This window comes from Oncorhynchus kisutch, linkage group LG6 (assembly GCF_002021735.2).
Source record: "Oncorhynchus kisutch isolate 150728-3 linkage group LG6, Okis_V2, whole genome shotgun sequence".
Taxonomy (NCBI): Eukaryota; Metazoa; Chordata; class Actinopteri; order Salmoniformes; family Salmonidae; genus Oncorhynchus; species Oncorhynchus kisutch.
In genome coordinates this window covers 71,875,155-71,947,243 of record NC_034179.2, presented here as the reverse complement: position 1 = coordinate 71,947,243, position 72,089 = coordinate 71,875,155, and the positions used below count along the sequence as shown (strand labels likewise).

The window sequence follows — 72,089 nt, the reverse complement described above, 5'->3', positions numbered from 1 at the left end:
TTACTATATCCATATCGTTGTCCACATAGCATACGGTAGCATACTTTTATATTTACGACGTAAGGAAACAACACATGGTCTGGGTTTTAGAATTCTGAGTCAAAGTGCATGGTGTGGGTGTAACCGATGCTTCGTGGGTGTCAGTTGTTGATGTGTGCAGAGGGTCCCTGGTTCGAGCCCGGGTATGGGCGAGGGGACGGACTAAAGTTATACTGTTACATGGGGATAGACCACCAGGAGGATAGTAAAGGGGACAACAGTAATGGAGACGAGTTCTAAAACGTTGCCTTTGCTTCACACATGAGCAATTCTACGATTAGCTTGTTTTCCTATATCAAGACCCGTAAGTGTGTGGGCTACTGTAATTTTCAACAAGTATGGCAGTTTTTATTTTCCTTAAATGTAGTATAAACTGTAGAAGTTAGGTTTATGTTCAGTTTATTATATAGAATCTGAAATATACAGTGCCTTCAGAAAGTATTCACACCCTTGACCACATTTTGTTGTTACAGCCTGAATGTAAAATTAATTAAATTGAGATTTCACTGGCCTACTACACACAATGCCCCATAATGTCAAAGTGGAATTATGTTTGTGCTGCTAAGGTACGCCATAGTATATTTTGGTAGACAGAATAGCAAAGACAGATCGTGCTCTTTGGTAAAAGGGGTACATTGGAATTATGTTTGTTTAAATTTGTAAAAAAAAATATATATGTTTACAAGTTAAGTAAAAATGAAAAGCTGAAATGTTATGTCATGCCTAAATACACTTCAAAAGTATGTGGACATCTGCTCCTCGAACATCTCATTCCAAAATCATGGGCATTAATATGCCTGGAGGTGTGTTTTGGGTCATTGTCCTGTTGGGAAAACAAGTGATAGTCCCACTAACAATTTGTTAGTGCTGTATCAGTGATTTCAGTATTTATCCTATACCCTGGTTTGACAGTAGAGAGAGGAGAGAGTGCCATAGTTGGCCCTGGTTCAGCAGAATCTCTTTTGGAAGCCGCAGTGTCACAGGTCAATATGAAATTGAATCTACGGGCCTGCTGTCAAAGCAATCATTTTTAGATGACACTCACACAAAAAAAGCTTGTTGCTATGTTGATTTTTTTCTCTCTGCCTCGGTCCCATTGCTCAGCTTTATAAAATTAACAAAGAGAAGAAATCCTTAGCAATTTCATATTTTGGTGCTGATTGCATGTCTACAGACTGGGATCATATTCTTGGACATTTGAACTTTACTGTCATTGTGATTTATATGGAAAATATGAGAGGAGTCCTTTCTCATCCAATACTTTCCACATTGTATGAGGGCCTTGAAATCTCATCGAAGAGGCTGCCTATGCCCCGAGTCACTGTTGAAGTCGGAAGTTTACATACACTTAGGTTGGAGTCATTACAACTCGTTTTTCAACCACTCCACACATTTCTTGTTAACAAACTATAGTTTTGGCAAGTCAGTTAGGACATCTACTTTGTGCAAGTCATTTTTCCAACAATTGTTTAGAGACAGATTATTTACTTATAATTCACTGTATCACAATTCCAGTGGGTCAGAAGTTCACCTACATTAAGTTGACTGTGCATTTAAACAGCTTGGAAAATTCCAGAAAATGTCATGGCTTTAGAAGCTTCTGTTAGGCTAATTGACTTCATTTGAGTCTATTAGAGGTGTATTTTTTATTTACCTTTATTTAACTAGGCAAGTCAGTTAAGAACAAATTCTTATTTTCAATGACGGCCTAGGGACAGTGGGTTAACTGCCTGTTCAGGGGCAGCACGACAGATTTGTACCTTGTCAGCTCGGGGATTTGAACTTGCAAACTTCCGGTTACTAGTACAACGCTCTAACCACTAGGCTACCCTGCCATTTCTGTGGATGTATTTCAAGCCTACCTTCAAACTCAGTCCCTCTCTGCTTGACATCATGGGAAAATCAAAAGAAATCAGCCAAGACCTCAGACAAAAAATTGTAGACCTCCACAAGTCTGGTTCATCCTTGGGAGCAATTTCCAAATGCCTGAAAGTACCATGTTAATCTGTACAAGCAATAGTACGCAAGTATAAACACCATTGGACCACGCAGCCGCCATACCGCTCAGGAAGAAGACACATTCTGTCTCCTAGAGATTAACGTATTTTGGTGTGACAAGTGCAAATCAATCCCAGAACAACAGCAAAGGACCTTGTGAAGATGCTGGAGGAAACGGGTACAAAAGTATTTATATCCACAGTAAAACAAGTCCTTTATCGACATAATCTGAATGGCTGCTTAGCAAGAAAGAAGCCACAGCGCCAAAACCGCCATAAAAAAATCCAGACTACGGTTTGCAACTGCACATGGGGACAAAGATCGTACTTTTTGGAGATATGTCATCTGGGCTGAAATACAACTGTTTGGCCATAATGACCATTGTTTTGTTTGGAGAAAAAAGGGGGAGGCTTGCAAGCCAAAGAACACCATCCCAACCGTGAAGCACAGGAGTGGCAACATCATGTTGTGGGTGTGCTTTGCTGCAGGAGGGACTGGTGCACTTCACAAAATAGATGGCTTCATGAGGGAGAAAAATTATGTGGATATATTGAAGCAACATGTCAAGACATCAGTCAGGAAGTTAAAGCTTGGTCGCAAATGGGTCTTCCAAATGGACAATGACCCCAAGCATACTTCCAAAGTTGTGGCAAAATGGCTTAAGGACAACAAAGTCAAGGTATAGGAGTGGCTATCACAAAGCCCTGACTTCAATCCTATAGAACATTTGTGGGCAGAACTGAAAAAGCGTGTGTGAGCATGGAGGCCTACAAACCTGACTCAGTTGTACCAGCTCTGTCAGGGGGAATGGGCCAAAATTCACCCAACTTATTGTGGGAAGCTTGTGGAAGGCTACCTGAGACGTTTGATCCAAGTTAAACAATTTTAAAGGCAATGCTACCAAATACTAATTGAGTGTATGTAAACTTCTGACCCATTGGGAATGTGATGAAAGAAATAAAAGCTGAAATAAATCACTCTCTACTATTATTCTGACATCTCACTTTCTTAAAATAAAGTGGTGATTCTAACTGACCTAAGACAGGGAATCTTTATTAGTATTAAATGTCAGGAACTGGGATACACCTTAGCCAAAAACATTTAAACTCAGTATGTAAACGTCTGACTTCAACTGTATATGTGGTGGTGGTGACCTCCCACACCAAGTGCATCATATCCATGCTCTGTTATGAGGTTAACACGTGGCTTGGTTACCAATGTGATGTCTGGAGGAGGAGAGAGGGCCTATCATCTTCTGCTCTCTCACTTCCCTACCCAATATTTTAGCATGACAATATGGTGTATACATACTCATAATGGTTAGTGATGCTCACAGTTTTCATAGTATTGAGTGTTCAGGGGGTGTAAGAGAACCCACAGTTGTCATTGTGGGTTTTGCAGTGTGTTGTGAAATGACTGTGGTTAGTGAAAAGGTATGACTCAAAAGGAAACCAAAGTCAGATATTTTTATGTGTAAAGTTACTTTTAACTGTGAAACGTTTAACTTAATTTCCTTACAATGTGTTCTGATAATTTATTTCTAGAGACAAAGACCGTGTCATAAGAATTACATAGACATGACAGACAACCAAAATATTTACAGTACTGTATTACATGTACAGTTTAACAGTCCCGTTAACAGGTTTACTCCGAAGCATGGAGAGATATACATTGGCATCTCTCCACAAGTGCCTCTTAGGTGCCTGTGTTGTACCAACCACCAGGATCTGCACCCAGCCCATTCCTGCTTTTCTGGATGACTTCCTGGATCTCAGACCAATGCTCTCGCCACACTGTGGCCTGGGGTGTGGAGGGATCGTCTCGAGTAAAGTGTCTTGTTTTTGTAATTATGGTATTAGGTGGTATACAGTAAACAAGGAGAAATGTCCTGAACTTTCTCACTTTTACATCTGAGAACTTGGGTACTCAGACTGAATAAGAATATTAACAACTTAATGGAGAGCCGGGATGGAATTAATGACTCCTAAACTCCTTTGTTATTTGAAGTTGGAAAATGAAATAGTATTTCTTTCCCTCATTGATTTTCATTGTTATTCAATGTGTACTATGGAATGGCTTTAGTTAGGTAATAACTGGACAGCTTTGTCTTTGTTGTGTGCATACTTGACATTCTTTTCAATCCCTATGTCCACAGTTGGAAAGTCGCCTCGCTCAGATATCTACCTTTCCTCCCTTTTCCGCAAAAAAGTTCCGGCGGGTATGCCAGCCGTTTCCTGTACTTTTCCTTCTACCCTGCGGAACAACGTGATTTTCCAGGAAACGTCAGTTTGGGAGGGTGTGATTCCCTGCCGCTCGTCCTAGTTCTTACCAGTAAACAGCATGACTCATGGCTCGGCTATGCTCTCCATTTCCTTTACATAACATCCCTCCAAATGTGCTGTGCTGGAGTGCAGAGCAGAGTGCACCACCACAGCATAGTCTGGAGGAAGGCTCTCTTCTCCCCAACTCCCTGAGCAAACCGAGGAGACATTCTGTACAGAGGGGAGCTCCATCAAGCTCTCTCTCCTCTCTCAGAGGAACATAGCGTATCTGTTTTCCACCAAACCCAAACTCCAAAACAAATAGAAAAGAGCAGGAAAACAAGTAGCCAAGACAAGCCAACACTTCATCTATCACTAGGACCTGAGCACTCGGCTCTTTGATGTGCTCTTTATTTTAGCAAAACGTCGCGCCCCAGAGCAGTACCTGTCATAACCCAAGCATACAGACTTGAATTTGAGCTGAGGTCTGAATGACAAAAACTAAATGGAGTCACATTTCACACATTGTCTCTGGACTAATACCATAACAGGCCTGCAGTTTATTGGTTTGTTATTCTAACCAGGTCACAATCAGTGCTTAAATAGGCAGTTATTCGTCCATTATTAATGGTTACTGCCTGGGCTGATACTGTGGTGCTGATCTAATATGCACCTTAATAAAACTCATTCTATAGTATTTTAGCAAAGCTGTAGCCCTAGTTCTTGGCTCAAGCTTTGAGTAAGTCATTGATGTCAATTACACAGAATGACTAAACAACAAACTATGACAAAGGTTATGTTCACTTTTCCAACAGAGTTCAATTGGGCAGAGAACAGTGATTATTAGCAGTGGGCTGCATCCGGAGCCTACAGTAATCTTGTCAGTTGGACTTGTGTGAGTTGATACGATGAGTAATTTCCTCATGATCTGGACTACGTGAGCTGATGAAATATGGCGCTGAAATCATCAGACCTTTCCTGTGGCCAGCAAATATGTTATATTTTCCATCTGTTTAGCCACCACCTTGTGTGTAAATGCTCCCTCTCTCATCATGAAACTTAAGTGTTGTAAACTTAAGTGTTGTCTAACTAAGTTATTTGGTTAGGGATAGTACTACTCTGTTAGTCGTCAGCACTTGATTAATTCTGGCTGTTGTTAGACTTCGATATGGGACACATCTGAATTTCAGTCATTTGGAAGATTTTACAGCGATATCTTTACATTTGAATAGACTAAGCCCCCCTTCCAGAGATGGGTGCATTACACAGGACATATTCTGAATGCATTTATCCTCCCAATTGAAACTTGGGGCCTCTTTCCTTTGTGTTTGTGTGTGTCCTCAGTCAGGAATGTGGTTATGTTATCCACACTTAAGCCACATTCTATGGCTTTACTTTGAGGTCTTCTCCGACACGAGTAGAAGCACCCAAAAAGGTGAAAAGGGAAATAGTTTTCTGGAGGACCGTCAAATGTGCACAGTCAAAAGCGGTACTGAATTGTAAAATGTGCCTGTTGCTCGTCCTGAAAGATGATCAAAACAGGGATTTGGCCTTGTAACATTACTGCTCTTTTCCTCTCTGGAAGACGGAAAGCCGCAAAGTGGGATCTTAAGAGCTCGACCTAGTGCCATTTGCTAAAACAGAGAGGAGCACATGCAGAAGGGATTTGAAGGAAACAACATGGCCTCTGAGCTGTAAAGCTTGAGCACCCCGTTTATGGAGAGGGAGGCCTTTTTACATCCCCATTTCATGATATTCGAGTCGCACGGAATATAACCCAGGGTCTCCCCTTGATGCAACAGTTCAAAACAGGCTCTTTCAGCCAACTTACTGGAACATTGTCTTACATTTTTGGCTGGCTGTGCAGTGTTGGATTCAAAGTTGCATACATGTGCCAAAATAAGGCAATGCTGTATGCTTTTCTCTACTCTTTTTCCTATAGTCAAGTTGAAAACCCAAGTGAATTTCAAATGAGGTTCAAAGGGGATGGCCAAAACAAGTAATCAGACGTGATGGTTCACCGAACATGTTTTCATGTGGTTCTTAAATCCAAACAAAACAGAGTCATCTATTGGTTAATTTTCCAAGTTAGGATTGTGTGAGTGTACACTCTCCACATTCATGTATCCCTTCATTACAGAAACATGCGGCCAGGCATAGGCTGTACCTCCGGTGTGGTTTTACAAAAAGACAAAACAGATGGATGACTAAGAACTTATTAGTGATCTGTTCTGCTTCAGTGCCAAAGCCAGTGAACCTTCCATTATCATCCGACCAATCACTTGGCATTCTGCCCCTTTCCACTTAAGAGCTCTAAGACTTTCGATGCAAGAACAGTATTTCTATTGTAGATACAGTGCAACCACTTCAGCTCTTCAGCACAAGGTCAACCCAGCAACAGCTGTCAGAAACGGCTGTGATCAGCTATCTATATTTATTTCCAGGGGCATGAGATGAACTTCCCTAAAGGAATAGTCATTAAAACCTCACCCTTTGGGTTGTTGTATCTTGTTCGAGAAAGTGCACCTCAAAGCGCCGGATGGAATATTTGGCCTCTTAATGAGGTATCGCTTATCACATGTTCACCTAAATTGTTTAGCTGGCAGAATTTTGTGTCAGCAGCACAGTGAGCTAAATATACCCAGCAGCGTTAAATAAGGGCATGTAGCAGCTCAGGAAAGCCAAGTGTAATACGAGCCAGACAACCAGACACAAGTCCTAAATGAAATCGAGTACATTGTCTCACTACAAAAATACACCCATGACTGTAAGGGAAACTATTCCGCTGTCACACGATCTTCAGGAATTTCCCACATATCTACAGGACTGTAAAGTTCAGTATGACCATAAATGTAAGCTTGTGTTTGTTGGGTAGTTTTACTGTTGACATAGGCATATGTTCTGTGTTATAAAGAGGAGACTCATACGGGCCAATGTAGACCATGTTAGGTTGAATAGTGCTGTATCTAAATGGAAGAGACTATGCATTGTTCAGAGTTTATGAGACTGTTATTGTACACACTCCCTAAACTATTGGTGGTTTATGAGACTGTTATTGTACACACTCCCCAAACTATTGGTGATCCTCACTTAGTTCTTCAAACTGACCTGCCCTTGTAATTTCTACCATGTGTATGACAGGGTTATGAATGAGACTTGTTTACCCTTTTGGATGACCATGTGACTATACTCCCACACCCATTTGCAGGGCGTTTCCATGGCAGCCGTTGCTTATGGAGCAAGTCAGGGTGCTGAAATGGAGCCTTGGGAGAATGTGGGCTTTTATTCACAGTCAGGCACACAGCAGTCTCTCTCTCTTTTAGGCCATGGCAGCAGTCTCAAAGGCATGTGTTTCACTGTAGTGTTCAGATAGGCCTTTTTCTAAAAACGACTTTGACCAAAATAGCCCATGCCCAGTTTCTAAGCAGAGGGCTCAGACAAGCTGTGTGGTGAGAGCTGACCTGTTTCTATTCTTGCGGTCTTGCTATGGTCTAGTGAACTACATTGTGAGGGCCCTCCCTACAGCAGCAAGTACACAGGTTTGCCCAACAGTCTGTGTATTCATTATCATCATTCAGTGTTATGCTGACCTCTGCTGGCAGTCTCTGTTACTAGAGAATCTACTGAGCTGGTTGCAGAGACGTAACTAACTCAGGAATGTTGTTGTGGGATCTCATCGATAGATTTCTTGGGAAAGGGGAGTGGCTTCTTAGGATGGCTGTATCTGAACTTGGCTACACTCATAACTGACACTTTAATTTCACAACGAATACACTATATTATTTCCAATCACAATTTTCCCTTCTTTGTTTTGCAGTGTTGACGTCTGTGGGATTCTGGCCAGTTTATGCATGCAGGGTATGACGACTCAGTTTAAAGCAAACAAGACTTTAAAGGTAATTTTGTATTCTTACACTAATGTGAATGATGAGTTCAGGAAAGGGCCAGACTCTCAACAATGGCTGCCTCTCTTGCAGGTTAAGAAGGAGGTGGGTGAGAATGCCCCGGCCCTCAGTGATGATGAGCTGGTGGTCATGTCGGTGCGCGAGCTCAACACACACCTGCGCGGGCTGACCAAGGAGGACGTGGTGCGGCTGAAGCAGCGGCGGAGGACCCTGAAGAATCGCGGCTACGCCGCCAGCTGCCGCATCAAGCGGGTCACCCAGAAGGAGGAGCTGGAGAGGCAGAAGCAGGAGCTGCAGCACGAGGTAGACAAGTTGGCCCGGGAGAACGCCAGCATGAGGCTAGAGCTGGATGCCCTACGCGCCAAGTATGAGGCCCTGCAGTGCTTTGCCCGGACTGTCACCTGCGGGCCTCTCTCACCAGGCAAGGTGGCCACCACCAGCGTTATCACCATCATCAAGTCTACTAACAACCACAACTCCAGCCCAACCTCCTTCTCAGCCCCCTCCTAGTGCTGACAGGACTGGGCTCTCGTCTCCCCGTCCCGCCTGGTCCTTACCGGTTCCGACCCAATCCAGCCTGAAACCAATGGCACCCGACCCATGCTGAGAGGAAGCTCAGTAATTCGACTGAGGGAAGGGGGTGGGGTGGCCACTAGCTCTGTGTGATGATAACAACATGATGCTGCATTCATTCTCTACTCTCTTTCTCTCACATACTGTACATAATCTACATTGTCTGTGCACTGTGCCACAACCTCCCCAGCACCGGCAGGGCATTGGGCCTCTCTGACTGACGGAAGAGATTGGCTCATACTACAGTGCGAGTGGGTACTTGATATTATACCCCGTGATGGCAGCACTGGTCTGAGACCGCTCTGATGCCTGTGGTATCTTGCATTTACAGAGTATAAAGTAATATATTATTGTAATAATTACCGTATTAATACATTATGAATATTTAAAATAACACAAAAATGCTGATCTAAGCCTAAAAGCCTTATTTCTTCTGTATATGAGAATATATACTAATATCTCAATGAAAATTGAGGCATTGAAGCTTTTGCCTTAAACTGATCTAGGAATGATCTCTCTGTAATATTCTTTTTTTTTGTCACACTCATACAGTATGTTCAATAATTTAAGCTTTTATATTTCCAATTTCAAGGGCAGCTTGAAAACCGTAAAAAAACAACAACAATACAGTGGGGCAAAAAAGTATTTAGTCAGCCACCGATTGTGCAAGTTCTCCCACTTAAAAAGATGAGGCCTGTAATTTTCATCATAGATACACTTCAACTATGACAGAAAAAATGAGATTTTTTTTCTCCAGAAAATCACATTGTAGGATTTTTTGTGAATTTATTTGCAAATTATGGTGGAAAATAAGTATTTGGTCACCTACAAACAAGCAAGATCTCTGGCTCTCACAGACCTGTAACTTCTTCTTTAAGAGGCTCCTCTGTCCTCCACTCATTACCTGTATTAATGGCACCTGTTTGAACTTGTTATCACTATAAAAGACACCTGTCCACAACCTCAAACAGGCACACTCCAAACTCCACTATGGACAAGACCAAAGAGCTGTCAAAGGACACCAGAAACAAAATTGTAGACCTGCACCAGGCTGGGAAGACTGAATCTGCAATAGGAAAGCAGCTTGGTTTGAAGAAATCAACTGTGGGAGCAATTATTAGGAAATGGAAGACATACAAGACCACTGATAATCTCCCTCGATCTGGGGCTCCACGCAAGATCTCACCCCGTGGGGTCAAAAATTATCACAAGAACAGTGAGCAAAAATCCCAGAACCACACGGGGGGACCTAGTGAATGACCTGCAGAGAGCTGGGACCAAAGTAACAAAGCCTACCATCAGTAACACACTACGCCGCCAGGGACACAAATCCTGCAGTGCCAGACGTGTCCCCCTGCTTAAGCCAGTACATGTCCAGGCCCGTCTGAAGTTTGCTAGAGAGCATTTGGATGATCCAGAATAAGATTGGGAGAATGTCATATGGTCAAATGAAAGCAAAATATAACTTTTTGGTAAAAACACAACTCGTCGTGTTTAGAGGACAAAGAATGCTGAGTTGCATCCAAAGAACACCATACCTACTGTGAAGCATGGGGATGGAAACAACATGCTTTGGGGCTGTTTTTCTGCAAAGAGACCAGGACGACTGAACCGTGTAAAGGAAAGTAAGAATGGTGCCATGTATCGTGAGATTTTGAGTGAAAACCTTGTTCCATCAGCAAGGGCATTGAAGATGAAATGTGTCTGGGTCTTTCAGCATGACAATGATCCCAAACACACCGCCCGGGCAACGAAGGAGTGGCTTCGTAAGAAGCATTTCAAGGTCCTGGAGTGGCCTAGCCAGTCTCCAGATCTCAACCCCATAGAAAATCTTTGGAGGGAGTTGAAAGTCTGTGTTGCCCAGCAACAGCCCCAAAACATCACTGCTCTAGAGGAGATCTGCATGGAGGAATGGGCCAAAATACCAGCAACAGTGTGTGAAAACCTTGTGAAGACTTACAGAAAACGTTTGACCTCTGTCATTGCCAACAAAGGGTATATAACAAAGTATTGAGAAACTTTTGTTATTGACCGAATACTTATTTTCCACCATAAATTGCAAATAAATTCATAAAAAATCCTACAATGTGATTTTCTGGATTTTTTTTCTCTCCATTTTGTCTGTCATAGTTGAAGTGTACCTATGATGAAAATTACAGGCCTCATCTTTTTAAGTGGGAGAACTTGCACAATTGGTGGCCGACTAAATACTTTTTTGCCCCACTGTATATATTTGATAACTGACCAAGTATGTTTAGCTGGATGAACCAGGCCCTTTTGACATTGGAAAACTTTTATCTGGTTTAGACTGTAGATTCGACGTGCAGGTATATAGCATAGCCTACATTTTAGAATACAAACATACTCATGGGTTATCCTCCTTACAGCTGAGGAACTAATTCTACAGTACAAGTAAAATACAAATTAGGCTACATCAGACAAATTTACAGATCATTGAACGGCACTTACTATGAATCTGTTAGTTCACAGTGTAAAAGTACGAAAATCACTTGCTTTGCAAATGTTACAAATCATATAGCTGCAAATTTACATCTAAAATCATAGGACACCTGAAGCATCTTTTTGGGAAATACTGCATTCCATTCTGGTATGACTTTAGCAATGGGAGATTGTATGATGCTGATCATAGTTTGTGGTCTATCCCAGAATTGCTAAAGTTGCAGCCAGTTTATAACTATTTTATGTTATTAAGACGAGCACTTACCTATGATCTTTTGCCTCTGAACTATCCTCTCCATGCTATGCCATATTTTAGGGTAGGTAATCCATATTGGATGTAGTGATAATGGGAGCTGCCTTGACAAATGAAATGCAATTCAATGAATTCCTGTATATTACAGACTTAAGCTAGAGCCTTTTAGTTTCAATGCAAGAGAAGGAAAATTGAAGCTCTCAACTGCCTCCTGTCACTTTACATTAAGAACTCCGTCCTCTTAGAAATCATTCCTACTGTTGGGTCGTCTGAAAGTGCTGCTGCCGGTGTTGGTAACTCTGAAACAGTAGACATTGAACATATGCTTTTGACACAGACTCTTGGGTAAGAGGAATCCTGGCATAAAACTCAAGAGAGAAAAAAAAACTCTAGGAATGGTGTCATGACCACATTCAATGGCACATTAGCTTCAAATGTTACCCATAAACAAGCACAGGTTGAGTATACTTTTTGATGGTTATAAGTTTCAGTTCTAGATACTTATCTAGAATCTATAGTTCTTGCATTTCAGCCCTTATCGAAGTTAGTCACGAGTGAAGTCTAGAGTTGGCTCTTGTCAAGGTTTTCTCTTGCCCTAGTGGACATGACTTTTCCTCCTCCCCTGTTTCTTAGCTGTAAAGATCACGAAGGGGGACTTTGCTGCTGCATGGCTCTGCTATTTCAGGCAGGGCCATTGCTGTGCTCTTATCATTCTCATCTTGTGTTTTCATTTGGTATATTTGTTACTACACCTTAATTCCTGTGTTTTTATATGTGTGTATTTTTCTATAATTGTTGCTTTATTATAGGGATATTAAATACCTGGGAGTGGTGTGATCTTGTAATCGTCCTCTGACGTAAAATGATTCTTATTTATTGGCCTATCTCAGCAGGATAGTTCAATTATTATCTATAGCATCAATTAAATCATAAGGAATCTATTCTGCTGACTTTATAGTTGTATCTTTTTAAGGTCAGTTCATAATTATTACCTGCAAACTACCCTCGGCTAGTCTGCAAATTAAGCTCTCTGTTTACACTCGCGGCTGTTTTAGAGTAGGTGGATTGGGTATATTTTTATAGGAAAGACTTACTTTGGTAGCTAATTGCCATATGCCCACATGCTATTATAAGGAAGTTACGTTTGTATCACATTGCTAAACTCCAAGACTTTTGAAGTTTGAGTTTATGCTTTTGTGACAGCTATGAAATAGATACAAGTATTACAATTTGGAGGAGAATATACAGCAGAATGCTAGTTATGAAATGAAAGTTGAGGAAGAGAAAACACTTGAAATATTTAGCACCCTTTTCTGAGCTTTTACACTGACCTCTGCTGGTAATCTTTATAAATGCTGTGAATAAGCACATTATTATTGACCAAATTGTTTTGGAGACTTGCAATCCAATTGCATATCAATTTAAGAATTTTATCCATTTAGTTATTGCTTTCAATTTCTTTCAATTCTGTTGTAAACAAAGCCACAATACTGTCTATATACTATTGTATGACTCATATTCGAGTGCAAAACATATACTTTTGTGTCAAAATAAACATCCAACAAGGTAGATGAATTTCTATGTATCCCAAGCTGCATTTTCCTCCCTAGTTGTATTGAAACTAAACTAAAGGTTCGTATACATCTACACATGGCTCTGCCAGTTGAAGATGGAGTATGGAAGCACTAGTAGTTATGCTCTTCCTGCACAGCAGGTGGCTGTGTTATCCCTCAGTACCCTCGATCTAGAAATAAAGAACTTTGCTCCTAGAGTTTGATTTAACATTGACGACAGCAAATTCATATGCACAGGGCACTGTAATGAAACAGCTAGCAACTCGAGGGCAATGTAGATAAGATGTATTTCTGCCATGGTTGAATGCATCTTCTCTGATATGAGCCATTATAATGCAACAGTAAGGAAATTGGATAGATGGTTCAGAAAGCAAGTGGGCACTTTTAAATGTTTATCTTGTACGTTTTGCTATATGTTGCCTTTTAGACTGGTGCAGTTAAATTATTGTATGTTCTTCACCTGATTTATATCTACGTTATGTTTTATGTAGGCCTACACATCTTTCCTATATTTGCTCTGTCAGTCCTACAAGCTATTTACCATAAACGCACATAGAACATATATGTTAAATATCCTATGTTCAGCAGATGTACTTATAAATTAGTTTAAAAAAGTTCCATGACATATAAAGTATGCTGCTCCAAATTAGTACTTTGTACAAGTCAACATTCAAATGAGTAAACATGGTGGTGGTGGGTGTAAGAATAACAGTTTTAATACAATGGATGTTATACTTTCACTCACCATCTTCCACCTTGTATCACACAATTGTATGTTAACTATTTTTTTTTTTAAAGTTATCGTATGGACTTTCACAATGAATGGGATCTCAAGTTTTAATGCACAGCCACGACACAAGATTAGATGCTAATTTGTCTTGTTTGTGGTAGTTAATGAGGCATGATGATAGTTCTATTATACCGCTTTCTAGCTGAAGGTGAGTGAAAATAAAATAATAATGAGGGAACACTTTGAAGAGAATCCGTACCTTTTGTGACCTTTTATTACTCTGCTACTATTATGTATTTGATTTGAACTTCAATATTTATTTGATTGATTTTCCATAATTTGTATTTTCAACATCTAAATTATTTTGATTTACATTCATTTATTTACATTTTGAGTTAATGAAATACCCTCCTGTACAAATAATACTTCTTGTTTCTGTTTCGATTGAGGTAAATTATTCCTGTAAATAGACATGTGCTCTGTCTGTTTTTGTACTTTTAAATAAAGCTTTTTTCCTCATTAAAGAAAATGGTCTGTTTAACTCCTTGAATGATTTCAAACACTATAGGGTGATTCCTCACGAAACCAGGACAAAAAAGACCATGATTTTTGGGCATGTTCACACATTTGAATCCATAGAAAGGTCCTGTGTGGGAAGGATTGTTGTCAAATATTTGACATTTATATCAAAGCCTAATAGAGAAATAATGAATCAATGTTGGCATATTTATAACAATTTGGCCTTACCCAGGTCTCCTTTAAAGGTGCTACAAATAGGATTTTCGTTTTTTACAATTTTTGCATTGTCATTTCCGAAAATGTCCATAATATAAGTGGCCAATATAGAAATCGCTGTCATATCCTGGTTACAAATATTCTACACGTTTTGCTCAATTTGGTATTATTTCTCAATTACGCTTTTAGTTACAAATGTCAAATGTCAACAATCCTTCCCCCAAAGGTCCATTCTATACAGTAGATTAGATTTCCTTATTTAAAAAAAAATTACTGGTTAAATGAGAAATTACCCTTTAATCTACAATGAGGTGCTGAGAGAAGGACAGTGTACTGTCTATCCATACTCCCAAGTACTTGTATGAGGTGACTACCTCAAGCTCTAAACCCTCAGAGGTAGTAATCACACCTGTGGGGAGAGGGGCATTCTTCTTACCAAACCACATGACCATTGTTTTGGAGGTGTTACCTAATTAAGGTAAGACAGTAATTCTGCTCATACACTGAACAAAAATATAGTGCATTCGGAAAGTATTCAGACCTCTTCCCTTTTCCACATTTTGGTACGTTACAGCCTTATTCTAAAACAGATCAAAAAAAGTTAAAACATCAATCTACACACAATACCCATTAATGACAAAGCAAAAAAGTTTTGAAATGTTTGCAAACGTATTAAAAATAAAAAACTGAAATACCTTATTTACGTGAGTATTCAGACCCTTTGCTATGAGAGTCGAAATTGAGCTCAGCTGCATCCTGTTTCCATTGATTGTCCTTGAGATGTTTCTACAACTTGACTGGAGTCCACCTGTGGTAAATTCAATTGATAAGGCATGATTTGGAAAGGCACACACCTGTCTATTCAAGGTCCCACAGTTGACAGTGAATACAGCTTCGAGACAGGATTGTGTTGAGGCAAAGATCTGTGGAAGGGTACCAAAAAATGTCAACAGCATTTAAGGTCCCCAAGAACACAATGGCATCAATCATCCTTAAATGGAAGAAGTTTGGAACCACCAGGACTCTTCCTAGAGCTGGCCGCCTGGCCAAACTGACCAATCGGGGGAGAAGGACCTTGGTCCGGGAGGTGATCAAGAACCCGAGAGTTAATCTGTGGAGATGGGAGAACATTCCAGAAGGACAACCATCTCTGCAGCACTCCACCAATCAGGCCTTTATTGTATAGTGGCCAGATGGAAGCCACTCCTCAGTAAAAGGCACATGACAGCCCGCTTGGAGTTTGCCAAAAGGCACCTAAAGGACACTCAGACCATGAAAAACAAGATTCTCTGGTCTGATGAAACTAAGATTGAACTCTTTGGCATGAATACCAAGCGTCACGTCTGAAGGAAACCTGGCACCACCCCTACGGTGAAGCATGGTGGTGGCAGCTTCATGCTGTAGGGATGTTTTTCAGTGGCAGGGACTGGATACTGGAAAGAGGGAAAGATGAACGGATCAAAGTACAGAGAGATCCTTGATGAAAACCTGCTCCCGAGCGGCTCAGGACCTCAGACAGCGGCAAAGGTTTGCCTTCCATCAGGGTAACAACCCTAAGCACAAGGCCAAGACAATGCCAGAGTCGCTTCGGGACAAGTCTCTGAATGTCCTTGAGTGGACCAGACTTGAACCCGATCTAACATCTCTGGAGAGACCTGAAAATAGCGACGCTCCCCATCCAACCTGACAGAGCTTGAGAGGATCTGTAGAGAAGAATGTGAGAAACACCCCAAATACAGGTGTGCCAAGCTTGTTGCGTCATACCCAAGAAGACGCAAGGCTGTAATCGCTTCAAAAGTTGCTTCAATAAAGTACTGAAAAGGGTTTGAATACTTATGTAAATTTGATATTTTGTTCATTTTTTTGTATAAAAATCCCGCCGCTGTTTTTGCTTTGTCATGATGGTCTATTGTGTGTAGATTGATGAGAGAATAAAACTATTTAATCCATTTAAAAATAAAGCTGTAATGTAACAAAATTTGGAAAAAGTCAAGGGGTCTGAATACTTTCCAAATGCACTGTATAAATGCAACATGTAAAATGTTAGTCCCATGTTCCATGAGTTGAAATAAATAATCTTCCAAATGCACAAAAAGCTTAATTCTCTCAAATTTGGTGCACAAATTTGTTTACATCCCTGTTAGTGAGCATTTATCCTTTGCCAAGATAATCCATCCACCTGACAGGTGTGGATAATATCAAGAAGCGGATTAAACAGCATGATCCTTACAAAGGTGCACCTTGTGCTAGGGACCACAAAAGGCCACTTTAAAATGTGCAGGTTTGCACACAACACAATGCCACATATGTTTCAAGTTGTGAGGGAGCGTGCAATTGGCATGCTTACTGCAGGAATGTCTACCAGAGAATAGAATGTTCATGTCTTTACCATAAACTGCCTCCAGTGTCGTTTTAGAGAATTTAGCAGTGCGCCCAACTCGCCTCACAACCACAGCCTAGGACCGTCACACTCGGAGGTGCGGGTGCTGAGGAGTATTTCTGTATGAAATAAAGCCCTTCGGTGGGGGAAAAACTCATTTTGATTGGCTGGGCCTGGCTCCCCATGGCTGCACCCCTGCCAAGTCATGTGAAATTCATGGATTAGGGCCTAATATATTTATTTCAATTGATTGATTACCTTATATGAACTGTAACTCAGTCAAATCTTTGAAATTGTTACATGTTGTTTATATTTCTGTTCAGTATACATTGTGCATATGTAAACTATAGAAAAAAAAATAGATATATGCACATCCAACTTATCAGGTGCAGGACAGAAGAACATACCAAAGACAAAAGGAATGTGCGCAACTCTGGTATGCTCCCATGGTGATTTAATCAGATGCACAATAAAGACAAAGTTTCAATCAGAGTTGGATCTTCGTCAGATTGACCTGAGTGGCAGACATTCCTTTTTTTCTTGCATATTTGCATATATAAACTACACATTGACACATCCAGGCCAAAACAGGAGGTTTAAAAAAATACTTTCGTAGTCGCAAGAGTCCCGGAACATCTCTTTAATCGTTTATTTTACCTGAGTGCAAAAATGTGACACAACCAAATAAACCAGAATTCAGTAATAGACACTATAGTTACACTACATCTCAGTGATCACTTTATATCCAACTCTACATCTGTTTCTGCTTTCCCAGTAAGGCAGCAATAATTGGCACATGAGGGTATGGAAAAAGTGATTACATTGCACATAATTTCCCTAACTTAAACACAGTTCAAAATGATAGGTAGATGGTGTCCCTCTATCACAATGATAGGTAGATGGTAGATGGTGTCCCTCTATCACAATGATAGGTAGATGGTAGATGGTGTCCCTCTATCACAATGATAGGTAGATGGTAGATGGTGTCCCTCTATCACAATTTGCCACAAACAGAAACAAAATATATATATTTTCTAATGACATGAAACCAACTTAAATATCATGAAATATCAAACTGATCTGCAGAAATCACTGAAAACACATTGTTAATACTACATAGCTTATTTACAATATAGCAATTTATCAAACTTTGTCATTAAGGTAAACATAACAGCAAACATGTCTTAAAAATTAAACATTGAGACCAAAGTACACTGCATAATTTAACATTTAAACCAATCAAACAATTGCTGTACAAATGTTATCTTCAGTGAATTGAAAGGAACAATAATACGAACATCAGAAACTATAAAGGTTCTACTCAAACTATTTACAATACTGCAAATGTTTTTTTTAGGGTTAACATTGTAGAGCTCTGCTGAATTATACACGGAAATCCATGCTGAGAAAATTAATGAGAATACCACAACCCTCCAAGTTGGTGGGAGTCGGCCTTATCCTCCAATTTGTCTGTGGCATGTTAGATACAAAGGATTTCAAAGCGCCAAAGTCTAGAGTTTGAAGTTCCTGCTCCAAAGTCAGTTGTGTCTTTGAAAAAATAATTCAGTTCGTCAGGAGACCCAACAGAGGACTGCTGAGCAAATACTTCAAACACGCAAATGCAAGAGATGGTCCTTGAAGTGTCAGAGCCAGCCATGACGGGCACGATTCCTGGGTTCCCTCCTGAAGTCGTACATTAATCAGCTCCTATTTGAAACTCCCATGAATCAGAGAGAGTGGAGTACATACTTCAGCGGCCAGAGAAGAGCTCAGTCACTGCTACGATAGAGACCGAACCAGGATCAGGGAAAAGACCAAAATAAAAATTGCATCACTACCTGCCATGTCTGAAACGGCTCAGCAGACAGGCTATTTTCCCATAGTATCATGACTAGCAAGGCAGAAACAAAACGCATCTCATAAGGTTATTAAAATCTTCATTTCGGTCCCCTTCTTGATCTTTCCTGCAATAATTATTCATTAAATTAACTGTCCAGTGAAAATCTCACTTTTAAAAGTTCATACTCTGTTAACTCGTACCCAAATAATATTGTGTCGAAAGCATCAACTGGAGAAAAACACTTCAAAAACCTCAAACTTGTATTTCAAACAGACCGTTTAAAACATGCTTGCTATTTCATAGATGATGTCATCCTCCTCAGCTGGCCAATCAGCCATCTCCTCACATGAATATTTTTACCTCACCATTCTATTGTTGGGGTACGCCGACACCATTCCAACACAGAAAAACTGCATACAGAAATATTTTTGGAAGGAAAACTTTCAAATTTTGTAATGAATTATGTATAGATCATATTTCATAGAAACACTGGACAGTTACTTTAAAACCAGGACTAAAGTAAAGAGTTCATCTTAAGAAATGAAATGAAAGAGGATGAAAATAAACCACACAGACGGATGCCAGGTTTGACAGTGGGATATGCTGTGCCAGTGTTGTCCTGGGTGTGGTGAGGAAACAAAGACATGGATACCCACCACGGTGGGCGACTCCTTAGAATTCGTCATCAGAGATAATCAGCAGGACTTTGTCAGATTTCTTGGAGCTCTTGCTGCTGCCGCCTGTGCCTGCCTTGCCGTTGTTCTGGCTGGGCTGTACCACCTCCTGGGTGGACTGCTGGGTGTACTGCTGGTAGGCTGGGGAGAAGTTGTGGATGGCATCCTGGACCATGTCCCCAGGGTTCATCGTCTCCTTCAGACCACTGGAGATGCTCTGCATGGGGGCGATGTTGTCTAGAAGTACATAACAACAGACACATTTTGACATGGTCATTTAACTTGTTTATAGGACATAACTTTGATCTGAATATCAAACCATAGAAAATACAATATACAACATGAGAAATACAAGAGTAGTTACGCTTATGAAAACTAAATTCATCCATTTTTGAAGACAAAAGTGCTGACAGAGACTCATTAGGAAAAACTCCCTAGTCCAGAATCACAGTTGATACGAATCTCACTCATTGGTTTTAAGACTGCTCAGTCCTTGTGCTCAGTGTTCCACCACATGAGGACCTCTTGTTAGTGTTCCTCTATTCTGTGTTGATGGATGAGAGCATAGAGAGAGATGACAGGGGGTCTGCAGCAATTTAGTGGGAGTGAGGAAGATGCTTCCTCTCCTCTGTCTACCTTCCCAGTCACTTCCCCGACTGAGCCCCTCCAGCTGTGGGCCAGGCTGATACTTGACCCTGTAATACCAGAGTGTCTCATCCAACGTCCCGGGAGCAGTCCGGTGCAGACAGAACCAACGCAGCCTTCTGTTTCAGGGTCAGCGACAGTGCAGTCTAGGCCAGGTCTCTGGAGGAAAGGCGGCACGGCGGAGGGTTCCGCTGTGCTTCAGGGTCAGAGTAGTGGTTAGGCATGCTCTCCTGAGCTTCTCCTCACAGCTGGCCTGTTTTGCAACTAGGGCTGGGGCTGGCCTCAGTCAGGGTTGGAGGAGGACAGCCTGGAGGTATATAAGCCTCCCAAATCTCCACAGGCATTGAAAACACCACACATTAATGACCTTCTGACACTTCGCAGCCCAGGGAGGGTTGGATGGGGCTGTGACTACAACTCTCAGCAGCAATATCAAAAGGCTAGACTAGTCTTAATGGGAATCTTTCTGGTTCAGGTAATATTTATGCAGTCCAGTCACATACTATAGCACTGAATTATGACCTTTGAATTGGTGCTTTGGTAGAAAATAACAACTCAGTGGGGCATATAAGAAATGTAGCCCCAACACCATGCGTCCCTTTGAGAGGGAAAATTAACTTTCAAAACCATACTTTTGGAAACTCCTCAGAGAATAGTCTGGCTTCAGCTGCATTTCATTTACAAGTTTAGACCACAATAAAAATCTAATTTGCTGCTTAACTTTCTGCGGCTACATTACCATTAGTTTTAAATGAATAGCAACTATAGCGAATTAATAATACATTTTGTACGGGAGCACGAAGAAGGCCGAGCATGGGAGAAATCACTATTCATTTTGTCACAAGGTTCTTTTGATCACTCGGCAACATGAAGAGAACACTTTTACCGGTCAAATGTAATGGACATGGAAACATTTCACACTTAATCAGCATTCAGCGATTCCGTTTCTTTCTGCACGTCTGTCTCCTATAGCCAAAGGCCTTAGCAGGACTGCTGTTGCAGGAGGTAACAAGCTGAGATGATTGATATCTCCGCAGAAGGCTTTTCCCTTGGTCTCCATTTGTCTTCTGCTCATGTGAAAGGTATTGACGTCAGAGCGGTACTGCTAGTTCCTGCGATTAAGCGTATAGTGGCTATGAAATGCTCTTTCTATAGTGTGCTGTGCTAGCAACCTTCCTGTGTGCCATGAGTAATGATGAACACCCTGAAGACCATTCCTCTGCTGACCTCTGGCCTGCCTGGTTCACACTGTTCACTCTTGCCATGTCTCTCTGACCCGTTTCCCATTCCCTGTTTACAGCCAGGGAATGGGACAGAAAACTGCATTGTCACCTACAGGTAACTTCCAAAATAAAGGAAACACTTGAGTAAATGGGGGATACAAAGTTTATTGAAAGCAGTTGCTTCCACACAGGTGTGGTTCCTGAGATAATTAATACATTAACATCCCATTATTTTGTCTACCATGGCTCGGTGTCTTTGAAAAATGGGTCTCAGAGGAACATAAGGGGTTTAAAGTGTGTGTGTGGGGTCACCAGATCGCAACCCAATTGAACACTTAAGGGAAATTCTGCAGCAGACATATGGTGAGCCATATGTTTGGAACATTGAATTGCAAAGAAATCACTGTATCGAATCGCAATACATACAGAATCGTGAGAATTGCAATACACATCGTATCGGCACCCAAGTATAGTGCTAATATCGTGTCCGGCAATTCCCAGCCCTCCTAATGACCATTTCATCAGCTCCAACAGATACCTCCCCTCTCTATGAACGTGTAGAAGTGCAGTTACCGTGTGTCCCTGGTAGATCGTTCTTCTTCTCCTGGTACACGGTGCAGGTGAAGGCGTAGCGCAGGGCGATAGCAGCGAAGAACATCTCGATGCAGGTGATGAAGTTCTGCCAGCCTGCTGCCACTGTGCCGGCCCCCACCTCCTGGCCGTCGATAAACAGGGCGTTAGGGATGACCCCACAGCGCTCCAGGATGGCCAGCAACATACCTAAACAACAAAAAGACAACACCTTCACGTGCTACTCCAGTCTAATGTATCAATTACAATGTATTTTGTAGACTTTTCCAACCCCATCAGGGTTTGAATCTGTTGATATTAAGTCAAGGTAAGGGACCAACGCACCCTGCCAGAAGGACAGGAAGATGACAGATTTGATGGTGAGGAATTTGAGCACGGGTTCATAAGGCCTCAGCAGGTCACTGGTAGCAAAGAAGAAGAGGAAGAGAGCGTACAGGGCCAGGCTGACAGAGATGTTGTAGATGATGGTGATGTAGAGGTATCCTCCATTCACACTGCAGATGGGAACAGGATCAATACAGACGTTAGTAGGGATCTATCTACATTCAGTTTCTGAATTTCCATCCAAATGGAATACTCATATTGTAAATATCAATGTCTAATAGATTCATGTGAAATGTAAAAAGCACAAAAAAACCACAATGAGTAGTGCGAGCATGTGAAGGGAAGTTGAATGGGTGAAATGGAATGGAATGAAAGGTTGTGCTCACTTAAAGTCTCCATCATGATATTTGCCAAAGGCCTGCAGGAGGATGGTGATGACGGCCATGATGGGTTTGACGACACAGAACTGAAGAGTGGCCTGCATGACATCAATACAGGATGGGACATGCATTGAACACAGAAACAAAACCAGGAACAATGCAGGTGACAACTACTTCATGCTGGTTATTGGATTTGAAAGGTAGCCAACTGTACGTCTTCAAACACTGAGTAATCTATGAAATGAATGAACATTTTGTGGAAATTGTGTGTCTATCAATTTGCAATGTGTGATATAACATGTTAAAAATCTCAAAAATATGCATGTATTGACATTATGCCAAAACAATGTACTGTCTGAAGTAATGTTAAAGTACACTAAGGGGCATGTGATTGAGTTTCAAGGGTCAGTAGTTTTCCTTACTGGGGCTACCTGCAGACCTTTAAATGGGAAATGATATAGCAACTTTAGGACAGGCTGGTACTTTTGGATTAGAGGTCCTCCTCTTGAAACCCGGAGTAATCTCTAAATGCAGTTATTGATCCCATTTCCTCCAACTTGTCGTCTCACAGAGCAGATATAGTTCTATCCCTTTCAACTCTGCTACCGGAGGGAAGAGAACAGCAAGGTTGTGCTTTGAAACCACCCCACGTAGGAGTCCAGCCAGAACATGCCAAGTGTTAATCAGCTCCATATTCTGGACATCTATTCACTGTTCTGAGGACATATCTTTCAGATCCAATTGCCATCAGGGTAAGACTCAGAGCACAGACTGCATCCCCAAGACACTATGGGGACAGTCTCAAGCTGACAGCTCATGTTATTTCTCTGTGCTTATTACAGAGCTGATTTTACCTGTTCTCAGATTGCTTTCATTTTCCTTTTTAACCAGTCAACCTTATCCTCTAAAAAGTGGACAGCCAATTATAATGGCTGTCATTTCGCAATAGAGGAGCGATCTTGCTTTTGAAAAAAGTTCAATGAGGTGACATTAAAATAACAAATCACAATTTCCTATTTCCATATTTTCAGAGTGCTTTCATCACCCAAGCAGGGAGGGAGATGGAAACTCACCTGTTTACAGAATCTTAAAAAGCCAATAGAGTAGCTTATTCCACCTAAGCAGCAGGTACCATACATACAGCTCGACCTGGGAATGATAGAAAATGTTTGGTCACAAATGTATCCTTTGAATGTGTACGAGATTTAAAGACATCGTTCTAGTGTCCAAAATACAAGACAGCATTATCCTTGAAGTCAGACTACCAATAAGTTAATTCGAGGAAATGACAGACTGACCCTGGGTGACTGCAAGACTTGCAATACGAACTGAAAAATCCACAACATTCTGGGTGGGTTTTATGAAAGCTACTTGCATAGCGTGTAGTATGAGACCATGGTATGGGGGGGATGGGACTGGGAGCACTCACTCAATGGACTTCCCTCGGATCTCGGACATGATGGCACTCTCTCCCCCGAGGTACTCAAAGGACAGGCTCAGGAAGTTGTAAATCACAAATGCTGTCACGGAGAGAAGGGACAAAGTCACTCACATACATTCCTGTACATTATGATGGAATGTTGTTTACAACACGGATTCTAGGTTTTGCAAGTGGGGGTCATTTTCAAAAACAACAATTCAACGTCACGGGTCAGTCCGTTTGAAAATGGAATCCGTAGTAGAGGGAAACAGCACCACTGGCCGCCCCACCACCACAGTTATTGTTTTTGTTGCTGAGCTGAGGAGCGCCGTGCAGCATGGTAAAACATTTTTTTTTGCAGTAGATATTGTGCTCTTCCGCGCGTTCAATGATGTTGTAATATCACAAACAGATGTGGCTGTTTCACCATTAAATCTTTACACGGATGGGAATTAGCCTACATGGATAGGGCTACATTTCTTTCAGGAGAAATATGAAATGCATAACCATGGTAGCAATTAAAAAGGGAACAGTTTAGAGATAAAGGGGAAATTATTACACCAAAAAGGTGAGGACACAACAGTTCACATGACAACGCTGAATCCAAAACATGACACTGTTGATTTTATGTGCATTTTACATTTACTGTACTTTTCACCGCATCTGTTGATTCCGAAATCAGAAAATACTCTTGATTACATTCAGTAACATGATGAGAATATTCCTGGAAAATGTGGGGTAGGCGCAACATAAGAAATAAAAAAAATGACAAGGGTTTGAGTGAGAGGTGGCTACACACCTCTCCAAAGTGTGCACAAGTCATTTCAACGCACATTTATGACTTAAAAGAAGAGTCTTCCACTGTAAAGGTGCTTTTCGCTCTCCTAGCTGTTCCGTTGAGGAATTAGAGCAAACATACTTTTAGTTATTTTGTTTGGAACACAACCCTGCCATCACTCAATTACTGTTGTCGTTTACGCAATCCAAAAACTGACCATTACAAATCACGATCTGGGTCAGGTGGGCATCATTTGAAAGCCTGTTATTTTGCCAACATGACTAGCTAAGTTATAAAATATCATCTTACAGTGTTAGGATTTCACAATGCAATACAGGAAAACAGATCATAATTTTGTTGCGCATAGAAAGGAATCATGACTGCATTCAGGTGCGTGTGCCACAGGGGAGTTTGTCTCAATAGACAAACATAGGCTCGTTCTGTTCACAATAACCCTGGGTGTGTCATCATCTCAACATGTACATTAAACATAGTGATTGATAATAAAGGTCGACACTGTATATGACATGAGTTTTATGATATGAAAATGTGAAGTGCACATTTGGACTCGTGTGTTTGGCCTGCTTGTATGACATCAAAGCAGTGTTTATTATAATCCTCAACTTCTCATATTTCAAAATACATAGTTCTCTTAATTTACTGCACTTCCCTCACTCAGACAACAAAACATTTGCTAAAGTCGTCCAATTCGCGGGAGGGATGGGAGTGACACCGCCTGGGTGCTCAAGTTCAGCACGGATGTCAGAACCCATACAGCACTGAAGTGCAGAGTTTCACACAGTGCTTTAGCCCTGGCCATGCTGACTCAATGCAATGCAACAGTTACCCTGCTTTCAGATGCTGATTTTAGAGAGCAATCTCCACCACCAATCATAAACTTGTCTCAAACACTAAATTCATCTGGTCAATAATGTATGTGAAATACTAATAGTTTTGTCCATATATCAAATGACACTTAAACAATTCTATATTTGATTCACCTCTGCCATTGTTAAAGTACTACAGTCTTTTCTTATTGCTTCAGTACATAATGACTATTAAAGAAAGGCTTTTCAGAGGAAAATTCGTGAGACATTAATAATTAAATGTGAAGAATAGCTATGAGGAAGATGAACATTTCCTTTATGTTTGAATTAAAAACAAGTCTTAACTAGTTTAGTTTGGATTAGAATGATCTGAACTAAAGTACATCCCTTTTCCACCTTTTGCAAAAAATAGAATACAAAAACCACTAAGCCTAAGAGGAAAAATGACAGGTCTGAAAGTCTACACGCCCTGGAAACAGAACACCACGAACAATAGGACCTCTCTGCCCATAAGGCGGCACTGACAGGTGAGGAAAAACAGGTTGGGCCAGTCCGTTTTAGCTTCAATCCTTATAGCCATAAAATGTTTTTTTTCAGAACTCATAATAGGTCTAAATGTCATTACTGGCCAGACAGAACTCGCCCGGTGTCTGACTACTGCCGCCTGTATAGGTGCTTATAGAGTAAACCGCTGTCAAGGCGCTGGCTGAGATATGAGGCAACAGCGAAAGGGAGGAGAAGGGTGGGGTGGTTGGTTTACCGTACCTTCATAACAGTCTCGGACGGAGTCAAAGTAGACATAGTACTGGTCGTTGCTGATGAAGAGCAGGCTGAGCCAGGAGTCGAACGCATAGATTGGCACGATGAAAAGAATGCGAATGATGTAGCGCTGCTCGTTAGGGACCGTGTAGGACCTCAGGTGTGTGTAGATCTGGAAAAGGAACACAGAAACAAAACAAAAATAGTTATTAAAATAACAAGAGCACTGACTAGGCAAAAATGCATTGAGGTATTCAAATCCCAGTTTCAGTCCCTAGACCAACCATTATGAATAATTGAGCTAAACCTGACGAGCAGTATTAGGGGGCCAGTGCTTCAAAGAGATGGGTTCTTATGAATAAATGGCACTTCCTTGGAACCCTCTCAAGGCACGATTTGGCTATCACACAGGGCCCAACAGGCTTTAGAAGGACAGCATTACAGCATTGACTAAAATATATTAAAAAAGGATCGTGTCTGTAGGTTTGGGGTCGAGAGGTAAGAAAAAGATAGATGAGGGTAAAAATGAAAACCCAGAATGATAACACTGCACAATTGGGGTAACAAGGTGAGCGGGATGAATTTCTGCTGATCAATGCAAACGCTTGACTGAAAAGTGAACGTCTGTGTTATAGGATCAACTCTCCTAGAGATGTGTTGGACGGACGTTTTTACACTTGGGAGGGAGAACAGAAAGAAGTAGAGGGGTGCACTGCTTCAAAACTTGTGTCTCAGACGGTTGAATTTGATTGAACTCTTCAATTTCACTGAATCATTTAAAAACATAATGCAGTATGTGAATGCTAAATGGTGTGGCATGATTCCCTATTCTAGGAACCAACATTTTTCAGAATTGGAGTCAAGGCCATGGGGTGAAGGAAAGTTCAGAGCATCCATTACATAATTCAGTTTGTGAAGCACATAATCAACTACATATTTTCAGGGGCAAATGCCAAAGGAAACTAAAAGCAATGGTCAGAGTTGAGTATTGCAGTTTGATCCATTTCAAGTGGTGCACCATGGCATTTCTTGACTTCAGGTCCACTTACACAGACTCATGCAACATGATTAAATGGCCATTAGAGGTGGCACATTAGAGGATGGCCAATGCCAGGGCGTGATGCATGGGGCTCTCCTGAGAAGTGAAGCAGGCTGCAGACTGATGTCCTCCATTTCCCCTGAATGGCTGGTGGAAAGATTGTGGTCCTCCAGGCTCCATAATGCTGAGCTGACAGGCAGACAGACAGAGCTGTGTCCTGGGTAATGACTTTGCTCTAGCCTGACTCAGACTCAATACCCATCTTCCTTAGTTGAGCAGTAACCCAAGTCCATCCCCCAGCTAATTTCAGTTGGTCTTTGAAAGGCGTATAACTCTACCTCATAACACTCCCCAGCCCGCCCCTGGCACTGACAGCTGTGACACACCAAACGTCCATGTTGGAATGAGAAAGTGTGTGGAGTGTCTCGCGTTTATACCAAGCAGTGTCCGTGAGAAAGTGAGAGGGGCGCGCACTGAGCCCGACAGCTCTATACAGAACACCCAGACAGAATGAGAAGACCACACATCACACTGACTATAGTGTGATATTATGACCCTCCTCTCTCCATGACAAGCTGCCCCGGGAAGTGGGAGGTCTGAACAGTGTAGTGTGTCAGAGAACATCAGTAACACTCCATAGCACTGTAACACCTGGTGCTTTGGACCACAGTGAGCAGACTGGGATATCTAAGATCAGCATCGACCAGCATACAGTGTTAGTATGCAGAATTGGGATAGGAGGAGAACTCTCCAGAGACAGTCTTATGGAGGAAAATCTGATGATACACCAGAATACTAAATAAAAACAATCCTGTTGGGAAGGCTGTTTTTAATCTCCCTGTGTGCTTGCCTCATGCAACCCTGCAACTATCTCACGGGCCACATATGTTCATATCTGGCCTGCTTCGATGGGGAGTGGATGGGAAAACAATGTACTCCAAAACTAAAACAGATGGACTGAACGGGAGACTCCATGGAATGCCAAATTGACAGTATTTTTTGCGTGTTGTAAAAAAAACACATCTAATTAAAAAATTGTAGAACTCCTTTTATGAACAATTTCAATTTTATAAGACATGTTAAATCTAGTTTAGAAAAAGGGTATGCTCGCTATACCAGAGGTATGCCTACTTCTGCTTGATGTATTTTCAGTAATAAGTATGAGCTGATGAGTATGAGCTGAGTATGAGCTGATGATAATGTGAAACGTATCAGAAATGTTGCAACCAGCGTATAGAAAAGGTCAGCACATAAACCCTGGGGACAATAATACCATCATATTCCTATCTAGAAATATTGTGATCATCTAAATCTCCAACCAGAGCCAACACAGTGGGACTCCCTGGGGGCTTCCTGTCTATACAGCCGCTAAAGGTTGGATGGACCCATTCTCAGCAGCACTCAGGTTTATCGGTTCATCAGCACAATATGAGAAGAGACGCCTCGCTCCCCAATGCTGAGCAGCATAAAACACACGGGTCCTTCGCTGATTGCCCCTCGCAAAACGTGATCCTCTCCTTTTATTACGTCGCTGGAACTGTGACCTCGACAACACCTGCACATCGCTGCTGATAATGCATGCCTTCAAATGTCCACCCTCTCTGGAGTTGATGAAACCGCAGTCTGGTGATAAGTATCACCATCGTCTCCACTGAAAGATTACAGCAAGAGACTGAGTAAATAGCAATAACTGAAGAAAAAACACCCTTCAGTAAGCCTATAATGAATGTGAATATAATCATGGATAGGCCTTATTATACTTGGTTAAAGTTATATAACTGCCCTGCCCAGCCATTTGATCGATGACGGCTCTATTTGCATTGTGTTGTTATCAGTGGTAGTCACGGTCAACGGAAGTGCCCGCAAACAGCAACACTAATGGATCACCTAGTAACAATTAAGAAACAATGACACACTATGTACAAACCGTCACTTTACAGATAGGAGCCAATTAACTTTCACACTCAGCCTTGCCTCTCAATGATGGAGACGGCGAGGAGAAAGTAGGTCTGGTCAACACCTGATACTGGATCAAATGTAGAAGTGAAAAACACAAAACAAAATGTATTGTCTGGCTGGAGTCTTCGCCCTCTGGTAAGGGTGTAGGCAACCCACAACACCTTCCTAGCTCCCATTACATATTTGCATTTGTTTGCCTAAAAGCTGAGTGATACTGACAACGCCTGGAGCCATGCTTTTAACTTGCCACTGATTTTGTTCACTAGATTCACGTCAAAATGAGTACAGAGGCAGAAAACTGATAAAATGTAACCTACCTGATGGCAAGTGAGGAGCAGTGCTGACCAGACAAAGATCCCCGACAGAGCTTGAGCAGCAGTCGTATTCAAGAAGATATCGTGTGCCACAATAGTCCCATTCCCTGTTTGAATTATTGTCATGTTGGATATGTCTGACTTGTTAAGAATTGGAGACGCGAAACGTATGAGAGACTCATTTTGGGGGACCTCCGAGTCCATCGCCATCTCCTCTGAGGTGCTGTTCATCTGAAACAATAAAAAGTGTTGTTTGAGTAAATGAGGAAGCTTTAGGCCAGGGATGGTCAAATAGATTCAGCTGCGGGCCAATTTTTTCTTGAGTGGATAGTCAGGGGGTCAGAACATAATGACAAATAATTTGTAGACTTCAAATTAACCGCAAGAAGCCTAAACAGATACAATATTTGACTGAAACATAAATCATTTCAAACCTTGCTAACATTTGAAAAGGATCACATATCACTTGGAGCTGATTTGCAGGTGTTTTTACAGTCTTATGTCCCCCCCCCCCCCCCCCCCCAAAAAAAACGATATATACACAGTGCATTCAGAAAGTATTCAGACCCTCTCCTTTTTCCACATTTTGTTACGTTACAGCCGAATTCCAAAATGGATTAAAAAAAAATAACAATCATCAATCTACACACAATACCCCATAATGACAAAGTGAAACGTTTTTTTTATGTTTGCAAATGTATAAAAAATAAAACAGAAATTCCTTATTTACGTGAGTATTCAGACCATTTCCTATGAGACTAGAATTATTGTTTAACCTTTATTTAACTAGGCAAGTCATTTAAGAACAAATTCTTATTTTCAATGCCTAGGGTTCAGGGGCAGAATGACAGATTTGTACCTTGTCAGCTCAGGAGTTTGAACTTGCAACCTTCCGGTTACTAGTTCAACGCTCTAACCACTAGAGGTGCATCCTGATTCCATTGATCATCCTCTAGCCCAGCTGTGGTAAATTCAATTGATTGGACATTATTTGGAAAAGGCACACAACTGTCTATATAAGGTCCCACAGTTGACAGTGCACGTCAGAGCAAAAACCAAGCCATGAGGTCGAAGGAATTGTCCATAGTGCTCCGAGATAGGATTGTGTTGAGGCACAGATCTGGAGAAGGGTACCAAAATATTTCTGCAGCATTGAAGGTCCCTAATAACACAGTGGCCTCTATCATTCTTAAATAGAAGAAGTTTGGAACCACCAAGACTCTTCCCGAGAGCTGGCTGCCGGCCAAACTGAGCAATCAGGAGAGAAGGGCCTTGGTCAGGGAGGTGACCAAGAACCCGATGGTCACTCTGACAGAGCTCCAGAGTTCCAGAAGGACAACCATCTCTGCAGCACTCCACCAATCAGGCCTTTATGGTAGTGGCCAGACAAAAGCCACTCCTCAGTAAAAGGCACGACAGCCTGCTTGCATTTTGCCAAAAGGCACCTAAAGACTCTCAGACCATGAGAAACAAGATTCTCTGGTTTGATGAAACCAAGATTGAATTGTTTGGCCTGAATGCCAAGTGTCTGGAGGAAACCTGGCACCATCCCTACGGTGAAGTATGGTGGTGGCAGCATCATGCTGTGGGGATATTTTTCAGCGGCAGGGACTGGGAAACTAGTCAGGATCGAGGGAAAGATGAACGGAGCAAATTACAGTGAGATCCTTGATGACAACCTGCTCCAGAGCATTCAGGACCTCAGACTGGGGTGAAGGTTTATCTTCCAACAGTACAACAACCCTAAGTACACAGCCAAGACAACGCAGAAGTGGCTTTGGGACAAGTCTCTGAATGTCCTTGAGTGGCCCAGCCACAGCCCGGACTTGAACCCGAATTAACATCTCTGGAGAGACCTGAAATAGCTGTGCAGCAACACTCCCCATCCAACCTGACAGAGCTTGAGAGGATCTGCAGAGAAGAATGGGAGAAACTCCCCAAATACAGGTGTGCTAAGCTTGTAGTGTCATACCCAAGAAGACTTGAAGCTGTAATTGCTGCCAAATTTACTTGAAGTACTGAGAATACAGTCTGAGCCAGGGGTCTGTTACTTGAACTCTGGGAAGCATTTATTTGGGCTGCAATTTCTGAGGCTGATAACTCTAATGAACTTATCCTCTGCAGCAGAGGTAACTCTGGGTCTTCCTTTCCTGTGGCGGTCCTCATAAGAGCCAGTTTCATCATAGCGCTTGATGGTTTTTGCGACATTTTTGAAATTTTCCAGATTGACTGACCTTCATGTAATGATGGACTGTCATTTCTCTTTACTTATTTGAGCTGTTCTTGCCATAATATGGACTTGGTATTTTACCAAATAGGGCTATCTTCTGTATACCACCCCTACCATGTCACAACACAACTGATTGGCTCAAATGCATTAAGAAGGAAAGAAATTCCACAAATTAACTTTTAACAAGGCACACCTGTTCATTGAAATGCATTCCAGGTGACTGCCTCATGAAGCTGGTTGAAACAATGCCAAGAGTGTGCAAAGCTCTCATCAAGGCAAAGGGTGGCTACTTTGAAGAATCTAAAACATATTTTGATTTGTTTAACACTTTTGTTTACTACATGATTCCATATGTGTTATTTCATAGTTAATGTCTTCACTATTATTCTACAATGTGTTTTTTTTTTAAAGAACCTTGAATGAGTAGGCGTCCAAACTTTTGACTGGTACTAATATATATATATATATATATAAACGCAACATGTAAAGTGTTGGCCCCATGTTTCATGAGCTGAAATAAAAGATCCCCCCCAAAATGTCCATACACACAAAAAGCTTATTTCTCTAAAATTGTGTGCATATTTGTTTCCATCCCTGTTAGTGAGCATTTCTCCTTTGACAAGATAATTCATCTACCTGACAGGTGTGGCATATCAAGAAGCTGATTCAACAGCAAAACACAGGTGCACCTTGTGCTGGGGACAATAAAAAGCCACAAAATGTAGTTGTCACACAAAACAATTCCACAGATGTCTCAAGTTGAGGGAGCATGCAGTTGGCATGCTGACTTGACTGCAGAAATGTCTACTAGAGCTGTTGCCAGAGAATGTAATGTTCATTTTTCTACCATAAGCCAACTCCAACATTGTTTTAGAGAATTTGGCCTCAAAAACACAGAACACGTGTAACCACGCCAGTCCAGGGTCTCTGCATCCGGCTTCTTCATCTATGGAATTGTCAGGACAGCTGATGACATTGTGGGTTTGCATAACTGAAGAATTGATGCACAAACTGTCAGAAACCGCCTCAGGGAAGCTCACCTGCATGCTCGTCGTCCTCACCAGGGTCTTGACCTGACTGCAGTTGGCAAATGCTCACCTTTGATAGCAAATGCTCACCTTTGATGGCCACTGGCACGCTGGAGAAGTGTGCTCTACATGGATGAATCCAGGTGTACCGGGCAGATGGCAAACATCGTGTATGGCGTTGTGTGGACGAGTGGTTTTCTGGTGTCAATATTGTGAACAGAGTGCCCCATTCTGGCGGTGGTGTTAGAGATCACAGATAGATCTCAGAAACCGTGGGGGGCCAAATAAATTAGTTGGCCAGTGGCTGCCAGTTGGGGAACCCTGCTCTAGGCTCAGTTGTGGAAAAAGTATGCAATTATCATACTTGAGTAAAAGTAAATATACTTCAATAGAAAATGACTCAAGTAAGAGTGAGAGTCACCCAGTAAAATAGTACTTAAGTAAAAGTCTAAAAGTATAAATAATTTCAAATTCCTTCTATTAAGCAAACCAGAAGGCACCCACCAAAAACACTACTTAAATTGTACTTTAAAGTATTTTTACACCACTGTCTAGGCTACATACATATAGGAAATCATATTTTAAATTTCCTAAACATTTGCATGACAATCAGCTGCTGGTTTATGAAAAAGCGCAGGTTCTATGAGCTGCGAACTTCTTTATAACATAACATCACAACTGCAGTATAAAATACCATAAAACACTAGCAGATCAGCTCCATGTGATTTTAATTTGGGAACTCTGTTCCAAAATGTTCCACGCATAATAGAGAGATTATATTCGATCGTATACAAATGTGGACAAGGGTTGAAATTATTATGTTTTAGGCTTCTTGCGGTCAATGTGCTATCTAAAAATAATGTGTAATTATGTTCCGGTGTTCTGACAGAGGGGGAATTTTCGGCACAACACCCGCCCATGACCGCCCGCTCAAGAAAAAAATTGTCCCGCGGCTGAATCTACAGTAGTTGATGATCCCTGTGATAGGCCTATGTGAATTATGTTAAAAACAACCGCAACCTTAATAATCTGTCTGAGAAACCTGTTGCATGGGCAAGTCATAGCCTACACGCCTATGTCCAAACAAATATGTGTAATTACTTAGTTATATGTAGGCTACATAGGTAAAATACTGAGGTTTACCTTAGCTGTCTGTAGACTCGATGGTGTTAACCTAACGTTACTGGAGTATCCACTTTGAGCGAAATAAACTTCAAATAGAACGGGCAGGTATAAATCGTGCCCTTTCTCAAAAATACATTTGGAATGGAACAATTAATAGAAATAAAGATGATTTAGCTGATGTTATCAAATACCATTACCAGTGAGCTTGCTGAGAAATGGCTTCCTTTCAAAAGGTACGAACGAAGGATTCAATACTTCCTTGTTGTGAAGACAGGTGTAATGGGAGTTCGAAGTCCACAGAGCCGGTGAAGGTTGAACTGACTCAGTCAGTGTAGGTTATTCGAATAACGAAGGATGTAGGCCTATGTTTTAATTACTTTTCTAATAAAAGCGACACAGATAATACCGAATATAAACTCTCTGGACTATTGCCCCTTCTCAATAAACTGCAACATCAGGGATTCATTAATTGCGCTGTTTCTGTTTCAAAACGTTTCGTCACAACAGAAACCGTTTAAGCCAAAGGAAAAGGTTTTGCAACGATAACGAGTTTCAATTGGACAAATTCAGATAGGTCCCTCCCGATTTCCGTCCGTTCGCTGTTTGCTTCCGTTTGGTTCTTACACGGTAAACGGTTTCCGTTGCCAGACTCATGAATACACCCCAGGTAAACACTCAGGTGGAACATGGACGTAGAAGCGGTCATCGTCATGTGACATAACCATAGGCCAAGTAGCATGTCCATCCAGTCGTGTGTGTGCAATAAGTGAGAACTTTGTGGATACATGTGGTCTGTGGTTGAGGCCAGTTGGACATACTGCCAAATTCTCTTGGATTTTTTATTTCAGCTCATGAAACACAGGACCAACACTTTATACTGAAATAATATATAAACGCAACATGTAAGGTGTTGTTACCATGTTTAAGGAGCTGACGAAAAAAAGTCCAGAAATGCTCAATACCCACAAAAAGCTTAGATCTCTTAAATTTTGGGCACAACCCTGTTATTGAGCATTTCTCCTTTGCCAAAGTGTGACATATCAAGAAGCTGATTAAACAGCATGATCATTACACAGGTGTACCTTGTGCTAGGGACAATAAAAAGGCCACTTTAAAATGTGCACAAAACACAATGCAACAGAGGTCTCAAGTTGAGGGAGTGTGCAATTGGCATGTTGACAGCAGGAATGTCCACCAGAGCTGTTGCCTGTAATAAAGCCGTTTTGTGGGGGAAAACTAATGTTGATTGGCTGGGCCTGGCTCCCCAGTGGGTGGGCTTATGCCCAACCAGGCCCAAACACGGCTGTATCCCTGCCCAGTCATATGAAATCCAAAGATTAGAGCCCAATGAATTTATTTCAATTGACTGATTTCCCTATATTAACTGTAACTCAGTCAAATCTTTTGAAATTGTTGAGTGTTGTGTTTATATTGTTGTTCTATTTACATACAGTTGAAGTCGGAAGTTTACATACACTTAGGTTGGAGTCATTAAAACTCGTTTTCAACCACTCCACAAACTAGTTTTGGCAAGTCAGTTAGGACATCTACTTTGTGCATGACACAAGTCATTTTTCCAACAATTGTTTACAGACAGATTATATCACTTATAATTAAATGTATCACAATTCCAGTGGGTCAGAAGTTTACATACACTAAGTTGACTGTGCCTTTAAACAGCTTGGAAAATCCCAGAAAATTATGTCATGGCTTTAGAAGCTTCTGATAGGCTAATTGACATCATTTGAGTCAATTGGAGGTGTACCTGTGGATGTATTTCAAGGCTTACCTCTTTGCTTGACATCATGGGAAAATCTAAAGAAATCAGCCAAGACCTCAGAAAACAAATTGTAGACATCCACAAGTCTGATTCATCCTTGGGAACAATTTCCAAATGCCTGAAGGTACCATGTTCATCTGTACAAACAATAGTATGTAAGTATAAACACCATGGGACCACGCAGCCGTCATACCGCTCAGGAAGGAGACACGTTCTACTCCTAGAGATGAACGTACTTTGGTGCGAAAAGTGCAAATCAATCCCAGAACAACAGCAAAGGACCTTGTGAAGATGCTGGAGAAAACAGGTACAAAAGTATCTATATCCACAGTAAAACGAGTCCTATATTGACATAACCTGAAAGACCGCTCAGCAAGGATGAAGCCACTGCTCCAAAACCGCCATAAAAAAGCCAGACAACAGTTTGCAACTGCACATGGGGACAAAGATACTTTTTGGAGAAATGTCCTCTGGTCTGATGAAACAAAAATACAACTGTTTGGCCATAATGACCATCGTTATGTTTGGAGGAAAAAGGGGGATGCTTGCAAGCCGAAGAACACCATCCCAACCGTGAAGCACAGGGGTGGCAGCATCATGTTGTGGGGGTGCTTTGCTGCAGGAGTGACTAGTGCACTTAACAAAATAGATGGCATCATGACGAAGGAAAATTATGTGGATATATTGAAGCAACATGTCAAGACATCAGTCAGGAAGTTAAAGTTTGGTCGCAAATGGGTCTTCCAAATGGACAATGACCCCAAGCATACTTCCAAAGTTGTGGCAAAATGGCTTAAGGACAACAAAGTCAAAGTATTGGAGTGGCCATCACAAAGCCCTGACCTCAATCCCATAGAAAATTGATGGGCAGAACTGAAACAGCGTGTGCGAGCAAGGAGGCCTACAAAGCTGACTCAGTTACACCAGCTTTGTCAGGAGGAATGGGCCAGAATTCACTCAACTTATTGTGGGAAGCTTGTGGAAGGCTACCCAAAATGTTTGACCCAAGTTAAACAATTTAAAGACAATGCTACGAAATATAAATTGAGTGTAGTCGTGGCCAAAAGTTGAGAATGACACAAATAGTAATTTCCACAAAGTTTGCTGCTTCAGTGTCTTTAGATATTTTTGTCAGATGTTACTATGGAATACTGCAGTATAATTTCAAGCATTTCATAGGTGTCAATGGCTTTTATTGACAATTACATGAAGTTGATGCAAAGAGTCAATATTTGCAGTGTTGACCTTTCTTTTTCAAGACCTCTGCAATCCGCCCTGGCATGCCGTCAATTAACTTCTGGGCCACACCCTGACTGATGTCTGCCCATTCTTACATAATCAATGCTTGCAGTTTGTCAGAATTTGTGTTTTTTTGTTTGTCCACTCACCTCTTGAGGATTGACCACAAGTTCTCAATGGGATTAAGGTCTGGGGAGTTTCCTGGCCATGGTCCCAAAATATCAATGTTTTGTTCCCTGAGCCACTTAGTTGTCACTTTTGCCTTTTGGCAAGATGCTCCATCATGCTGGAAAAGGCATTGTTCGTCAACAAACTGTTCATGGATGGTTGGGAGAAGTTGCTCTCGGAGGATGTGTTGGTACCATTCTTTATTCATGGCTGTGTTCTTAGGCAAAACTGTGAGTGAGCCCACTCCCTTGGCTGAGAAGCAACCCCACACATGAATGGTCTCAGGATGCTTTACTGTTGGCATGACACAGGACTGATGGTAGCGCTCACCTTGTCTTCTCCTGGACAAGCTTTTTTCCAGATGCCCCAAACAATCAGAAAGGGGATTCATCAGAGAAAATTACTTTACCCCAGTCCTCAGCAGTACAATCCCTGTACCTTTTGCAGAATATCAGTCTGTCCCTGATGTTTTTCCTGGAGAGAAGTGGCTCCTTTGCTGCCCTTCTTGACACCAGGCCATCCTCCAAAAGTCTTCGCCTCACTGTGCATGCAGATGCACTCACACCTGCCTGCTGCCATTCCTGAGCAAGCTCTGTACTGGTGGTGCCCCGATCCCACAGCTGAATCAACTTTAGGAGACGGTCCTGACGCTTGCTGGACTTTTTGGGGTGGACTTGATTCTACAGCAAAGCATGTAGAGGTCTGTAATTTTTATCATAGGTACACTTCAACTGTGCGAGACAGAATCGAAAACAAAAATCCAGAAAATCATATTGTATGATTTTGAAGTAATTAATTTGCATTTTATTGCAAAGTATTTGATCACCTACCAACCAGTAAGAATTCCAGCTCTCACAGACCTGTTAGTTTTTCTTTAAGAAGCCCTCCTGTTCTCCACTCATTACCTGTATCAACTACACCCGTTTGAACTCGTTACCTGTATAAGACAGCTGTCCACACACTCAAACAGACTCCAACCTCTCCACAACGGCCAAAACCATGGAGCTGTGTAAGGACATCAGGGGTAAAATTGTAGACCTACACAAGGCTTGGATGGGCTACAGGACAATAGGCAAGCAGCTTGGTGAGAAGGCAACAACTGTTGGCGCAATTATTAGAAAATGGAAGAAGTTCAAGATGACGGTCAATCACCCTCGGTCTGGGGCTCCATGCAGGATCTCACCTCGTGGGGCATCAACGATCATGAGGAAGGTGAGGGATCAGCCCAGAACTACACAGCAGGACCTGGTCAATGACCTGAAGAGAGCTGGGACCACAGTCTCAAAGAAAACCATTAGTAACACACTACGCCGTCATGGATAAAAATCCTGCAGCGCACGCAAGGTCCCCCTGCTCAAGCCAGCGCATGTCCAGGCCCATCTAAAGTTTACCAATGGCCATCTGAATGATCCAGAGGAGGAATGGGAGAAGGTCATGTGATCTGAGGAGACAAAAATAGATATTTTTGATCTAAACTCCACTCGCCGTGTTTGGAGGAAGGAGGATGAGTACAACCCCAAGAACACCATCCCAACCGTGAAGCATGGAGGTGGAAACATCATTCTTTGGGGATGCTTTTCTGCAAAGGGGACAGGACGACTGCACCGTATTGAGGGGAGGATGGATGGGGCCATGTATCGCGAGATCTTGGCCAACAACCTCCTTCCCTCAGTAAGAGCATTGAAGATGGGTGGTGGCTGGGTCTTCCAGCATGACAATGACCCGAAACACACAGCTAGGGCAACTAAGGAGTGGCTCCGTAATAAGCATCTCAAGGTCCTGGAGTGGTCTAGCCAGTATCCAGACCTGAAGCCAATATAAAATCTTTGGAGGGAGCTGAAAGTCCGTATTGCCCAGCGACAGCCCCGAAACCTGAAGGATCTGGAGAAGGTCTGTATGGAGGAGTGGGCCAAAATCCCTGCTGCAGTGTGTGTAAACCTGGTCAAGAACTACAGGAAACGTATGATCTCTGTAATTGCAAACAAAGGTTTCTGTACCAAATATTAAGTTCTGATGTATCAAATACATGTTATGCAATAAAATGCAAATTAATTACTTAAAAATCATACAATGTGATTTTCTGGATTTTTGTTTTAGATTCCGTCTCTCACAGTTGAAGTGTACCTATGATACAAACTACAGACCTATACATGCTTTGTAAGTAGGAAAACCTGCAAAAGCGGCAGTGTATCAAATACTTGTTCTCGCCACTGTAAATATACACACACACACACACACACACACACACACACACACACACACACACACACACACACACACACTACCGTTCAAAAGTTTGCAGTCACTGAGAAATGTCCTTGTTTTTGAAAGAAAAGTAAAAAAATGTGTCCATTAAAATACCATTAAATTGATCAGAAATACAGTGTAGACATTGTAAATTACTATTGTAGCTGGAAACGGCAGACTTTTTATGGAATATCTACATAGGCGTACAGAGGCCCATTATCAGCAACCATCACTCCTGTGTTCCAATGGCAACGTTGTGTTACCTAATGGAAGTTTATTTTAAAACACTTTTGCAATTATGTTAGCACAGCTGAAAACTGTTGTTCCTATCAAAGAAGCAATAAAACTGGCCATCTTTAGACTAGTTGAGTATCTGGAGCATCAGCATTTGTGGGTTCGATTACAGGCTCAAAATGGCCAGCAACAAAGACCTTTCTTCTAAAATTAGTCAGTCTATTCTTGTTCTGAGACATGAAGGCTAATCCATGCGAGAAATTGCCAAGAAACTGAAGATCTGGTCAAATGCTATGTACTACTCCCTTCACAGAACAGCGCAAACTGGCACTAACCAGAATAGAAAGAGAAGTGGAAGGCCACGGTACACAACTGAGCAAGAAGACAAGTACATTAGAGTGTCTAGTTTGAGAAACAGACACCTCACAAGTCCTTGACTGGCAGCTTCATTATATAGTACCCGCAAAATACCAGTCTTAAACAACATTTTCTTTCAAAAACAAGGACATTTCTAAGTAACACCAAACTTTTATATCACAGCAATCAATCAAATACTATTTTGCATGTGAATTTCATGGGAATGAGATGCATTCGCTCCTTTATTTATATTTGTGTTAGTTGTGCACTAACAGTATTCAGAGTGTGGTTTTAAAATTGAGATGGTTGTCTCAAACAGAATAGGTTTGTGGCCATTGGCTTCCACTCAATCCACAAAATTCCATAGGCATTTATAATGCATAAACTTCCCATTGATATGGCATTTATTTCCAAATCAAGCTTAGACGTAACAACAGATAACAAAATATGTTTTTAAAGGATGCAAAAACATTGAGGAAAAAATGTGTTCAGTGTTTGAAGCCTTTTCTGAAATTGTCTTTCCAGGTAGGCTATTCTGTTGCTCGTTCCCTGTACCAGTAGTTACCAGACTTGACAACTTTTGATTACATCTTTCATGGCCTTTATTGCTTCTATGGAACTGTCCTTCAGTGCCAACCCCAGTAGAACAGGCCTGTTGCCTGCCTCTTGTGACACAAATGTTGCCAAGTTTTTGGCACAGACGTGTGTCAAAGCCTGCATAGGGAAATAAAACAAGACCGTGTGTGAGGAAGAGTGTGGGCAGCCACATACATACTCAAAGCAGTCAATTACGGTAATACAATGCTACTAATATTATGAAAAATTCCAGTGGTGTCTAGCTGCTTACCTCTTCTTTTCCCAGCAATACTTTAGTGGTGAACATGGAAGTGCTGATATCACCTGATCTGGAGTCAGGTGTGACTGATACTAAAGTGCCAATCTTTCCATACTGTGTGAGAACTATAAATATGTAGTTACTGAATTCTGTGCAAACAACCTGTGTGGATATTCCATTGATTGATTTCTCTGTCTGCTTTGATCTGATGAGAGGCTGAGTTGACATGGTTTTCTTTCTGTCCTGAAACAAAAAAAAGACATAAGTAACACATTGAGAAAAGTAAACATTACGGCACATGATTATTCTATTGCAAAATAAACATTTTCAAATAGTATTCTCAAGCATATATCGCTAGCATTAAGTCAAAATACAGCATAATGAAAGTACAAGAACATTTTGACCAAGCTTTAATTCGACAACTTTGACCAAGCTCTCCATTACAACAACCAGAATCTCAGACTTGTTTTTGGGTTAGATAACCTTCTACTGGGCTAATGCAGGCTGAAGAGCCAAAGTCTCGCCCTGCTGTTGTGGCATTTCATATCGGCAAGCAGAACTAGGATATTCCGAGGCCGCACTAACACATCGATGTCAGGATGCTGCTATAGCTACGCTTGTTCGAAAAAAATAGTCAGATACCGATAGATTTTCTAAATAGTGGTGAAATATTTCTCACCGTGTGCCTGTTTGGATCCGTTTGCCATGAACTTCAATACTAACCTTTATTGAAGGCTGTTAATTATAAGCATTGATATCGTCTTCTCAAGCGTCCCTCTCTAAATTTCGCACATGCGCACTGCCACTAAAGAATGAAATGACGCTGCAGGTCCTGTCGCTTCTAAGTGCAGATCTGAGATCAGCCATATTGAGCCTGTGTGCATTGGTTTTTACATTTGTAAACACAATCATGATTGTGATAAACAATTATTTTGGATGTGTCTAAACTGAAGGTATGGCAATGGCATATTCCATCTTCGGAATATGAATTCTAGTCTGGGTATCAGTCTGTTTCCACTCCTTGTCCAACTGCATATTGAACATTGAAATTACCGAAAGGCCAGGCTCTTTGGCATATGACATGGAGCACAAGGAGTGGAAACTGTGATAATTACCTGTATTCAAAGGGCGGGAAATGCTATAGAGACGCAGGTGCAACTGTGGGTTTACCCGTTTTCCCACTGAAAGTTCGGGAAATAGTTCATTTTGTGTGTTAAAGTAGGCACAATAATATTGAACCAGCATAGCATATTGTTTTCGGTTTAGTCCGCACTACACCACAATGTTTAGAAAGTAACCTCGAATGCTCCTCGTGTGTCAGGGAAAGGAGAAGTAGCCTAGGGTCACTGTCCAAACACTTAAAAAACACACCCTATTCCCTCAGCTCTCAAATGAAGTGGACACTTCTGATAACGTTTCATGACGTCTGACGAGTATACACTTGCTGGGAAAGGGGTGAGGGAGGAAGGAATGATTCTTAAATGGACCACCCTTGGCTGGAAATTCGTCCCTCATTCATCCCCCGATGATTGTGTTTTCAGCCACCGGTAGCTTGTGGGTGCTTTATTATATGCGCTAGAGTCAATGATGAGTGCATGTCTACTTATATTAAATAAATAAATATTAATATATACGCCTACTGTATGATAGCTAGCAAACTAATTAGCTAACTAAAGTTATCCTGCCTAGCTGGAACTTCTGAAGAAGGAAAATGTTTTATTTCTGCAATTTTCAAAAGATAACCAAACAAAAACATATGTACTCTTTAAAAGACTTGTGTCTTCATGTAACTTATTTGCATTCGTTTTAGCTTACACTTGTATGTTGACTTCTCCACGTTTTCGCCGACTTTTCTTAGGGGGGGGGGGTGTACAATCGTTGTGAATTGAATAATGGGGATAATCTCACACCATACACCTTTGTACCCTATGTTTTTATTTATTTACATCAGAGTTGGACCCTTTCCCTTTCAAACAACAAGGAGTTTTTTCACTGCTAGACCTGCAATCTGAAAGTGAAACCCCAGGTAGCGGGACTCAAGGACACCCGGCTGAGGTGTGCTTGATAAGGTGAAACCTCCACGAAGAAATCTCCTTTCATGTTATCTTCGTCCTCAGTCTGAGCATCCCGCAGGAGAGCGTTTAATAATTCTGCTGAGCCTGGTCTATTTGACATTTTGTGTCATGTTCACAGTGATGACTCTTTGTGCATCATCCTGGCGCTGCACTGGCAGACTTCAGGGGAGTCTCGCTGCATCGCGTCCACCTGAAAAAAGTTGCAAAGCTTGCATTTTTGTCACCAGGGCTACGTTCCCTTCATTTGACTAACATAGGCAGGCCTCTCTCTCTCTTCACTCATCTCTTCCTGACTGAAGGAGCAGCTGTCACCTTGTAGACCATATGGATGTGGCAAATATTGGGGGCGTAGTAGCTCTGCTTGCTGTTGATGCATATTAGCTGTTGCTACATGACAGTGCCATTTTTAAAATCCCCTCAACAATTAAGATGTTTTCCTACTTTATAGCCTACAACGTTGGTCTGGTTTTCAAGAACAGAATGAGTCTAGCCCTGCTGTGTTTGGTTCTCCAATCTCCATTCTAAGGTGTGATGTAGATTCACACAACCCCCTCTCACAGCATTTTGTATTATTCTGTATGTAAATCCAACACAATTTAGAATATGATACTGTATGTTACATTTCATATGTGGGAGTTGGGAAGCAAGTTCAGGGAGTGTATTTAATAACTGAATGAACATAGAACAAAATCAGAAACACGAGTAGCGAACAGACATGAACACTGGAAAAGAAACAATAACGCCTAGGGATAGAACTAAAGGAGAGACAAACTCAGCAAAAAAAGAGACGTCCTCTCACTGTCAACTGCATTTATTTTCAGCAAACATAACATACGGTGCCTTGCGAAAGTATTCGGCCCCCTTGAACTTTGCGACCTTTTGCCACATTTCAGGCTTCAAACATAAAGATATAAAACTGTATTTTTTTGTGAAGAATCAACAACAAGTGGGACACAATCATGAAGTGGAACGACATTTATTGGATATTTCAAACTTTTTTAACAAATCAAAAACTGAAAAATTGGGTGTGCAAAATTATTCAGCCCCCTTAAGTTAATACTTTGTAGCGCCACCTTTTGCTGCGATTACAGCTGTAAGTCGCTTGGGGTATGTCTCTATCAGTTTTACACATCGAGAGACTGACATTTTTTCCCATTCCTCCTTGCAAAACAGCTCGAGCTCAGTGAGGTTGGATGGAGAGCATTTGTGAACAGCAGTTTTCAGTTCTTTCCACAGATTCTCGATTGGATTCAGGTCTGGACTTTGACTTGGCCATTCTAACACCTGGATATGTTTATTTTTGAACCATTCCATTGTAGATTTTGCTTTATGTTTTGGATCATTGTCTTGTTGGAAGACAAATCTCAGTCTCAGGTCTTTTGCAGACTCCATCTTTTGCAGACTCCATCAGGTTTTCTTCCAGAATGGTCCTTTATTTGGCTCCATCCATCTTCCCATCAATTTTAACCATCTTCCCTGTCCCTGCTGAAGAAAAGCAGGCCCAAACCATGATGCTGCCACCACCATGTTTGACAGTGGGGATGGTGTGTTCAGGGTGATGAGCTGTGTTGCTTTTACGCCAAACATAACGTTTTGCATTGTTGCCAAAAAGTTCAATTTTGGTTTCATCTGACCAGAGCACCTTCTTCCACATGTTTGGTGTGTCTCCCAGGTGGCTTGTGGCAAACTTTAAACTACACTTTTTATGGATATCTTTAAGAAATGGCTTTCTTCTTCACACTCTTCCATAAAGGCCAGATTTGTGCAATATATGACTGATTGTTGTCCTATGGACAGAGTCTCCCGCCTCAGCTGTAGATCTCTGCAGTTCATCCAGAGTGATCATGGGCCTCTTGGCTGCATCTCTGATCAGTCTTCTCCTTGTATGAGCTGAAAGTTTAGAGGGACGGCCAGGTCTTGGTAGATTTGCAGTGGTCTGATACTCCTTCCATTTCAATATTATCGCTTGCACAGTGCTCCTTGGGATGTTTAAAGCTTGGGAAATCTTTTTGTATCCAAATCCGGCTTTAAACTTCTTCACAACAGTATCTCGGACCTGCCTGGTGTGTTCCTTGTTCTTCATGATGCTCTCTGCGCTTTTAACGGACCTCTGAGACTATCACAGTGCAGGTGCATTTATACGGAGACTTGATTACACACAGGTGGATTGTATTTATCATCATTAGTCATTTAGGTCAACATTGGATCATTCAGAGATCCTCACTGAACTTCTGGAGAGAGTTTGCTGCACTGAAAGTAAAGGGGCTGAATAATTTTGCGCGCCCAATTTTGATTTGTTAAAAAAGTTTGAGATATCCAATAAATGTCGTTCCACTTCATGATTGTGTCCCACTTGTTGTTGATTCTTCACAAAAAAATACAGTTTTATATCTTTATGTTTGAAGCCTGAAATGTGGCAAAAGGTCGCAAAGTTCAAGGGGGCCGAATACTTTCGCAAGGCACTGTATGTTCACACAAATGTTTACACAACAAGATTCAACAACTGAGACATAAACTGAACAAGTTCCACAGACATGTGACTAACAGAAATGGAATAATGTGTCCCTGAACAAAGGGAGGGTCAAAATCAAAAGTAACAGTCAGTATCTGGTGTGGCCACCAGCTGCATTAAGTACTGCAGTGCATCTCCTCCTCATGGACTGCACCAGATTTGCCAGTTCTTGCTGTGAGATGTTACCCCACTCTTCCACCTGTAAGTTCCCAGACATTTCTGGGGGGAATGGCCCTAGCCCTCAGCCTCCGGTCCAACAGGTCCCAGACGTGCTCAAAGGGATTGAGATCCGGGCTCTTCACTGGCCATGGCAGAACACTGACATTCCTGTCTTGCAGGAAATCACGCACAGAATGAGGAATTGGGCTGGTGGCATTGTCATGCTGGAGGGTCATGTCAGGATGAGCTTGCAGGAAGGGTACCACATGAGGGAGGTGGATGGCTTCCCTGTAACGGACAGCGTTGAGATTGCCTGCAATGACAACAAGCTTAGTCCGATGATGTTGTGACACACCGCCCAAACCATGACGGACCCTCCACCTCCAAATCGATCTCGCTCCAGAGTACAGACCTCGGTAACGCTCATTCCTTCAACGATAAATGCGAATCCGACCATCACCCCTGGTGAGACAAAACCGTGACTCGTCAGTGAAGAGCATTTTTTGCCAGTCTTGTCTGGTCTGGTGACGGTGGGTTTGTGCCCATAGGCGACGTTGTTGCCGGTGATGTCTGGTGAGGACCTGCCTTACAACAGGCCTCCAAGCCCTCAGTCCAGCCTCTCTCAGCCTATTGCGGACAGTCTGAGCACTGATGGAGGGATTGTGATTTCCTGGTGTAACTCGGGCAGTTGTTGTTGCCATCCTGTACCTGTCCAGCAGGTGTGATGTTCGGATGTACCGATCCTGTGCAGGTGATGTTACACGTGGTCTGCCTATGCGAGGACGGTCAGCTGTCCATCCTGTCTGCCTGTAGCGCTGTCTTAGGTGTCTCACAGTACGGACATTGAAATGTATTACCCTAGCCACATCTGCAGTCCTCATGCCTCCTTGCAGCATGCCTAAGGCACGTCCATGCAGATGAGCAGGGACCCTGGGCATCTTTCTTTAGGTGTTTTCAGAGTCCGTAGAAAGGCCTCTTTAGTGTCCTATGTTTTCATAACTGTGACCTTAATTGCCTACCGTCTGTAAGCTGTTAGTGTCTTAACAACCATTCCACAGGTGCATATTCATTAATTGTTTATGGTTCATTGAACGAGCATGGGAAACCGTGTTTAAACCCTTTACAATGAAGATCTGTGAAGTTATTTAGATTTTTACGAATTATCTTTGAAAGACAAGGTCCTAAAAAAGGGACGTTTCTTTTTTTGATGAGTTTAGTTGCTAATTAGCTAAAATGGTCAGTGATGAGATTCGAATACACAACCTTTGTTTTGCTAGACGTTTGTGTTATTCGCCCACCCACCCCAACCAACCTCCTTTCGTTTTTGCCTTAAGTAACCTTTTGTCGTATGTAACCAAACCTAACAAATCCTAATAATTTGATGTTACTATGTTACGTATAATCTATGAGTCCAGGCTGATTCATATGTAACACCGAATGAATGGTACTGAAGGGCAAATGAAACAGATGCAGTGAAACTGACGTTAGTCTTTTTAAAGGTAGAATCAGCGAAATGGGGTTGCAATGAGCAGCACCGCAGATGTTGAGATGAGATGTATGACTTCGCCCTCGTCAGACACACACAGTATCTGAATGTGCACGGGTTTGCTTCACGCTGTCACGGAGTGGTAGTCACGAGACCAAAACAGCGGAGAAGTTGAGCCTCGTTGTTCAACATTCTTAGTTGTTGCGGAAATGAATCCACTATGCTGTTTACTTTCTGCATCTATGTCATATCGCCGAGTCTACCTTTAAATCCAAATGTTTCTTCTAACAAAATGCAAATGCATTTGTATTCATGCACTCATGCAGTAGACTTGCTGAAAAAAATATTCATCATTGCACACTGCACAGATACTGTACATAACCTTTCCAATTAGGACATTATAGACTTTAGTTTTGTGCCAGGAAGACAGCGAGAGAAAAGCATGGGAGTGGCCGATCATGCAAATTAAAAAGAAAGAACAAGCTCATGCATTGTTCATGAATACCTCTGGAGGTAAAGCACTACCATTTTAATATCTGTTTTGTGTTCTTGTAAAACTGTGTATGGAGTTTTGTCTCTTTATGCGCCCCCACATAGGGGAGATAAGCGTGATTGTCTGACTCTGGCAGGATTTAATTAAAAGTACATTTCATCCCCAGTGTTAACTCCTACATTTCAGCACATACCTAGCCCTCTTTTGTTCCCATTCTCAACTGCATTTTCTCAAATTCATTTTATTTTAAAGCTGGTTTCTAATGACAGGGATTATATAGCCATGATTGACGTATTACATCCATTGAATGCCTCCATTTAATAGCGAAGCTACTTAAGACCAGGGCAATTAAAGTGTGATTGTCTTTATTAATTGCTATAGCTGGACATGTTTTAACAGCTATTCACATTAAATAATGTACTGTACTAGGCCTACTGACAGAATCGGGAATAATTTAATTGAAGAGAGGAGTAGGCTATTCATTTTACTGTTAAATATCATGAAATATTCAACAGAGTTCTATTTCCTTTTATTAGTTGACATGTTTGGATAGGCCTACTGCATAACACGGACTGCTCATTGATGCACGTTTCTTTTTGCATGTATTTATTCAGCCGTCAGCCAGAGTTGAAGTGAAAAACAATATTCTTCTGGCAGACCTTTTTGTTGGTGCAATCTAAGTACATCATGAGGTCCTTTCTCTCTTCCCGGTCAATTTAATGAAGTACTGTATATGGATGGTAAACAATACATATCAAATGTTCACATTAACTGGAAGTTGTTTGTTGCAATTATATTAATAGAGAACCTGAAAAGCACCCTATTGCTAAAACCTGGTTGTCACCTCATCATTTGGCTAGTGCCCTAGCTGGCACAATAATCTCTCACTTTAATGCAGGCTGCTGGCTAAATAAGCACAGCCTTACACCTAATGGTTGTCCCAGTAATTAAGAGAAGTGACTTGGCCCTCTGATGTAACTCTTTCATTCAATAAGCAAAGGATATGGAGGGGTCATGGCATCCTTGTTTTGGCAGGGTGCAAAATAAGCTCTGTTCGGGTTAGTAGAAGCCTTTATGGGTCACCTACCTCACAGATTACATAGAGATTGATATTACAAACACCCTTATACCCCACATACAGTAGGGCTCAGGGACACATAGGGCTCTTGCTCGCTCTCTCTTACACACACACACACACACACACACACACACACACACACACACACACACACACACACACACACACACACACACACACACACACACACACACACACACACACACACACACACACACACACACACACACACACACACACACACACACAGATGAAAGCTTGCAGTGTCAAAATGTCATCTTAACTGTGAGTAATTATCTCCTAATTGCAGAAGTCACTTCCTTCCCTCCCATCACTACACTGCATTTCAAATGTATTCAAATGTGTTTCTTCTATGTGTAGCCTCATCAAGTCTCTTCGATACTGTATAAATGGATATTATGTGTTCTTTCTTTGCATATCTTTGAATGACACCTGCTTGACTATTATGTGATGTGTGATTCATTTACTATTATCTGTAAAACACAGATTCAAAATGTAATATGGTGCTTAACAATATGTTTAATTGACATTTCTGTCCTAACATCTGGAGTCTAACATCAATGATTAATTCATGGAAATGTATGGGGTGGAAATTGAGTGTACCTTCACGTCACAGTATTGAAAAACACAGCAATAGAATACATCTCTTGTTCTTGCTCTCTCTCTCACACACACACACACACACACACACACACACACACACACACACACACACACACACACACACACACACACACACACACACACACACACACACACACACACACACACACACACACACATTCCCCTTGTGACCACTAGAGTGCTGTGCTGTATTGCTGATAGAACTGGGGCTACTTGTCTATTTTAACAATAGACCAAACTCAATGACTATGGTCTGTATGCTATGAAACCTGGTATTCTGGGTTTCCAAATAATTCACACAAGAACACATTTAGACGTGATTCCAATAGCTCAGTTGGTTGGAGCATGGTGTTTGTAACACCAGACTGGATGATTGCAGAAAGCAAAACTCTTGAGGACTTTGCTGTGGAATGCATGGGCTTCTTTTTAATTGGCTGCCCTCTGTCATGTACATTGGTTTGTATAAGCCTCTCAGCACAGGTTAGTACATTACTAGCCTTATTTACAGCACTATTACCCGGACTACTGAGCAGGGACTGGGATTACCTTCATCAATATACAGTAGGTTAAGAGTGGATAAAATTTAATTCCTCATTATTTATTTGTTGTGGTTATTCTGAGCCATGGTACTGAGTACTTTTATTTTAATTGTGGCTGGTGTTTTGGTGTCAGGGATAGTAATATTTCTTGGCAGAATCCTCCCCAAAAATCTGCAGAAATCTGCTTCACCACAATTGATGCGCAATTTGCAAAACTGCAAATCTTTGTTGGACTGTATTTGTGATGAAGGAAAAGGAGTGTCAGTGTCAGCCTTAAACTCTCTGGTGTATAGAGCTCTATCGTTAACCGACTAATTACAACTGAGGTTTGTGAATCAGCCATGGGTTTGGCCAGTCTCTATCTGCTGTTGCTGTGTGGACCCACCGAGGAGGGGCTGACTAAGAAAGGGAGAAGAGGAGAGGAGAGCGAAAGAGGAGGGGAGGAGAGCAGAGGGGAGTAGAGGAGAGAGGATGGAGAGGAGAGAAGGCTGAGTCTCTCCCGCCCTCTCAGATGGTTAGCCTGTCCCGTTTTCTTTTGAAATAAAGTGCTTCTTCCCACAAAATACAAGATTGTTTCACTGCAGACCATAAATCTTCACAGGAGAGAGAATGTTAAATTCCAGGGGATTCGGCAAATTAACATGTTAACTACTGAGAGTACCGGAATATAATGCAGTATATTTCCCTTTAGGAGCTAAGTGGTGGCAAAACATGAAGTCAGTGTTTTTTCTTTTAACTAAATTAATTTCTGTTGACATGCGGTAGACGGTTCATTCTCACAAGTACAGGTATACTGATTGTGAAGGGTTGCAGCTTGGATGGAGAATAAAATATTTTCCATTTCGGTGCAGCCCGCCAGGTTGCCTGGTGTGGTGTTATGCAATTACAATCCCCTAGGCACTTACAGTATGTTCTTCAATGCTGTTAGCATGAAAATGAGAATGATTAACATTCTGTATTTGAATGATTAACATTCTGTATTTGACTTGCACACAGTATTCCTGGGCAATAATGTCTTGCCCCCTATTTGCTGTGGATCACCATGCAGATGTCTAACCCCATTAGTTGCCCAGTTATCGAGGTGTGTGCACCTCAGTGTACTGTCTGCTGGTAATGGCACCCCTCATCATCTTGATTTGGACAAAGAGAAATACCCCTATTACCAAGACCCTGTTTCCAATGTGGAACAGCTCTGCCAGGGTGAAGTGACAGCAAGCCTCGCTCCACACATTATTTTGACTTGCTTATATTTCAGGGCTACTAGTTGTATTCCAAGGCTACTATTTATTCAATGGATCATTGTGCACATAGACCCATTTCCTTGTTACAGAACATATTGTGAACGTTTCCATAATGCTCACATTGTGCATTAGAGCTGGGTTTGCAACCTTGCGTGTCTCCCAGTTTATCATCGTAACAGGCCTCTGCTACCTCTTATCTTGGTTAACTGCTGCCTCTATGAGCCTGTGCAATTATGAAAACACAGTTACCATGAGATGGCATCAATGTCAGTTCCATCGCAAGTAAGGATACATTAATTAGTTACTATGACAGGACCTAAATAGTTGAATAAATTTGGTTGATGAGTTCATTAACTGTAATGTATTTCAAATGCCTCTTGACATATGTATGTAAATTACACCAAAGTAGTATGCCCTTTGGTATTGTTTAAACTCTTGGAGATATCTGTAATACCTGATTAATTTGAATAACTTTATTAGTTTGTGCCGTTGAGTGTCTTTCTGGTTTATGATGCAGCACCTCATTAAATGCAAATTGCTCCAAGGCATTATTAATGCTTTAGTTGATACATTGAAATACCATGGAATATTCACAGCAATTAATATCAGACCTTCAGTTAGCTGCAAAGCTTCTATCTAGTTCATTATTGATTGATTAATAACCTGTTTAAAGGATTTACAAAGATGGACAGCTTCACTATTGTTTTGCATACAAAGCAGTCAAGTACCTGTTTTTAAGTATGCACATTTATCATAGGATGCATTATTGCAAGGTACATTTGACTCCAGCGATATTAAAAACACAACATCGTTTTTTCCAATCTTGCCCCATTAAAGTGGTTTTAATGTATAAAAAACAACAACCGTTTTATCAAAAATAGATGATTATTCTAGGGGAAATGTTTATCAAAATGGAACATTTACCAAGGGAATCTAATATTTCTCAACTCCCCACAACAATTATATAATGTACTTTCACTAGATTCATGTTGCCCTTTCAGGCCTTTCAGTTGTCAGCATTGACCCATATGCAGCTGTTTGAAGTCAATTGTGTCGCTGTTTCTTTGGCAGTGTCTCCAGCATTTTGATCTCTCTCTCCTCATTTTTCCTCAGCGTAATATTCACACAGGATTGTTTTGTTTCATGGCACCTCTAAATCTTCATTTCAAATGTAGACAATTCAAGTGTTATCTGCAGCCCTGGGTGTACCCTGAAACACCCAGCGAATCCAGAGCAATTCACTACTGAACAGTCTCAAGGTGGCTACATTTTTAATGACTTTTGGTTTTTAATTGAACACTGAGACATTCTCGAAGCCCTGAAGAGGCCAGGGTGGAGGAGATCCAGAATGTGGAGCAGTGCATGCATAGTCTGTTTTGTTTCTCTTTATTATATGAAATTAGAATAGACCTCCTTTAATTCCCAGTAATTTACAATCTCCAATTAAGTTCAGCTTCCACAAACATAGATACACAACGTTATCTAGAATAGACCTCCTTTAATTCCTAGTAATTTACCATCTCCCTTTAAGTTCAGCTTCCACACATATAGATACAGAACGTTATGAGATGACGATGACAAATTAGGTAAATAACGTAATATAGCTTACAGCATTTCACACTTCTGAGAGGGGTGTGAGGCTTCATATTTCATGTTAGATCAAACCACACATGGTATAAGATGTATATTTCAGAGAGCTCAGACCCATAGTTCAGGTCCCATAGCCTGCTTTCTATTTAGTGTAGATACGCATCTGATTAAACCCAGTGAGGAATGCATTTTATCAAGATGCCATTAGAAAGGCTGCTGTGCACTAGTGATTGGGGGAGAAATAGATAGTTACATATTGGGATATTTTGGGGGGACGATATTTCATATGGTATCATTTTGACAATTTTGCAGTATTCTTTTTGTGCTAGTTGGCTGTACCTGCACCAAAACTCCAGTATTTTTCCTTCATAGCTTGTTCTGCTTATTATTTTTAATTAGGGGGCCATTTTCAGCACTTTTATTTCCATATCTGATTTCAAAACTTGTTTTCTCATGGCTTTCTTCTCTCTCACTTGTTCCTCTACAGCAGACATATGGTGAACAATATGTTCGGAACATCGAATTGCAATAAAATCAAAGTATCGAATTGCAATACATATAGAATTGTGAGAATCGCAATACATAATGTATCAGCATCTACGTATCGTGCTAATACCTTGGTACAAGATGGCGCCGGAGAACAAGGCTGACGTTTTATGTATTCCTAACCAACTGTGTTTTTTTTGTTCGTTTCTTTGCCTTGTTTGTAACTTGTTTTTTTTATAACCTATTTTGTACATAATGTTGCTGCTACCATCTCTTATGACCGAAAAAAACCTCCTGACATCAGAACTGTGATTACTCACCATGGACTGGCAGAAACCTTTTTTCCTTTAACGAGTCCGACGAGCCCGACGTGAATGATATACTGCTTTCCCTAGAACAGGCCCAGATCCCCATCATTTGTACGAAGAGAAGGCGAAGAAAAAGGGGCGGGCTGCTTTCTGAGAATTCTAGGCGATTGAATAAACCCCCACTTCCTTCCATTCTGCTAGCAAATGTGTAATCTTTGGAAAATAAAATCGATGACTTATGCAGAAGACTAAACTACCAACGGGACATTCTAAACTGTAATATCTTATGTCTCACGGAGTCATGGCTGAACCACGACATTATCAACAAACAGCTGGCTGGTTATATGTTGTATCGGCAGGATAGAACAGCGGCGTCTGAGAAGACACGGGGGGCGGACTATTACTACTAAGGAAGTCTCAATGTTTTGCTCGCCTGAGGTAGAGTATCTCATAATAAGCTGTAGACCACATTATCTACCTAAATAGTTTTCATCGACACTCCTAGTGGAGGGGACTTTAATGCAGGGAAACTTAAGTTTGTCTTACCAAATTTCTATCAGCATGTTAAATGTGCAACCAGAGGGAAAAAACCCTTGACCACCTTTTCTCCACACACAGAGACACATATAAAGCTCTCCCTCCATTTGGCAAATCTGACCATAATTCTATCCTCCTAATTCCTGCATACAAGCAAACATTAAAGCAGGAAGATCAAGTGACTCCATCAATAAAAATGTGATCAGATGAAGCAGATGCTAAGCTACAGGATTGTTTTGCTAGCACAGACTGGAATATGTTCCGAGATTCCTCCGATGGTATTGAGGAGTACACCACAACAGGCATTGGCTTCATCAGTAAGTGCATCGATGACGTTGTCCCCACAGTGACAGTAGGTACATACCCCAAGCAGAAGCCATGGATTACAGGCAACATCCTCACTGAGCTAAAGGCTAGAGCTGCCGCTTTCAAGGAGCGGGACTCTAACCCGGAAGCTTATAAGAAATATCGCTATGCCCTCCGACGAACCATCAAACAGGCAAAGCATCAATACAGGACTAAGATCGAATTGTACTACACTGGCATTGAAGCTCATCGGATGTGGCAGGGCTTTCAAACAATTACAGACTACAAAGGGAAGCACAGCCAAGAGCTGCCCAGTGACTCAAGCCTACCAGACGAGCTAAACTACTTCTATGCTCGATTTGAGGCAAATAACACTGAAACATGCATGAAAGCACCAGCTGTTCCGAAAGACTGTGTAATCATGCTCTCCACAGCCGATGTGAGTAAGACCTTTACACAGGTCAACATTCACAAAGCCGCAGGGCCAGCCCGATTACCAGGACGTGTACAGCGAGCATGCGCTGACCAATTGGCAAGTATCTTCAGCCATTTTCAACCTCTCCCTGTCCGAGTCTGTAACATCAACATGTTTTAAGCAACATGGTTTTAACACCATAGTCCTTGTGCCCAAGAACATTAAGGTAACCTGCCTAAATGACTACCGACCTGTAGCACTCACGTCTGTAGCCATGAATTGCTTTGAAAGGATGGTCATGGCTCACATCAACACCATTATCCTAGAAACCCTAGACCCATTCCAATTTGTATACCATCCGAACAGATCCACAGATGCAATCTCTATTGCACTCCACACTGCCCTTTCCCACCTGGACAAAAGGAACTAAAGGAACTGATATTCATTGACTACAGTTCAGCGTTCAACACCGTAGTTCCCTCAAAAATCATCAATAAGCTAAACACCTCCCTCTGCAACTGGATCCTGGACTTCGTGACAGGCCACCCCCAGGTGGTAAGGGTAGGTAACAACACCTCTGACATGCTGATCCTCAACACAGGGGCCCCTCAGCGGTGCATGCTCAGTCCCCTCCTGTACTCCCTGTTCACTCATGACTGCACGGCCAGGCATGACTCCAACACCATCATTAAGTTTGCCGATGACATAATAGTGGTAGGCCTGTTCACTGACAACGTCGAGACCGCCTATAGGGAGGAGGTCAGAGACCTGGCCGTGTGGTGCCAGGACAACAACCTCTCCCTCAACGTGATCAAGACAAAGGAGATGATTGTGGACTACAAGAAAAAGAGGACCGAGCACGCCCCCATTCTCATCGATGGGGCTGTAGTGGAGCAGGTTGAGAGCTTCAAGTTCCTTGGTGTCACCAACAAACTAACATGGTCCAAACACACCAAGACAGTCATGAAGAGGGCAAGACAAAACCTATTCCCTCTCAGGAGACTGAAAAGATTTGCATTAGGTCCTCAGATCCTCAAAAGGTTCTACAGCTGCACCATCGAAAGAATGGTTGCATCACTGCCTGGTATGGCAACTGCTCGGCCTCCGACCACAAGGCACTACAGAGGGTAGTGCATACGGCCCAGTACATCACTGGGGCCAAGCTTCCTTCCATCCAGGACCTCTATACCAGGCGGTGTCAGAGGAAGGCCCTAAAAATTGTGAAAGACTCCAGCCAACCTAGTCATAGACTGTTCTCTCTGCTACCGCATGGCAAGCGGTACCGGAGCACCAAGTCTAGGTCCAAGAGGCTTCTAAACAGCTTCTACCCCCAAGCCATAAGACTCCTGAACATCTAATCAAATGTCCACCCAGACTATTTGCATTGCCCCTCTCCCCAATTTACACCACTGCCACTCTCTGTTGTTATCATCTATGCATAGTCACTTTAATAACTCTACCTACATTTATATATTACCTCAACTAACCGGTGCCTCCGCACATTGACTCTGTACCGGTACCCCCCTGTATATAGTCTCGCTATTGTGATTTTACTGCTGCTCTTTAATTACGTGTTAGATTTTTTTTTTAAACTGCATTGTTGGTTAGGGGCTCGTAAGTAAGCATTTCACTGTAAGGTCTACACCTGTTCTGTTCGGCGCATGTGACTAATTATATTTGATTTGGACATCATATCATGAGGTCCTTGGCAATTCTCAGTCCTACTGTGCACTTCAGAGTGTTATATTGGCCTGTGACTGGAAGGCACAGCCAACAAAACTTGAACCCTACATCATGGTGGCTTCGGTGAGGATGGGTGCTTTTAATTTTCTGTGCGGCTTCTCAATTTTTCAGTAGTTTCTCTCAAAGTTGGCTGCTTAGCAGGGGTGTCTCCGGAGAAAATCTGTTGTCTTTCTTGCCTGTCCCAGTGCCTGCTGGGGAAGTGGCTGAGGGGAGTTTCTTCAGAAGACAAAAAAACCTATTAATTACCGATGTAGTCTCAGAGCGGGGCTACGGTAGCAGGTAAATGAGATTCAGGAGGAGCAGCTGCAGCTCATCTCCTGTGTCTAGCTATTCTTAGAGACTAAAAAGCTGAGGGAATGGCTTTGGGACAGGACCAGGACCGGAGAAATTAACACATTATGTTGCTATGTGTTTCTACACAGCAAAAAGCACCTGTGTTAATTCAACTTTAGTGGTGTAAGTAAAATCTATATTGTCCCCACTCAATAGAGTTTCCAGACTTGTTCAAAAAAAGTGTTGGTGTTTAAATTATTTTTATCTAATTGATGTCATCACTCATAATCACACCTTATTTCCCACCCTCTTCCTTCTCTGACAAGGAATCTGACAATTTTCCTAAAGTAAGGGAATCACTTTAGACATATGATAGAGACCCCCCTTAACTTAGCAATCATAACCCGAATAATCCGTGCACATTCCGGACTATAATGATCTTTAAAATGTCCTAATTCCTACAGCAAAAGTAATTCTGCATTCTGATACAATTCTAGCCTATTAGTATCTTGACATTCATTCATCACTATTGGGTTAATGTTTTCAGACCATTTAGCTATTCCCTTTTTGAGGAAATAATGGGTTCAATACTTTACAATGACACCGCCACGCCGTTGTAGGCGGCCCTCTTTAAATTCATACATCAATCCGGTGGCCTCTATTTGATGATTGGGCGGCATTTTGTGAAGACTGAGTACAGGTGTGATGACAGGTCTGTGATTCTGCCTCGGTGTTATGTACTGCAGCGGTAGGCACACAAATACATTACACACCTCTTGGAAAAGGTCGTGGAGAGAGATGGAGAACAGCATTAAATTGCCTCTCCATCACATTATCGGCCTTTCATGTTACCAAGTCGGTCATATAGGCTCATTGTGAATGCATGCCTCTGATTGAGTATGAGCACATCGACTAGTTTGCATTAATCTGCATTTGGTTCATTTACACTGTTCAATAACATCATTATTCGTTTCTCAATAGGATGATTGTTCCAACGATTAATCAAGGACATTTAGCAAACAAGGATGTGTGATACATTTGACCGTAAATGCTCTCGAAATGACTCTCAATCAATTAAACTTTATGGCCTATTCAATCAGTCATTAGGCAGGATGTAGATTGTCATTCACACTCTCAAAGTCTTTATTTCAATATCATATAGAATATCCCAAGGTCTTATTTCTGGGTTTTCACGAGTTTGTCAATGTATGCTCTAGAAAATAAAACACAGCCAGGTAAGTGGTAGCCCAGCAAATCGGGAACATTCCCAGAACATTACGAAAGTGTCACGGCTTTCGTCAGAAGAAGAGGAGTCATTGGACCAAAATTTAGCGGGGTACGTGTTCATCTTTATTAGCGTAACTGACTGAACACTGAATACAAAATACAAAATAACAAAAAGAATAGCCGAAATAGTTCTGCACGGTGCAACCAACACTAAACAGAAAATAACCACCCACAACTAACAGTGGGAAAACAGGCTACCTAAGTATGGTTCTCAATCAGAGACAACGATAGACAGCTGCCTCTGATTGAGAACCACACCCGGCTAAACAACAAAGAAAAACCAAAACATAGAAAATGAACATAGAATGCTCACCCTGGTCACACCCTGGCCTAACCAAAATAGATATTAGGTTGATAACATCCCAAAAACATTCAAATATATTTTTTAAATGAAATATCCTTAGAATGTTCTCCTAGCATTCACAAAGATGTTGTGCACAACAAACACACAAACGTTCTCATTATGTTTCCAGGTCATGTAATAATGTACCAGTTATGGTTTTAGAACATACTGCTGCAAAAAAGTGTGAGAACAATAGAAATGGTTCTGGGAAAACATTACGGGAATGTTCTGCTAATGTTGATGGAGATGTTATTAAAAACACCCATAACAAGCAGGCAATATTCACACAATGCTCTCATAAAGATATAGTGTGACGTTATGACATGATTGCTCCAATAACGTTCCCTAAACCTACTACAGCAATATAGACGGGTTAGCTGACAGCGTCAAACAAACAATGTGCGCGCTTCAAAGGGGCAAAAGCCTGTGTGTTGTTATGGTCCTGGATGGCCAGATAGCGAGCAACAATGACAAGAAACTACCAGGTGGTGAATTGTAAGTGGCTTGTTTCAGCTCGTTTGATCTTGTTCTTGATACCATGTCTTGTTTTGAGGTATTTCGACTGATGTCACGTCTACTGTATGCTAATATGGCAAACATGTGCTAGCTAGCTAGCTAGTTAACCAACAACTATAATGATGTATTTGAGTGACAAGGGCTCATTGTGCAACTTGATTTATGTTTTCAATAAACATTGGAGACTAAATATAGTTTATATGTTATCAACAATCTAAGCCAAGCCCATCTGTTTTGCCCCATAGTTACACATTTCTCGTTCGGCCAAATCAAGTCTGCAATTTTTAAGTGGAAATTACAAACTTTTAAAGCATTTTTAAACCGTGAATACAGTACAGGTTTTCAATTCCTGCGGCACAGGAACATTTCTCCTGCAACAGGGTGGTCCTGTTCAGGATCCTGTTTTGGCCTAACAACCAATGATGTGTATTGATAACAACAAACAGCCCAGCAAACTGGGAACATTCCCAGAACATTTGCATACATTCAAATTCCGTTCTAGTTAGGGTTTGAGCTATCGTTACGACAGTGTTGTAGTACTCGAGTCTGGTCTCGAGACCATCGTTGTATCGGTGTTGGATACATCTTTACTCGGTCTTGACGGCGATTACTCATCATTTCTTCCCGACTCCAGCAGAGTAAAAAAACTCATAATTATCAGCTTCCATTCAGTCAGCGCATCAAATCGATTCGCCAGGCCAAATATATACACTCCTTTCTTGAACCATTAATATCATATTGCCTATTGAAACCTGGGATTCATACTTTACTCATAACATTACTGTCCTTTACTTTCATAAAAAAATATCCTCAAACGTTGTCCAAATTTCCTTGACTCGCTGGTAGGGGAGAGTGGGGGAAATGATATCTATTATAGACATGTTTACGCAGTGGCAAACCTATTAGACCTTCACTGTGTGACAGGCCCGTGATGGTGAAATGACAGCAAACCTAATACCAGTGCACTCATGTAGGAGAGTGCACTTTTTTGTAAAACACAAAGGGCCCTATGGTGTAGAGGAGGCTATACACAGGTATATGCCCTATACCACAGAAGGTTGGGGGCTCCGTCATTGTGGAGAACGGGCTCGTGTTAATGACTGGAGTGGAGTCAGTGGAATGGTATCAAATACCACAAACACATGGTTTCCAGGTGTTTGCTGCAGTTCCATTTGCTCCATTCCGGCCATTCTCCCCTCCGCAGCCTCCACTGCCCTATACCCACTTTGCCCACTTTCAGTGGGCACTGCCTATAATCAGTTCTTAATCCCTAATGTTGCGTATCAAAGTACTGTATTGGAGGTATACGATTTATTAATGATGTAGTACAATAGAGAAATCATGCAAAAAGTAGCCTAGACAATCGCAAAGCACGTGAAATATATTCACCTGAGCAGCACACATAGCCTAGTTTCAGCAGAATTTCATCTGCAGGCAGCAAGAGTGCGCAGCTCTCAACTGGTTGTTCGCATGGAGCAGCTCACTGAAGAATCATCGGTACATCGGTAGCCGGTAGGTAGGAAATATGTTTCGACTTATGATATCTACCAGTAAATGCTAACTAAGGCAACAATGGGTATGCAACAATGGGTAGGCAACAATGGGTAAGCAAACCAGGTATTGAAAAAGTTTGGTCCATAGTCTTGGTTAGTTGGATATTTGGGATGTGCAATTCAGTCATCATGCACTGTTTGCATGAACATTTCTTAAGGCTTTCCCAATTAAATGTTGACTGCAGTGTAGGCCTACAGAATGATATAATACTGTTTTGTATCAATGGGTAGGGCATTTAATTTGCTCAATTGAATTAAAGGGTAACTACACCCTCCAAAAATACATTTATTTTTATTTTTCCAAGACCTCAAATGGTCTGCTGATGTGGTTTAAGCATTGTTGTGGACTTAAAATAGAAAAATGTGATGTTCTATTTCTAAAAAAGTGTGAAAATCATAGTGAAAATCTGACAAAACTATAGGAAAACATAGGATATATCACACAGGGCACCTTTCCTTCACACAGGACCCACTTCTCCAGGCACCACTACACCACTGCATAGAACCGACGGAAAGACAGCAGTCCATTCACTCGGACATAATAAGCCAGTAGGCCCCAATCATACGAATACAAAAACATAACCATTAGGCTAAGCATTTCCTAATCGAAATGTACAACTATTACTTCCCATTGCAAAAAACATTTAATGTTTAGCACACCAAGTAACCATTACTCTAAAGTTTAAATGCAACAAAGTTATTTTCAAAGAGATGGCTAACAGCATGCGAGCTGCAATAAAAAACACAGTTCCCCTCATCAGATGATGATCAAAGTTATTCTTGAAAAGGGACAAGCTAACAAATTAGCAACAACAACCTCTTCGATAAATCCTTCTGCAACCGCTGCAAACTAGCCTACAACAAAAGCTAGCTAGAACATGGGAAAACTACTACTCGCTATTGCACAATGACCTGTTGGCCTTTGAGAAGGCAAAGGTTTACATACATTTTTGTAAAAAAGGTCCCGCCCATTACAAGTCATTGTGATTGGTTGATTCCGCTGTCACTCCAGAATTTTGTCCTAATACAGTTGAATGGCAGATGCCTTCTATCAAGCTTCTGATGGCCTAGCCAATGGCTGACTTAGCTAGCTAGATTTATCTCCCCAAAGACCACAAAAAAAAAATCCAGATTTTTTCACTTCAGGGTTAATTAAAGAGATTAAATCAGATCATCATTGAAAATAATAATATAATTAATAATAATTGTATAAATCCTTAGCCTTTCTCTTAAAAAGGCTAAGGATTTGGGTTAGTAAAGCATTGTAGAGTGGCTCTATTTGCCCTCAGCATGCATTTTTACACCATTCAGAATGTCTAAAGAATCCATATGTTCTTCTGAAATATGAACACAGAAACACAGGACATTTTCAAATCTTATTATGCTGACGATTTGACAAAATTATGATCATGGTCTTGAATTGGACTTGCATTTTTCTGGTCTCGGTCTTTACTCGGTCTTGGACCTCTCGTCCCCCCCCCGGTCTTGATCTTGTCTCACACCTCTCGTCCCCCTCCCACCTCCAGTCTTGATCTTGACTCGGACTCATTTCGCTCATGTCTTGGTCATGAATCGGTCTCGCTTTAGGTGTCTCGAACACAACACTGCATTATGATAACATCCCACAAACATTCAAAGAATTCCCTGACAACCTAATGAGAACCTTAATGGGATGTTCTTTGGTCGTTTTTACAGATATCGTGAGAAGCATTTTAGTGAATGTAAGGTGAACATTCCAAGGATATTCCTATTACAACAAACAGGAAACGTTCCTGCGAGACTATTATGAAGTTATTCTGTAAGGTTATGACATACTTCAACGATAATGGAAGTCGTTTTAAAAACATTGCTGCAGTGTTCTTGCTAATGCTGATGTGTAATGTAACATTATTACATGAAGTTGCCAAACTTTTAAACAAATGTCATTTCCATATTTTTACATCACAATTTTTTATTAGGTTATTGTCCAAACATAGCTATAGCTTTTTTAAAGGATCGTAATCATGTAGAGTTGAACCTATGACCTGTCATCTTCAAGCCCTGTGGGTTATTTAGTCTGCTGCGCCACCAGGTTCCTAATGTTTCTAGTGGATTTCCCTTTGTATTGAAATCCTTCAATTATGATCCAAACTTGATGTCTTCGTACATATTCACATCAATGTGCACATCACCACAATCTGCCAGACAATAATTTAACATGATTTCTGAAATTAAGTTTGTAGGGAAAATAAAAGTCAAAACATCCCAACTGTACAGTATATAAAGAAGATTGGTAGATTAAGAAATAATAGAGTATACTTACTTATTTTTCTAGATTATGACAAAGACCCCAACCTGGAAGTCAGATTAAAGGTATAAACACCTTTATATTTGTGTTAGCCTCATTCAAGTGGCGCAGTGGATTCATTCCAGGACTAACACGACAAACCTCGATCCCCGCTTGTGACGATCAACAAAATACAGTAGAACTGTTTGTACAATAAATGTCTAATAAGTTGTAACGTGATTCCAAATAATTGCCATATGTGTTGTTTAACAACTAATTTCTTCAACATTAAGATAACATGAACACATGAAAGAAACCTCCATGGACTGTTCAAAGCTTAATTTTATCATTCTGGGAACATATACAGTGAATTATTGTTCTTGTAACGTCTAGTGAATGTTTCTTGCACCCCTAAAAAAAACATTGTATAATCAATTGCACAACTGGACAGTTTTGTGTTTTGGGAACACACATTTTGGGATGTCCTTACAATGTTCTCACCAGACTTCCCACAACCTAATGAAACATTCTGGAACCTTTTGAAGAACAGACTGTGTTCTGGGAACATTCTTGCAAAGTAAGCCGAATGTTTTATACAAACATTGAATAATCATCAGCACAACTGGACAGTTTTTGTGTCATGAAAACCTTTGACACAACCTAACGAATGTTCGGGGAACTTTCACACAACCCAATTTGGGTTTGCTGGGAGGCTTCCTACTGACTGTATTGAATGAGCACCATACATTGCAGTATATGATTTATGTCCCATAGCTCTTATGTCTGTGGTTTGGAATGCACTGATCTTGATGGAAATAAAGTGCTGTGTATGTTTTATCAAGACATGTAATTCCAAAGATGAATGGCTCTATTATATTTACTCTCAAAGTTAGTGATCCACACCCAGAGCCTGTGGGGTACAGACGGAGATGCTACATGTGTCACTGAAGACCATGCTGACCGCCCATGGTAATAGCGTGATTGAAGATCATGGACCACATCGTCAACTGCATGATGCAAAACTCCCATTAGAATTGAATGGTGAGGAAATGGAATACCCGAGGTCTGTGTAGTCATAGCTCGTCCATGAAACCATGCCAACATGCCGGAATGTTGATTCACTTAAAAGCTTTTAGATCATGTCATGCATATGGAAACATAGACACGGCGAGACAGAGCTGTAAGAGACTTCTACCAAATCACATCGTTGTGGTGCATAGCTTTACTGTACATTGTGCATTCGATTTCATTCCTAGCATCAAATTGTATCAGGAATCAAGGTAAGACCCAGATGCAAAGTGTCGAAGTAACACCGTTTATTGTAACAGCAGGACCAGGCAAAGACAGGTCAAGGCAGGCAGGGTTCAGTAATCCAGAGATGGAGCAAAGGTACAGGACGGGTCAGACAGAGGGTCAGACAGAGAGGTCAGGTGGGTGGGTACAGGGTCAGAACAGGCAAAGGCCAAAACCGGGAGGACTAGCAAAGAGAGGCTGGGAAACGATAGGCGCTGACAGGAAAACCGCTGGTAAGCTTGAACGAACAAGATGAACTGGCAACAAACAGACAGAGAACACAGGTATAAATACACAGGGGATAATTGGGAAGATGGGGGACACCTGGAGGGGGGTGGAGACAAGCACAAAGACAGGTGAAACAGATCAGGGCGTGACATATTGTCTAAAAAGTTTTCAAACATTCTTCTGGATTTGCTTGGACCATCTTTATCCCATTTCCACATACTGTATATCCATGCAGCATGAGCTACTTGAATGAGCACAATCTTTTCCATTGGGATGGTGGGCAATTTGTGTTCTTCAGCAAATCAACCCCTCCAATAGCTGGACGTTTAATTCCCCTGTAGCAAGACACTAAATTAACAACCCGGCAGCAGCAATTTGATATTGAAGTGTAGAGCCTGTCATCGGTCACAAAGGCATCAGGACATCTGTGTGTGTGTTTGCTTGCTCATGTTCTTGTGTGTAAATGGTTGATGGGCTTGGTGGGCCCTGCTGTGGTGGTTCTCTGTGTTGATTGCTTTACATCCATGTGTGTTTTCTCAGGTGTATTTAGTGTCCAGGGCTTGTCTGGCAGCAGGAGCAGAAATCTGTCAGTTTCATGTGCTCACTGAGCAGCAACATTATGTTTGACTTCACCTGGTCATCTGCCCTTTGGTATTCTCCTTCTTGTGCTCTAATTTACCTTCTTCTGAAAGGCATTCATGTAATTATATTATTCAAATGAAGACTACCACAGAATGCATAAATATGATCAAACATGGCACAAACTCATGTAAGAGAGTACTGTTTCTACAAGTAGACTAGTTTTTAGGTGAAATCATTTCCCACAAATCCTCCAAAAGGCCTGTTTCAATTCAAATGTTACAAGGGAACCTTTACAAAATCTGAGTTTCATTAGATCTGTTTACCAAATCCTATTCTACGGTTCCAGCCTAAGTAGCCCCTGGCTACAATGCAAATGTTTTATTAACTTCTGAAAAGTTATATATATATATATATATCTTCCTTTTATTACTTTCCCCTAACCCTACCACCCCTCCATTTAGCAGATGTTATTGCAGGTGTAGCAAAATGCTTGTGTTCCTAGCTCCAACAGTTCAGTAATATCTAACAATTCACAACAATAGACACAAATCTAAAAGTAACAAAATGGAATTAATATATAATATATAAATATTAGGACGAGCAATATCGGAGTGGCATTGACAAAAATATATTAGAATAGAATACTGTATATAATGTACATATGAAGTGAGTAAAGCAGTATGTAAACATTATTAAAGTGACTAGTGTTCCATTATTAAAGTGACCAGTGATTCCATATCTATGTATATAGGGCAGAGAGAATAGAGTAGATGTCACGGGTCAAAATTTTGATTGATGACCCTATGTGAACCTATGTGAACTCTATGTGAACCCTATGTAGTGATGACGTGTGCATGTCTTCTGGTCAGGCAAGCCTGGTTAGGTGGGGGCTATGGGGTGAGTAAGGGTCCATTTGACAGGCCGTTAATGATTGATGACCCAAGCCTGATAGACAAGCCTGGTTAGGTGGGGGCTATGGGGTGAGTAAGGGTCCCTTTGACAGGCCGTTAATGATTGATGACCCAAGCCTGATTTATGACCCTATGTAATGATTTATGACCCTATGTCATGTAGAAGGGTGCATGCCCTGGGTTGAGTAAGTGACCATGTGTCAGGTCAACCTGTTACTGTTTCTCACGGTTTGGGTTGGTTAAGGCCCCTTATAAAGCCGCTGAACAATACCTGTTTAAGACTGTACATGATAACCCCCCTGAATATTAAACAAAAATGACACCTATGCCAATTTTAGGGATGTTATGCTCGGCTTGTCATGAACCCAGTGACCAAAGCCTTGAAGAAGTTCTGTGTGAAGCTCCAGAATGTTTTAAAGGATTTTTGGGTACGAGTGAGGGCCACATGTCTTACATATTCCACCCGGAGGATTCTACGGTAAAGATATTCACAGACCGTGGACCCAAACCCCTTTATCCTGCAAAACCTGGGAGTTTTCCCCCGGCTCTGGGGATGAGAGAATGGCTAAACATCAGGCTGGCTCTTTGTAAAATTGAACAGGTCCTAAGTGTTACAAATGTGCCAGGATATGCGTTGGAAGAACAGGTCTGCGGCCGCAGTGATCTCAAGGCTCTAAGAATTGCTTCAATGGACTATAGCCCTGACAACAAAGTGACAATTTTAGCCTGTGACCTTTATGATAAGGCTAATGCTACAAAGTCTGTCAATTCTCCGGTAGCTTCCAGAGCCCGCAAACATGTAAACTTTTTTATTCCTGTGTTTAGTTTTAAATGGGTGGATTATCCAATTTTCATAACACTTATGAATAAGCTGGACATTCTCTTCCAAAATGGGGAACAGTTAAAGCGCTGGGCGAGGCTTTCCTTGAGACAGAGTCAAGACCAAAAGGCCCGACGGCGGATCTACCCCTGGAGTGAAAACTTACCATGTGTTGATGGACATAGCAAGAGAGCCTTGCCTTTTGAGGGTGAACTCGACACGGACAATGGCGGTTGGTTGCATAAGCTCCCAGGATCTGTAAGAAAGGCATCGTAAAATACCTTAAGAATGTAACGATATAAAATGTATGTACTAAATATTTTGAATGAAATAAATGGTTTTAAAATCAGAATCTCACCACGTTATGAACTCTCGCGTTTGTTCACTCTTAGCGCAGTCTGTCCCTGAGAAAAATCTTGCGGAAAAAGCCATGTGCGCGCGCATGTGCGTGAGGGAGTTTTCTGTAGTGGCTGTGTGTGTGTGTGTGTGTGTGTGTGTGTGTTTCAAAAACAGAAAAAGGGGGGCGGGTTGTTTGTTAAAAAAATACCCATGCATGCCTGGTGGGTCGTTTGAAACCAAGGTTTACACTAGCCTGCAAAACAGATGCCTACCCCCCAACAATAATATTGTGTCTTACGACTCCTAATCTTAAAGGCCTTTCATAAAACTATTTTTTTTAGGTGGGCTAAAAAGTCATTCATCCCAGCGATGTCGAGAACAACACACCCCCATGCATCTAGGTGCTAGCACCCCGGAGATTTTAGAAGCTCCAAAAGGATCCTAATGTTTAGACACACCCAATACCATGTGTTTGAAATGTGTCAAATATACCATGGGCGGGGGTATAGCCCGAAAAAAACGACAAACCCCAAATGCTATGTAAAAAAATCATTCAGGGGTTTTTCTCTAGGTCGTAGGGTACAAAAGCGCTAGAAACCATGGGCAATGTTAGCAGCGTTTTAGTTCCGATGCAAACAGCACCTCCAGAAACTCCAAGAATCGTTATCGGACTGAAGCGTTAAAAAAGATAATCGGGGAAAACAGTCTAATGGATCTATCGCAAGGTGAGTTCTTGAAATAAATCTTTATTAGATTTGATTGTTGTGGGGAATTGTTTGAAAAGCGTGGGATGTTATAGAAATATTAAACAATCATTAGGATCAGTATGCTTACCGTATAACAAGGCAATATTAGCTAAAGTGATTATAGCTTTAATATTGTCGAATGTTTTATAGATTCTGAAGCATTCACGCAGATACTCCGAGGTATAACTGAGCTCGAATCATCCCATGGGGCTCCGAAACAAAGTGCCTACAAACAAACGCCTGCCCTGAATTGTCAACGTAAGTAAGCTCCAAGAATTCCATACATAAAAATATTTATACCTTAAAAACAAAAAGTGTGGGCATCTTATATTAAAAGTTATTTTATATGTTTACAGAGGACCTAAAGCCTAGAAGGTTAAACGATGCCCTATGGAGCCTGAACGGTTTCTGCGAAGCATATGACTACGAGACAATTCTGCCCTACTCCCAGGATGTATTTACACAAAAGCAGCGAACAGAGACTTTAAACGGCAGGTCAACTCCCCTTGGCCAGGACAACGTTGTCCCCCATATTTCTAAACACCAAAGGATAATTAGTGCTCAGATCCACAGTTCCGCTTCACCCGAACAATTCTACTTGGCCGATATTCACGAGACGTCGTTCCAAGGACTAGGTATGAATCAATTATATATTATTATTTATATATATTATTATTTTAATATTTATATATTTTTTTATGCCGGAATATGTTAAAACAAGGCCTAATGCTGTTTTTTTGTTTGTTTGTTTTTTCAGGCTCCCCATCTACCCGGACCTGCAGATGTTGTAATACAGGTTGAACAAAGACAAAAGCCCCTGGTTTCAGAGCTTCTTCAGAACAGCCCTCGTCAAAAAAGCCGAGGTATTTAATTAATGTATTGTTAATATATAGGCTTATATCTGAAATGTATTTGGCATTTTTAACATATTTTAGGGTTAATAACCTATTTGTGTATGTATTATTTTTATTTCAGACTCCTCACCGGCTTATGAACACAACGCACAAACATCGGAGGATGCCCAGACAAGCATCCCCGAGGAGGCTCCAAAGACACCAGCGAAACCTGATGATGTCAAAGATTTAAATGACATTTCTGAGGTAGACGATTTGATGTTCTGTGAAGCTGCCAACCTTCTTGAATCGGCCAATTCTGTGGGGGAAACAGCAGATTCTGAAATAGACCAAGAACGTTTTTTCAAAGCGTTTACCCTGGGTTTAAAATCACGAAAGGCTCTACTCCAGAGGCGCATGTGTATTCTACTCGAGCATCAATACAATCAGGATGTGTCATTCTGGCGTAGCGAGCTACCCCGTATGTTAAAAAACATTAGGGCTAAAACAAGCAAATACCGCCGTTAAAAAACACACATGTAAACACACACACACACACACACACATCCTTAATTAGACAGATGGCGCCCCCTATAGACCAAAGTGAGACAATTGAAACACTCTTAGCCAGGATCCCTACAGAGCTCCAAGATATAGTTAACCATATGAATGATTCGGGGGTAATTGACATAATGACAATAGATGAAAATCTATTATCCCAGATTCCCTCCGAACTCATAGACATTATTACACGTATGAATGAGTCAGGGCCTTCCGAGGAAAACATGTTAACACAGATTCCCGAAACCATCATATCTCTAATTACCCAGCTTAACGCGAGCCCTAGGTTTAATTCGGCCCCACAGACACCTCTAAGACAGCCTTTAACAACATTGTCCGAAGAGTCTGAAAGTCAATATGATGTTTTTGAACAGTTGGACAAATGTCTAGCAAATCTGGAGGGGGGCGGTCTTGAGATCAGTGTACAGAACGAGAGCGCTAGGTTTAATTCGGCACCCCAGACACCTATAAATCAGCCTTTAACACCAATGTCCGAAGAGTCTGAAACCCAATACGATGTTTTTGAACAGTTGGACAATTGCCTAGTAAATCTGGAGGGGGGAGGTCTTGATCGAAGTGTACATGTTTTGCGTCGAAATAAATTCAACAATATTGAGGTTCGCCAGTTTTTCAATTTCGCATGGGGGGGTCAGATTCGGGAATATGCTGTGTTTTACGTAATGCTTATGGACACTTTGAATGAACTGTTAGCGAGGATTAGAGATTATAGCGAACCTAGGGATCTCTTACAGTTGGAAATTTGTGGAGACAGTCTACAGAGCAAGGTATCGCTTATTTTACAGAATGGTGAAGCAGAGCTTGAACAATTTGTTAAACTGCTAGAACGCCTTGTACAGTCAAATTTAAACGTGCTAGCAGATAGGACCCTCGAACTTGTAGTACAATTAGTACGCCAACCACAAGGGGGCGGGGGTCAGAGACGAAAGCTCGAGAGTTTAATGCAGTCCGAAATCATAAGCAATAAAAGGGCCTATCTCATAAACGTTCACAATCCAGGTAATAAGCTATGTTTTGCCATAGGTTTGGCCCACTTACTCAGCCCCGGATGTACGGATCAAGCCGCGTTACATAAAGCTCGAGAGCTACAAACTGCGGTGGGTCTCGGTATACAGGATGCTGTGGCTTTCTCAGACATAGTCAAATTTGAAAACTTTCTGAACATCAAGATTGTGGTTTTGTACCACAGTAGGGCTAATGACGCTCTCCTCAAGTTCCAAAATATACCCGAACCACATCCTAAGACTATGTACTTTTATGTGCAAAATGAGCATTACTATGCCGTAACTAACATCACAGCCTTTTTAGGCGCGCCATATGTCTGTCCAGCCTGTCATACCGGCTACACACGCATGGGGGGGCACTCGTGCCGTTACAACTGTTCAGTATGTCTGGATAAACATTGCCCTATGCAGCCGCTAAACTTGACCCCCTGTGCGGATTGTCACCGCACATGTCGTTCGGCCTACTGTTACGAAAAACACAAAACTGAAACATGGCATCCCAAGGCATGTAAATCTGTAAGCAGTTGTGACATTAACAAGAAATGTCCAAAATGTCATTGCAATTACAACCTTAAAATAGATAGCCCTAAACCTCATGTTTGTGGAATTATACACTGCCCAATCTGTAAAGGTCCTTTGAAAAGCAGAGACGCGGAAGCGGTTCAAGAAGTAACACATGAGTGTTACATTCAGCCCTTGGCTGAAGATGAACATACAGAGAAATATGTGTTTTATGATTTTGAGACAACTCAGCAATCAGGGGTTCATTTGCCTATTTTTGTGTCAACCATGACTTTCAAGGGTGAAAAATGGTCGGCCGAGGGACCCGATTGTGCCCGACTCTTTCTAAAACATTTTAGAAAAGCCCAGTACAGAAACTTCACGTTTATAGCTCACAATGCTAGGGCCTATGACTCCTATCTGCTTCTGAACCCTTTGATACAGCAAGGCGTGGCACCCAGTGTCATAGCTCAAGGGAGTAAAATATTATGCTTTGTTGACCCCGCCTTCAAACAGAGATACATTGACAGCTTAAGCTTCTTACCCATGAGATTGGCTCAAATGCCAGAGGCCTTGGGTTTTGAAAACTCTGTCAAAGGCTATTTCCCTCATTTCTTCACATCTGAGGAGAATCTACATTATATAGGATCTTATCCAGCCCCCGAAATGTACGGGTGTGATCAAATGTCTCCCAAAGAGCGTGAGAGATTCATGACATGGTACGAGACCGTAAGACATGGCACTTTTGATTTCCATAAAGAGATGGAATCATACTGTGACAATGACGTTGTTATACTTCGTGAAGGATGCCTCAGATTCAGAGAAGAGGTAATCAAAGATGCGGGCATTGACCCCTGGAGCTGTACAACTATTGCATCAGCGTGCATGAAAACCTATCGTACACACTATCTAACTCCTGAATCTATAGCTATCCCATCGCCAGACAACTACCGACGCCAATTCAAGGCCTACTCTAGTGGTTCCATTCAATGGTTGGAGTACTTGGCCCAGGATAAAGATATTTTTATCCAACATGCTTTGAATCGGGGGGAGAAGGCTTTTGGGCCTTACCATGTAGATGGATACACACAGATTGACGGGGTTGAGACAGTGTATGAGTACAACGGTTGTTTCTTCCACGGTTGTAAATTATGCTTTGTCCCCCACACCTTGTGTGTCCTAACCCAAAATACTTTTGGGGAAATGTACCAAGAGTTTCAAGACAAACTGAATTCTTTAAAGGCTACTTACGGGTTAAAAGTTGTGGTTTTGTGGGAGCACGAATGGACAGCCCTCAAAAAGGCAGATCCTAGTGTTAAGGCCTTCCTTACCCATTATGACCCTCCAGAGCCCCTGGAACCGCGACAGGCCTTGTTTGGAGGCCGGACCAATGCTTTGACATTGCGTTATGTAGCTCAACCCGACGAGACAATAGGCTATGTAGATTTTACATCCCTATATCCTCATGTAATGAGTTC

The 72,089-nt window shown here is 41.5% G+C and overlaps 3 protein-coding genes across 6 annotated transcripts in view; 1 reads left to right on the top strand and 2 right to left on the bottom strand.

Moving 5' to 3' along the window:
* LOC109892246 (transcription factor MafK) overlaps positions 1-9,472 on the top strand; it is a 10,114-nt gene extending 642 nt beyond the window's left edge. Inside the window, exons 2-3 of the mRNA XM_020484689.2 lie at positions 8,116-8,194; positions 8,276-9,472. Of these exons, the coding sequence (XP_020340278.1) occupies positions 8,150-8,194; positions 8,276-8,713 (483 nt within the window). The 5' untranslated portion in view covers positions 8,116-8,149 and the 3' untranslated portion in view covers positions 8,714-9,472. The remainder of the gene's footprint in view (positions 1-8,115; positions 8,195-8,275) is intronic.
* An 8,061-nt stretch (positions 9,473-17,533) lies between these two features.
* On the bottom strand, positions 17,534-34,586 carry LOC109891930 (transmembrane protein 184B). Of its 2 annotated transcripts, none has more exons than XM_031827366.1 (9): positions 34,262-34,586; positions 29,685-29,912; positions 26,376-26,541; positions 24,015-24,105; positions 23,659-23,734; positions 22,592-22,683; positions 22,206-22,375; positions 21,864-22,070; positions 17,534-19,659 (listed from the first exon to the last, which is right to left on the bottom strand). In XM_031827366.1, the coding sequence occupies exons 2-9, from the start codon at positions 29,910-29,912 to the stop codon at positions 19,421-19,423; spliced, it is 1,269 nt and encodes a 422-aa protein (XP_031683226.1). In that variant the 5' UTR covers positions 34,262-34,586; the 3' UTR covers positions 17,534-19,420. The 2 variants fall into 2 exon arrangements, with proteins under 2 accessions (XP_031683226.1, XP_031683227.1); XM_031827367.1 differs by having other exon boundaries at positions 34,083-34,584.
* Positions 34,587-40,299: 5,713 nt separating this feature from the next.
* On the bottom strand, positions 40,300-41,766 carry LOC109893347 (proteasome assembly chaperone 3-like). Of its 3 annotated transcripts, none has more exons than XM_031827364.1 (3): positions 41,648-41,766; positions 40,937-41,167; positions 40,300-40,803 (listed from the first exon to the last, which is right to left on the bottom strand). In XM_031827364.1, the coding sequence occupies exons 2-3, from the start codon at positions 41,150-41,152 to the stop codon at positions 40,651-40,653; spliced, it is 369 nt and encodes a 122-aa protein (XP_031683224.1). In that variant the 5' UTR covers positions 41,153-41,167; positions 41,648-41,766; the 3' UTR covers positions 40,300-40,650. The 3 variants fall into 3 exon arrangements, with proteins under 3 accessions (XP_031683224.1, XP_031683225.1, XP_031683223.1); XM_031827365.1 differs by having other exon boundaries at positions 40,937-41,162; positions 41,604-41,736; XM_031827363.1 differs by having other exon boundaries at positions 41,604-41,735.
* Positions 41,767-72,089: the final 30,323 nt, after the last annotated feature.

What these genes read in the sequence shown, in the direction of transcription:
- LOC109891930 (XM_031827366.1), bottom strand. Translation starts at nt 29,912, where the DNA reads ATGAACAGCACCTCAGAGGAGATGGCGATGGACTCGGAGGTCCCCCAA. An exon ending in TGCTCCTCACTTGCCATCAG is followed by an intron (nt 26,542 to 29,684) that starts GTAGGTTACATT and finishes TTCCTTTTCCAG; the next exon opens with ATCTACACACACCTGAGGTC. An exon ending in TTTTAAGATTCTGTAAACAG is followed by an intron (nt 22,684 to 23,658) that starts GTGAGTTTCCAT and finishes GATGTCATGCAG; the next exon opens with GCCACTCTTCAGTTCTGTGT.
- LOC109893347 (XM_031827364.1), bottom strand. Translation starts at nt 41,152, where the DNA reads ATGTCAACTCAGCCTCTCATCAGATCAAAGCAGACAGAGAAATCAATC. An exon ending in TATTGCTGGGAAAAGAAGAG is followed by an intron (nt 40,804 to 40,936) that starts GTAAGCAGCTAG and finishes TTCCCTATGCAG; the next exon opens with GCTTTGACACACGTCTGTGC.